We start from the raw sequence: 71472 nt of genomic DNA on the forward strand, positions 1-71472 counted from the left end.
AAAGTGACCTTCTGAGCTTCTACACCCCTCAACCCTGCTACCCTGCTACCAGATACTGATCAGACAGTGCTGCATGATTGTGCCGAGGTTGTGACTCATGTTCCTAGCATCAAACCAGACCTCACGGACATTGCCCTATGTGGAGAAGATCATGTTTACTGACGGAAGCAGCTATGTGATGGATAGGGTAAGGTTAGCGGGAGTGGCATTTGTGGAAGGGGACCAAGTCATTTGGGTCAAGCCCTTACCAGTGACCACTTCAGCGCTAAAAGCTGAACTCATTGCCCTAATCCAAGCTTCGATGCTGGGAAAGGACAAGGTCAACATCTATATGGACAGCAGGTATGCATTTTCCACCATATATGTGCATGGAGCCATTTACCAGGAACATGGGCTATTGACAGCAGAGGGAAAAACCATCAAAAACAAGAAACAGATATTAGACTTACTTCAGGCCATATGGTTGCCAAAGGCAGTCATAGTAATGCACTGCCTGGGACATCAGAAGGGGAACTCAGAGGAAGCAAAAGGGAATCGGAGGGCCGAGGAGGCCACACGGAAAGTAGCAGCAAGCGATAGGGGCCTGATAGCATTAGCCCTCCTTCGGGCTCCAGCCCTTCCAGAAGAAGCCCTTCCCCGTATCCTGAAGATCAGAAGAGTCTCCAGTCACTTCAAGATGTAAGTAAAAAGGGAAACTGGAAACTGACTCGTAATGGGAGAGGTATCCTTCCCCAAGCATTGGGAAGGACTCTTATTAAACAAATAAACCAAGGAACTCATTTAGGAAAAAGCAAGTTAGCGGAATTGATCCACCGGTTCTACTATATACCTGAAATGGACAAAATGTTAGAAGACATTACCAGCAGGCGTGTGCCATGCCAAAGGACAAATGCAGCTGCCAGTATAGCCATCAAGGGAAAAAGAGAAAGGGGAATGGTGCCAGGAGCCTATTGGGAGGTAGATTTCACTGAGGTAAAAACAGGCAAGTACAGATATAAGTTTCTGCTAGTTTTTGTAGACACTTTTTCTGGATGGATGGAAGCTTTACCCAACCAAGTGGGAAACAGCACAGACAGTAGCAAAGAAGCTGCTGGAGGAGACAATTCCCAGGGTTGGGCTCCCAGTGGCCATAGGTTTGGACAATGGTCCCTCTTTCATCTCCCAGGTAACTCAGTTACTAGGTAAGTCATTGGGGATCAATCAGAAATTACATTATGCCTATCACTCCCAAAACTCAGGTCAGGTAGAGAGCATGAATGGGACTCTAAAAGAGACCTTAACCAAATTAACCCTTGAGACTGGCGAAAACTGGACAGCCCTCCTACCATTTGTCCTCCTGCGAGTATACGGTATACCATACTTCAGGTATCACACCTTATGAGATACCGTTCTGGAGGCCCCCTCCCTTATGCCCTAAGTTTGGTTCTGTAGCAGTAGCTGAACTATCTAACCACCATTTGTTACAGTCCTTGCAGGTCCTGCAGAAAGTCCAAAAGGAACTTTATTCGCAGATCAGGTCCACTCACGAGGAGTTGCCTGAGGACACCTCAGCTTTACACCCTTTCGTTCCAGGACAGGTGGTGTGGACAAGACCGAGTCCTTGGAGCCTCACTGGAAAGGCCCCTACACCATAATCCTGACTACCCCTACTTCTGTGAAGGTGGATGGCCTGAAAACTTGGATCCACACCTCCCACATCAAAGCAGCTAACCTGACCAAGGAAGACAAATGGAAGGCAGTACAATCTGGCCAAGATCCACTAAAATGGACATTTGTAAAAAAATTTAGACTGGTAATGGCTTGGATGCAGAGTGGTGAAGGGGCAGAGACTCACCCCACCAGATGGAGAGATACGTGAGAAATTCGGAGAGAAGGGTGGGAGGTTGTACAGAGCAGGGAAAAACTAACTCACCAACAAGTACAATTTGATGTAAACGTGTGTCAGCTGGCTCCACAAGTCCCGAACTGTGGAAGTAAGAATAAGGGTGACAGTGTGTGTGATCAATTCTATATGTGCCCAAGTCCAGCGACCTCAGGCTGTAACACACCGGGAGAATATTATTGTGCCCATTGGGGTTGTGAGACAATCGTGGTGGCAGACACCAGGGATATTGGGTGCCCCCCCTGACCTGATCCTGACATCCAGGTCAAAAAAAGGGGTGCTATTGTTTTGATTGGAAGGCAAGGGTCTCAGTGAATAGCCCTTGCCTCCAAATTATTTTTTCTATAATAAAACCCCAAGACAAAAGTCGAACCTGGGGAATGAGATTTTATAGAAGTGGTACAAGAGACCATGGCACATTTATAACTATACAAAGAATTAAAGTTAAAAAGCCACCTCGGCTAATTGGGCCAAACTCCACCCTTAACCCCCAGCTTGAGCTTAAACAACTAACCCCTGCTACCCTAATAACAACTAATCCCAACAAAGTGCCTGATATGCCAGAAGAAGGAAAAGGATATAATAATTCACTTTGGCCATTAGTTACTTCTGTATTTAGCTTCCTAAATACCTTCAATCCTGACACCATCACATGGGATTGCTGTCTTTGCTTAAACCCTTTTTTATGTTGGAATAGGAGCTAATGTTAGTATTGGGATGGGCCCAAGAAATGTCAATAATGCCAGTAGTCCTGACCAGTGTACCTGGGGACAGGTTCCGCGCCTTACCCTAGGTGACATAGAAGGACAGGGGCTGTGCATAGCTACAGTAAGCCGAGGAAGGCAATCCCTCAGGTATAAGGATATGTGTATTCAAATTATTGTTCCTGCTAGTTATGCCAACTGCAATAGCCCCCAAAAGGATATGGTTCGCATGTACCTCTGGATTAACCCCCTGTTTAAACTTAGCATTGTTCCAAAATTCTTCCTGGAATGAGCTGAAGAGCTCAGGGACAGCACCCAGGCCCCATGACCAAAAAAAAAAAAAAAAAAAAAAAGAATCAGGTTAAATTAAACAAATTGAGTATTAATTAGGTCAAGGAAAAATGAAATTTAACTGGGACAGACAAGTCCCAGGTAGCCTGAGAAACATAAGTACAGACCCTACAAATGGAACAAACTGAGGCCTGGCATTTACTGAAATTTGCAAAGTGAGTAAGAGGCCAACGCTGAAAGGCCGGATCTCCCTGTAGAGAAAAACTCCAGGCTAGTCATTAAAAGGAAAAGTCCCAAGATAAAGGCCTGGGTAAATTAGGGAGTTAAACACCAGGTTACTGGAATTTGGTAAATAACAGTGAAACTCAGAAAGAGCCAGAAAAGTGGCTTGATTTTGGGTGTGATGAATAAGAAATTTGAATGAATAAGAATGTGGTTTTGCTTCAAGAACTTATTACTTTGCTTATAGAGACTGTAATTGCTATTTCACTAACTTCTTTGCTGGGAAGATTTGGGGTAAGGACTTTATTTATGGCCTTGGTTATTGGAATATCTGGAATTATAATCGCCATTTTGTAATCACTAACTGCTAGCTCTGCTTCTGTTAACTTGCTTCTTTACCAATCATGAAACTACCACTAGCCACCTATGGGTGGCCCCCTTGCTGTTTTTTTCCTATGCAAGTGTTAGCGCAGAAGCCTCCTTCCTCATGGCTTAACATGCTCTTCCCTAGGCAACACTAGGCCCATGTAGTAAAAGCAGCAAATGATCAGCCCCTACCCACCTTTCCCTGAATAATAGCTATCCCTGTTGGGATAGCTATGAGCATCTAAGGCAGTGAGATTCTCCCTGCCCCCCCTCACTGTCCCCTTCCCCCCACCCCCACCACCACCAATCACGGAGATTATAAAAGGTCACCTGAGACAAGAGCACTTCTTTTGACTTCCTCTCACTTTGAGAGATGGGCACTTGCCAGTTTCTTATTGGCAATAAACCTTTCTTTTGTTCTTCCTACCTGGATGTCCACATGGTTTCTGGCTGAGCCTAATTTACTCTTAACAATAAGCCTACCCCATTTTAAGCTTGGTTGCTGTTTGTTCTTCACTGTCTTGGTATAGTGAGGGGCAGCTACCATAGCAATAAAGACTCGTAGCCTAATTGACCGAGTGTTGGGGTGTCTTGTTGGGAAATCAGGCTACTACATCTCTCATCCACCATGTGGCCAAGATAGGGCTGGCCAGACCTGATCTGCTAGCACTCTTACTATTGAGCTACATCCTTGGCTCCAGTTCATCTATAGGTGGCTCACAGTGACTAGATTATACTGTCCTTCTTACTGTTCTGTCCTAACCTCATCAGGGTAGATTGTTATAAGGTCTGTTGTGGGATCTAGGCTAAGATCACATTGTAGTTCTCCTCCTGCCCACCCTATGTCTTGTGGTCAGAAGAGCAACCTGGGCTACCTGGATACCACTACCACTGAGCCAACTTCCTAGCCCTATTTTTTGTTTTTTTAAAGCATTACTTTTCAGGTCTTTCTTATACTTTTCAGGCCTTTCTTGTTTATTTTTACCATGCTTTATAAATTATTGGTGTTGAAACTTTGCCATTGATAGCAAAATGTTAGTATTTGCTTCTGTTTCCATTAAACAAGATAATAGGCAATGTAAACTTATTTAGAAAAACCTATTTACTGAAAAAACAATTGAACCCTAAGGACAACGTACTTCTAATTTTAACATTAAGTACAGATAATTAAGGGTTTTGTTCTTAATTAGTTAACACTTTATTCACCTTTTTTTCTTTTTCTTTTTGGTCCATCATGGGGGTTAAACTCTGGGCCTGGACGCTGTTCCTCAGCTCAGGTCTAAATAAGTCACCTTGTTTGTCACTGACATGGGGGGGCTCCTAACCTCTCCATGACCTTGGGGGGACAGGGGAGCTTTGCAGGAATAAAAAAAACCTGGTAAGGAATTAAGAGCCAATTACAATGTTGTTATCTTCCAAACTGACTCGTTCGGATGGGGCAAACTAATCTGAGTACTGCTAGGTTATAAGAACCCCTTAGAATGGGTGCCTTTAGGGTGGAGACACAAGAAATGTGGAGACAGAGCCACTGGGAGAACACCTGCCCCCGGGGCCACAGAACCAGGGTAGCTGTGTGAGCTCAGGGTCCCAGAGCAACAGTGGGGAAAGTCTGTATATGGTGGTTCATACAACATCTGCTGGAAGGGGCTGGGAAGGTGGCTCAGTGGTAGAGTGCTTACCTTGCATGCATGAGGCCCTAGGTTTGATTTCTCAGCACCACATAAGCAGAAAAGGCCAGAAGTGGTGCTATGGCTCAGGTGGTAGAGCACCAGCCTTGAGCTGAAGAGCTGAGGGACAGTGCCCAGACCCAGAGTTCAGGCCCCATGACCGGCAAAAAAAAAAAAAAACAAAAAAAAAACCCACAAAAATCTGCTGGAAGATGAGTGAAAGCATGGTCTTTTTCTCCTTTTGTCTTTTCTAGAGCTTTTTCTCCAAGTATTTACAGCCAAGTAAAGTAGCACAGGGTGTTTGTTGTTGCTGTTTTGATGGTGAGCTACTGGGGCTTGACCTCAGGCCTGTGTGTGTGTGTGTGTGTGTGTGTGTGTGTGTGTGTGTGTGTGTGTGTGTGTGTGTGTGTGTGTGTGTGGTACTGGGGTGAACTCAGGCCTCTTGCTCTTGTTTGGGTTTTGTGTGTATATGTGTGATGTGATATTGTACTGGGACTTGCATTTATTCACTCACGTTTGCTTGCCTTGTTGGTGTGAGGTACTAGGGATCGAACACAAGCTTCTTGGTCTTGTTTGGCTTTTTTTTTTTTGCGAAAAGGTACCAGCTTTTCCCTCTTAGGTGTGTGTGTGTGTGTGTGTGTGTGTGTGTGTGTGTGTGTGTGTGTGTGTGTGAAGTTACTGGGGTGTCAGGGCCTCTCACTTGTATACCAGTAGGGTGGCTTGAACTCAGGGACTTACTCTTTCTTGGCTTTGTGTGTCTGTGTCTGTGTCTGTGTGTCTGTGTGTCTGTGTCTGTGTCTGTGTGTGTGGTAAGGTACTGTGGTGAACTTAGAACCTCTTGCTCCTGTTTGTCATTTTTTGGTGTGGTGAAGTACCAGGGCTTGAACTCAGGCCTCTCAATCTTGTATGGCTTTTTCTTGTAGTGAGGTACTAGGGAAAACAGCCTTTTACTCCTCGTGTGTGTGTGTGTGTGTGTGTGTGTGTGTGTGTGTGTGTGTGTGTGTGTGTGTGTGTGTATGGGCGTGCACCTATGTGCCAATAATAGGACGTGAACTCAGAGCTGTCATTCTTGCTTTGTTTCTTGTCATTGTGGTGTGGTAATGGGGCTTGAACTTAGGGTCTTTCACTCTTGTTTGGCATTTTTGTGTGTGTGGTGAGATATTGGAATGATGTTGGGGACTCTGGCATGCGTGTGTGTGCTTGTGTGTGTGTGTGTTTGTATGCAAGAGTGCGTGCACTTGTACTCCGGTAGATGGGCTTGAACTAGGGTCTCTCACTCTAACTTAGCCTTTTTTGTTATTTCGTGATGGGGTACTTTTGCTCTTCTTTGGCATGTGTGCATATGCATGCTTGTGCATGCACCAGTAGTGAGGCTCCACCCTATTACCTATTCCAGATGTGGAAACCTCACCTACACACTCACGTGTGGAGATTGGAGGATTTACTACCTCACCCGGCCCACATTAGCGAGGGACCACTGAAGGATTCTCATTTTACTTGTTTTGCTGATGGCAAGTCTTCCTCTGGGAAGGTTGGCGGGTGGCAGGATATGCTGTTGTGGAGTCTGGCCCCTGCCCCTCCAGACCACCAATCAACAGGCTGAGTTAGTGATCCTAACACAGGCCTTCCACCAAGCTGCAGGCCATTCCCAAGTAGTATACATGGACTCTGAATATGCCTTCCATACAGTCCTCTCCCATGCACCTATTTGGAAAGAATAAGGCCTTTTAACATCTAAGAGGACTTCAGTTATAAACAGTCCCTATATTACCAAACTTCTGGAAGCTTCTTTTCTCCCCTCAGCTATTGGCATAGTTCACTGTAAGGCCCACTGGTCAGACAACAGGTATAACTAAGGGAAATAACCTGGCAGATGAGACAGCCAAACAGGCTGCAATGTCTTCAAGGGGACAGACACTAACACTGCCCCTGACTGACAGTCCAGCCCCCTCCCTCCAGGCAGGATTCTTAAATGCCTGTACCATCTTTTCCATTCCATGTGGGTGCTTTAAGGGAGTTCCTTAAGGAAAGCCTTCCTTTAACCTCAGCCAATACACAGTTCCTTCCACAGATTTCACAGACCTGTGAGGTATGCCAAAAGACCAACCCCAACACCAATGTGTAACCACCTCCCTTGCCAACCCACCAGGCTTGAGGTAACCCCTCAGGTTTGGACTGGCAAATTGATTTTACCCACATGCCAACAGTCTGTAGTACAAATGCCTGCTGGTCCTTGTAGGCACTTTTACAGGATGGTTAGAGGTATTTCCCACCACCAATAAGAGAGCCTCCTCTGTGTCCCAGTTTCTATTACAGGAAGTAGTTTCCTGCTTTGGCCTGCCAGCTTCAATCCAGACAGATAAGAGTCCTGATTTTGTTTCCTCTGTAACCTAGCTCTGGGCCAAGTCCCTAAACGTATCTTGACACTTCATATTCCTTATCACCCTCAGTCTTCTGGGCAGGTGGAACATGCCAATTGCTCCCTTAAACAGATTTTAACCAAACTGTCCCTTGAGCTACACTTAGACTGGTTAAATTTTACCTGCGGCTCTTACTCACTTGCAGGTTTTCCCTTAAAAGCCTTTGATGCTTGCCCCTTTTGAAGTTATGTATGGCTGCCTACCTTTGCCTCCCTGTTTCAGGCCTCGGATTCTCCAGGCTGTCTTCCCTCCTTGAACACTTGTGTGTCTTTCTTTGGAAATATGTTGACCAACATAGCCCTATTCCCTCCTCATGGTCCCCTGTGCCCTCCATAATGTATACCTCTTGGTATACATTTCCAAAACTTATTTGCCACAGGAACTGGGTTCCACCAAGTTTTCTGCCAAGTGGGAAGGACCTTATCTAGTAACTCTCTCTACTCCCACAGCTATACAGGTTCAAGGGTGTCCTCTCTGGATTCATCTCTGCCATGTCAAACATCATCTGCCTGATCAACCTTCATATACCTCCGAGCCAACTGGACTCCTATCTCTCAGGATAAAAAAGCTTAGATCCAGCATTCCACAAGGCCCTGAGGAACCAGAGGACCTAGCTAGCCTTGGATAAGTCACACCTTAATGTCAGCCACTGCTGTGGTGGTTGGCTTCATTGTTGTGGCAACCTGTCTTCTCCCAGGTGTAGGCCTGGGAGCAACAGTACCACCAGACTGGCCTCTGTTTCACCAGCCTAAAATACTATAACTTCTGCATCTTTTTCTGGTTTTTTTTCTCATGCTTCATGCAAGGGAGTTTCTTCTTATGGCTATAAACCTGCCCTTCCTTCTCCTTGCCATAATTATCAAACCTACCCAGAATTCTTTACTGTACCAGGTTATGATTCTTTGCTTGTTTCCCCTTGGCACTTGGATAATACAACACAAGGGATCCTCCCCAGAATCTTTTCAGGACTGCATGCCTTATGATATTTGGTTGCACTTAGCCCAAATAGCTAACAGCTCTGAATTTTGTTTAAAACAGGAACTAGAATTAGGACATGTGTTTGGATCTTGCTTACTACAGGTGTGAAAACCCACATTAAATATACAAAACCTATTTTCTCCTCCAGTCAGATTAATAAACCTGTTGCTTATGCCGGTCCTTATAATTGGGGAGCACCCTCATAAAGAAAAGCCCTTGATGCATTCATGTTATATACTCCTTGGCTCATAATCCCAGAAAATAGCACCTGTGCTGAAATTCAGAATTGTACTCACAAATATAAGTGATCGAGAAAGGATAATTTTACTTGTACTCATTATGAACCCATTTCATATGAAACAAGACACACACCCCTTTCCGACTGGCTGGTTCTTCACTTGTGAAAAGTATACCTTTAATTATATTCCGTACCCATTGCTGTTTAAGTTATCTGGCCATTGTACTTCCCCATGGGGAAACTTTGAGCCTCATCATACCCAAGAGACTAGAGGTTTAGTGATGGAAAAATCCTGCACTGATGAGGTACACTTGTTATCTGAGGCAGAATATAATGCCCTTGCTTTTTCTCTGGTCGGGGATACCTGGACTGGCAGTTGGAGCCTACAAAAGTGTCAGACACTTGGCCTGTATGGTGGCAAAAAATATTAAGTACACCTCCTCCCCCATCATGCTGCTAAACCAAGAACAACAGGAGCATCAGGAAGTCATTCTGGACAAATGCACTGCTATCAATTATTTACTCTTACTACACCATCAGGGGTGCCAGGAGGTAAAAGACATGTGCCATTTAAATCTGACCAATAACAGTTACGCCATCCGATCAGAAATAAAACATCTCAGAAAACTTGCAGAGAAAATCCTTCAGGACAAAGGAGGCTGGGACCCACTAGGATGGATTGCTCCCTGGCTCATGCTTCTCTTGGGCCTGCTAGCAGCAATTTTTTTGCCTTTTTCTAATTGTGCCTTGCCTATTCAGGTACTTGCTGAACATTCTCATGGGGAGTATGAGCACTTTTACCAACCAGTCTGTCAAAGAAATGCTTCTTGGAGGGTACCAACAACTCTGGGAAACTGCATACTGACTGTGTTGCCTCTTTTCAGCAAGAAGTAGCTTCAGAAGGAACAACTATCACCCATGTCCCTGATCTAGTACCCGTACCTATTAAACAACCAAGGGGGGAATATTAGCATGTCCTCCTCCTCTCTGACTAGACTTCCTCCATCTCAGGTCCTCAACCCCTTCCCCAATACCAGTTGATCTGGTCTTATCCAAAAGCATTTTTACATCTCTCAATTTCTTTTCAAATACTATTTTTAACTCTTTGTCCATACTTATTATATCATCTTACTGTTTTGCTTAAATCTGTATTTTGAAGTAATTCTTATAAAACCTTTGAATTCAAATAGCATAGATTTTAAATAAAATCCTCTGTATCCAGAAAGAAAACAATCTTAAATGGATTTTTAATGTAACAGACATTAAGTACATTTGTTAGAATCTATACATTGTAAACAACTAATTCTCAAACACTAATTTCAGCTTGAGTCTAAAATTAGCTTTTTTTTTAACCTTTTGGCCTCCCAATCCAGTTAGATCTTGAATGCCTGCATTTTGGTTAGACCTGACTGAGATAACTAAAATTTTAAAGTGATTACAGCTTTTATTTATTAAAAATAACAGACCACTTTGAAAAAATTTTGTAGAGTATGCATAAAAATTGAGCTCAAAAATGAAAATTGGCCATAACAGTTGTTTGCTGGAATTCCAGGAGCAAATGAAATCTTTGCTCAGTGCATAATAAAAATAATACTTGTGGGGGCTGGGAATGTGGCTTAGTGGTAGAGTGCTAGCCTTGAGCAAAAGCAGCTCAGGGACAGTGTCCAGGCCCCTGTGTTCAAGCCCCAGGACTAATACCCAGGCCTATTAACCCACAAAGCCTGTCAGCTTGAAAGACAGTCTACTCAGGATGGCTCCTAAGGTGAGATACTTTGTCCTGGTTATCTTACTTCTGCCCTTCCTGGTATCATAGTTTTCCTAATATTTGGCCCTTGTATTTTCAACTTGATTGAAGTTTGTTTCTTCCAGATTGAAGTCCATGAAGCTGCAAATAGCCATTGATATTAAGCTTTATATATGCTGCCGAGTGTCACTGTGTGCCTAAAAGACCCTTCTTGGAAGATCCCAGACTGCTGTATCCTACTCTGTCCCATCTCAGGAGGGAATAACTTGGACTAGTCATCATACTTCTTTTTATACCAAAGGGTGGGATAAAAGATAAAAAAAACAAAAACAAAAAAACAGGGAACTCTTTCCAGATCAGGGTAAAGAAAGTGGTGGGCATAACATGTGACTGGTTACATGCTTCTGATCATGGCCCTTCTTATTCCCATAGTGCCTTGGGCTTCTGCTGAAACCCTTCTTCCTGCTTGAACCTGCAGTTCTCTGGGTGCCTGCTCAACCACCAAAAAGAACCAGATCGCACATCCAGGAGCCATCAAGCAATCAGAGCAAAGCTCAAGGGCAGAGGTATGGACCGGGCCCCATAGTATGAAAGCCACTCTCTGAGAAGACTTCATTGAAGCCCTTTTTAAACCCCACTCCAGATGAGGGCTTTCTTTCAGTGCCAACTAAACTTTTCCATTTACCTTAACATTCCCTGCCTGCTTTTTTGGCCTTTTAATTCTTTAATGAGTACAGAAAATAAAAGTACCCTTATATGAAGGGAGGAAGGACCCTAGAGATGAGATTGTTCAACATGGGACTATTCCACTTAAAGAAAGGCATCCCAATCTTGCTGGGAAGGTGGCTCAGTGGTAGAGTGCTTGCCTTGCACGCATGAGGTCCTGGGTTCAATTACTCAGCACCACATAAGCAGAAAAAAAAAAGCTGGAAGTGGTGCTGTGGCTCAAGTGGTAGAGCGCTAGCCTTGAGCTGAAGAGCTGAGGGACAGCGCCTTAGGCCCAGAGTTCAGGCCCATGACCGCCCCCCCCCCAAAAAAAAGACATCCCAATCTCATTGGTGCTATAAACGTGATGCACGGCCGGTAGCTTTTCCAGGGCTGGAGACTAAAGACTAACTTAAGCCTGCAGACCTTCGCCCATATCAGGACCATCACCACTACTACAGAACCCAGGGCCATTCTGCCAATATCAGGTAGATGGATTCATGCTCACTTGACATGCAGAATACTTATTCAGAATTGCCAGCACTTCTCAGACCCTTACCTCCCTCTTCCTGTCCTGTTTACAGCAACCTTTCCCCTCCTCCCACGCACAGATCCTCTCCTCTGCATTCATTTCAATATTCAGTCCACATATTTTTAGTCATTTCTGTGTTCCATACTCTTGCCAGGAAGGGACACTCTCTCAAAACTAAACAACTCCACACAGTTTAACACTCCTATTGATACATTTTTGACTCTATATCCCAGATTCCATTTATTCTCCTATGAATCTTAACCACAAACTCCTATTCACTCTCCTTTCTAAGGGATCCCTATATGCTCCATTGCTCCCAAGTTAGGTCTTGGGAGTGGCAGCTTTCTTAGCATCCGAGACAGAAAAATTCACCCAGAACCAGTATATAATCATCTCTTTTCAGCCCACAATCTAGTAAAAACAAGTCATTTAACACTCTTGGCCTTCTTCCTACATGAATTCAATAACGTTGCACACACTTTTTTCCTACACATTCTTTTTTATAGTGTGTTTTAAAGTAGTTGTACAAGGAAGTTTCCACTCAAGAAAACAGTTAATATAATGCATCTTGGTTAATGTCATCTCTTCCATCACTTTCTCTCATTTTCATATACTCTGTGTCTAATCCTCTCATCCCTTTCAATGCTGCAGCTCTCAACCTTGCTGCAACTCTTCTCTCCTTGTTCCACATACACACATAGAGTCCCAAATCTATCCACACTCCTATTTGAGGACCATAGAATACTCTACCCATATCTTTGCACATCTCTTCTTGGACCTCCTTCTCTATATCCTCTTGTGCTTCATAGGTAGGTGTGCCTTCAAAGTCCCAAAGACAGCCGTAAGTAGTGCTACATTGACCACTCCTTGCATTCTCCATTAGAAGACTCAGTGCCCTGCCTCCAAATACAACATCCCAAACAGGAAGAATTGATTACTCTCACTAGGGCATTGATTTTGGCAAAAGACAAAAAAAAGTTACACACACACACACACACACACACACATACACACACTCGTGTGTGTACATATATCTATATATATATATCTATACATATCTATCTGTTTAGCTAGATAGATGTTTAGACAGACAGATACATATATCTAGACTCCAAATATGCATTTCAGATAGTACATTCTCATGCTTTTACCTGCTAGGAATGAGGATTTTTTAAAAAATTTATTTATGTGGTACTGAGGAATCAAATTCAAGGCCTCATGCATGTTAGGCAAGCACTCTACCACTAAGCCACATTCCCAGCAAGGAATGAATTTTTGTGTGTGTCAGTCATGGGGCTTGAACTCTAGGCCTGGGAATTGTCCCTGAGCTATTCATCTCAAGGCTAGCGCTCTACCACTTGAGCCACAGTGCCACTTCTGGCTTTTTCTGTTTATGAGGTGCTGAGGATTCAAACCCTGGGCTTCATGCATGTGAGGCAAGCACTCTACCACTGAGCCACCTTCCCAGCCCCAGGGATGAGGATTTTTAGCTACTAAAGGAACTCCAATTGCAAATGGTGCTCTAATCCATCAACTGTTGGATGTGCTTAACCTTCCCAAACAGGATGCTGTTGTCCATTGTCAAGGACATCAAAAGGTCACCGACTTTATTAGTAATGAGTGGGTAGATACTGCAGCAAAATCCTTCGTATATATCGTTCCCTGGTTTGGGCTGCCCTCATCTTTGCAATGAGATAATGGCTCTGACTTTGTCTCTGCTGTTCATCTGCCACATTGCCAGACACTTGGTATTAAGAGGGCATTCAGCGTTTTATACTGACCCCAGTCTTCCAGCAACAAAACTCTCTTTCCTTGAGGCAGCAAAAGTTCAGAGACACATCTCAGAAAACAATTAGCCAGTTCCTGAACTGAAAGTCTTCCATCTTTTTTTTATTTCTTCTTCTTCTTCTTCTTTTTTTTTTTTTTTTTGGTTGGTTGTGGAGCTTGAACTCTGGGCCTGGGCGCTGTCCCTCAGCATTTCAGCTCAAGGTGAGTGCTCTACCACTTGAGCCACAGTGCCACTTCCGGTTTTCTGGGGATCAGAGTCTCACGGACTTTTCTGCCTGGGGTAGCTTTGAACCATAATCCTCAGATCTCAGCCTCCTGAGTAGCTAGAATGACAGGTGTGAGCCACTGGCACCCAGATCTTTAGCATTTTTAATGATGTTGTTTGGTCCATGCCTTAGTAACCTTGTCACAAAAATTTTCCCGCCAATTTTGATTGTTTCTTACAGAGTAGCACTGAAAAACATGGACAAATTTTCCTGAAAAGACATGACTATCACCAGGTCCCTCAGCTCCTGAGGCTGACCTTGGGGACTGGACCAGTCCCTTGACCTCCTTTTCTCCATCCTGGATGACACCCTTTCTTTGCAGGAAGTAGAAAGAAGAGCCATCACTGTTCAACATACCCCTTCCTCCTTGTCATCACTGGAAGTCATCTCTCCTCCCTCCCTTAAGCCCTTCCAGTAACATACTTGATTTCCCCTATAAATATTCTTCAGGCTGTGACTATGGGTTCTTGCTCTTCTCTGGAGACCCCTCTATAGTCTTTTCCCCTGAATAAACTTGTAGTTTTGTCAAGCCATGTCTTTGCCTATTTTCTGATCTTCCAAAGACATTATTATAGTGAACAGATACTGTCTTAATGATCTTATTTTGGTGCCCTTTTAGAGACAAGATTCCTAAACAATTAGCTGACTTGGAGAGACAGTGGATCCCCCCACCTCTTCCCCACAAGGCCAATGGTGTTTGGAACCCTATCTCTTCCCCTGGTAGAGCTGAATAACTAAACCGGGGTCTCTCTTCTTACCCTGGTCCAGCTATTGTTGGAGACAATATTGTTGGAGAGAGGAGAATGAAGTAACAGCCCAGGAAAGGAAAGGGGGTCTCCTGGCTACTGGCCACCTAAAATTTTTTTCCCCAGCCTCCTCTACCACCATACCCTGATAGAGAAAAAATAGAGCCTCCTCATGGCGGAGAAGGCTGGCATCTCATGAGCACTTTCCACAGGGGGAAATGGCAGAGGCTGGTAGCTTGAAAAGTGGAGCTGAAGACACCTGATAGGAATTCTGAGTCCAGATACAAGGCAGAAGCAAGTCAGCAACCCTTTGGCCTTTGGAGCAAAATTAGCCATGTACAATCAATATTTTTCATTTACTTTAAAATACATTTCCTGTTTTTTGCTTTCAGCTTCCATGTGGCTTTGCCATCACTGTAAAATTCTGTTTTTCTTGAGGATTTCAGCATGGAATTTTTTGCTTTAAAGTTTAAAAATATCGTATGAAAATGTTTCTTGCTGGACACTTACAACCCTAGCTAACCAGGTTTCTTAGATACTAGGATTAAGGATCAATGAATGCCAGACTGATCAGTAAAGGCCATACAAGCCTTATGTCCAGTTAGCTACCAAAGTAAAGATGGAAGTGGAACTGTGGCTCAAGTGGTAGAGCAAAAAGCTTAGGATAGGGCCCAGGCCCTGAGTTCAAGCCTCTGGATTAACTCCAAAATGTTTAAATGTTATTTTTATTCTTGCAGGGATTTTGTTTTGTTTTGTTTCACTCTTTAATCTGTGCCCTGGGCAAGTGCCTGTGGAATTTCCAGTGGAGGAAATTCTCTGCTTGTGGTCTTTTGCCTTACCAATCGCAGCTAAGATCAAACCTAAGTATAATACTGCAATAGAAGTCAATTCAGTGTAACTAAAACCCCTATTTGCTATTGGATTTAAAACAGGTAGCCCACCTGAAAAATATAGATAAGTATAAATTAGGATTAAATGACTTCACAAAGTTTCCTACCTAAAAAGGCATATTTTTTTTTGTAGAAATGACTACCTTTAAGCAATCTGAATTTAAACTTTCTTTTTGATGACCTGAGCTTAAACGTTTGAACAAGACTGTTTATAAACAGGAACTGACTAATCTTAATCCAATTTAAAAATACGTATATAAATACTATGGATATATGAAGTTGTGGTTAGATGTTTTACTGGACAGATGTAATGGTTACCCTCTGTACATCACCTTTAAAATAATAAAAAGAAAAAAAAATAGGGGTCATTATTTAAATCACAAAGAACTCATCAGTGATATTGTGAATGGAGAAAACTTGGGGAGACTGAGGGAGAGGTAATTTTGCTTTTCCAAACAGTTGAGGGACACTTCCAATAGCCGTAAATTGCTGGGGAGTGAACATTTATTGGGTATCTCTCCAGCCAGGAGCTTTACACCGATTATGTATCATCCTGGCAACGCTACACAACAGCCATCTTTTGACTCCAGTTTCCCTCCCTCAGCGTTTCACAACCCTCTGGAATAATAAATAATAAATAAAATAATAAATAAAAACCTATTAATAAATAAAAACCTATTCAACTTTTCACAGTTCGTTTTGTAAGCTTTATAGGCTGAAAACTGGCCAGCGCAATTGAGCCGCAGCCTCCAGTACAGACTGTCTCGAGTAGTGGAGGGAGGGTAAGGAAATGCCCCCGAAGATCCTGGCTCAGCTAAGGAGAGACCTCCCAGAGTCAGGGCTCCTGCAAGAGAAAACGCGGAGGAGGCCAGGGTGCCGAGGCATTTTTAGGGTGAGATTTGGCAGGAGGCATGGAGGCGTGAAAATAGGTAGGACGGGCAGGTTTTGGAGCTGGAACGTCAGGTGAGATCAGGGGACGTGTGCGATCCGCAGAACAGGACCACAGGAGGCAGCCCGACAGGGCGGGGAACCAGAGCAGGACACCCAGCAGCGCCCAGCGCGGGGCGGGGATGGTGGGCGGGGCCGCCGGGTGGGCGTGTCCTACAGGCGGTTACATAACAAACCTGTGCGGGCGTCCCGCGCGGCGGGGGCGGGCCCGGGGCGGGGCCGGGGCGGGGCCGGGGCGGGGCCAGGCTAGGCTGCACCGGGCTAGGCAAGATGGCGGCTATGGAGGCTGAGACGGCAATGACGCTGACCCTGGAGTCGCTGCCTACAGATCCGCTGCTTCTTATCCTATCCTTCTTGGACTACCGGGACCTAATCAAGTAATGGGGCAGTGCGCTTGGCAGGGGTGGGAACAAGAGGAGGAGATGGCCAGGCGGGACGGGAGGAAGCCGGGCCCTGAGTGGATCTTGGCACCCTGCGGCAGCTTAGAAGGTGACACCGGGTCCGTCCTCGTCCTGTTAGCGCCACCCCTCCCCGGGGTGGGGGGGAGACGGGGACCCGGAGGACCTGGCTCGGGGGTCTCCCGTCCCATCCAGGCCTCAGCGAGGCCCGGTTGTCCCCGAAGGGAGTTAGTGCTGCCCCCCACCCCCACCCGGCGGCGCCCGCGGCGCCCGCCCGCCCGTCCCCGCCCGTCCCCGCCCGGGACGCTGGGAGTCAACCCCCTCTCCCGGCGGGCGCTGGTGTCTGCTGGGCCCCAGGCCTGGGATCCGGCGCCGGCGGCGTGGGCGGGTCGACGCGCGCCCACTGGAGGCGGAGGGGGTCACCCCTGAGCCCAGCTGGGTGTCACCCCGCTTCGGGACCGCCCGCGGGGGCCTCACCGCGTCACTTCCACGTTGGAGAGGCGTTTGGCTCTCCACCCTGCCTGCTCACGGCGGGGTGGGGGGCGGATTTGGGTGCTTGGGTACTGACTTCCGGTGGGGAGAGGCGGTGGTACAGGTAATGGATTGCCATAAAGCGCTGGGTCTCTGGTTTAAACAAAACAAAAACCACACAGACAAAAAAACAAGAAGACAGTTAAACATGGACCAGGTCTTTTCAGAGATTGGGGCTGCCCGGGATGGGGTGCTGTCTGCCTTCCTGGCCCCGCCTTGTGTGTCAGGATTGTTTACCTCCTTGACAACATGGCTCTACATGGCTTTACAGAGCAGGCGGGCGGAATACCTAGACCACCCTCCCATCCCCCCTCTCCACCTCTGATACGTTACCGCCAGAGTGATTTCCCCAAAATAGACCTGTCATTCTTAAAAACCTATGATACTCCTTATTTACAGACTGGACATTAAGCTTTGTGGGATGTTTGCAGCTCTTATCTAAGGCTTATTATCTAAGGCCTTTTAAGCCTTATTTCTCCTCCACTATCATTTGTGCACAGTGTAGCCTAGCCAAATCTGACTTTACCCGACATACCACACACACACTTGCACTTTTTTGTGTGTGTGTGGCATAATTAAGCTCGACCTTGCTTGTAAACCTTGCTTCCCCTCTTCCCTACCTGGCTTGGTGAATTCCTTTAAGATGCCACTCTGTACTTTCTTCCTCCTTTTGTGGAATTTACTTGGCATACTGGACAGATTTATGTTTCTGGAAGATGAGGACTGTCCTGTTTGGTTTTGTATTCATCAAGTATTCAATAGATTGGTTTTTGATGAAACTGGAGTTTGAAGTGTGGTGGGTTTTTTTTGGGGGGGGGAGTTTGACCCAGTGCTGGTGATTCACCCCTGTAATTCTAGCTACTCAGGAGGCTGAGATCTGAGGATTGTAGTTCAAAGCCTTCCAAGGCAGGAAAGTCCATGAGTCCCTTATCTCCAGTAAACTACTCAGAAAAATCCAAAAGTGGTGCTGTGGTGCAAGTGGTAGAGTGCTAGCCTTGAGCACAAAGAGGCTCAGGGACAATGCCCAGGCCTTGAGTTCAAGCCTCAGGACTGGCAAAAAAAAAAAAAAATTAAATTCACTTGGAAGGTACTCTACCACTTGAGCCATAGCTCTAGTTCTTAGGGCTTTTTTCCCCCTAATTGTTTTTCTGCTTTTTGAGTGCCTGTTGTGTACCTGATGTTAGGGATTAGTGAAGAAGGCAGATAAAGTTCCTCTCATGGAGTTTATAGACTCATACAAGAAGATGGAAAGACAGTGCTTATTGACGGGGTGCTAAATGTTATGAACAAAATAGATGCTCTGTTAAGGAGTGGGGACTGAGGAACCACCAATCACAATGGAGCTGCCATATAGGAAGCACAGCATAGTACCCTCCTCACACAGTGAACAATGCATTTAGAGCGTGCTGGGACTACTCAACAGCATGGCCCATTGGAGAATGGAGAAGGCTGGTATGGCTGGAAATAAGGAGTGACTAAATACAAGGGATACACAGGCAGACTTGCTTGAGGTCAGGCAGGTAAAGTCATGTTGGGCCTTGTAAGCTAAGGTGAGGATGACAGATTGTATTTTAAATGCTTTAGGTAGTAATCACAGTTTTAAGCTGAATTGACAGGGCTTCTTTATAAGTATCTGTGAAAATCAATAGAATTGAATACAAATTAATTTCATTTGCAGTCATGTCTAGTATACTGAAGCTTCTTTCTACACAATACCATGCAGTCTTCACTTGTGCCCAGCCATTACCAAGTCCTCATAGTTTGGGTACTTATTTACTCAATTGTGTTGAGCATATTACTCAACTGTGTTGGACTGGAATAATCCAGTGGGATTTTGTTGTAATATTAGTGGCAAAGTTTGAATCTGAGATAGCATGATGACTTTTTTCTCCCAGAGTGATTTATTGCATACCATTTCTATTTGCACTGTGTCTCAGTATCATCTGTGACACTCATTAAGCATAGAAATACCTGAGGTACAGATCTTACTCAAGTGAATTGAAGTCTTATCTTTAGAATAGTAGTTTTTAGCCTCCATATGCATCAAAATTACATTTGGTGTTTGTTCCAGATTCTTTTCTGTTTAACTGCAGGGGCAGTGGAGAAAGAAGAATCAAGAAGAGAGGAAATAAAACCTGAATTTCTAAAACTAGAGAGATTCTTAGGTTTACAAAATTTACTTTGAGTTTCTCTTGAGTTTATACAAATATGAGGATGCTGCTTCTATAAAATCTGAAAACCAAAACCTAACTTGTTAACATATCCTGCCCATGGCCTTGACAAACCCTCTGTGATTGAAGATTCTGTTGCCCCAGTGAGATCATTGACTGTTTACTTTCTGTGACTTGTGAGTGATTCCTTTTCTGAATGATTAGAAATGTTCTTTCCTAGCCAGGCACTGGTGGCTCATGCCTGTAATCTCAGGAGGCTGGGTTCTTTGGAACCTGGTTTGCAACCAGCTTGGGCAGATGAATTTGAGAGGCTCTACCCCCAGCCAGCTAGCAAAAAGGCAGAAATAGGAAAATAACTCGGGTAGCAGAGTGCCAGCCTTGAGTGGAAAAAGTTAAACAAGAAGCCGGGAGCCGATGGCTCATGCCTGTAATCCTAGCTACTCAGGAGGCTGAGATCTGAGGATCTGGGTTCAAAGCGAGCCCGGGCAGGAAAGTCCCTGAGACTCTTATCTCCAATAAACCACTAGAAAACTGGAAGTGATGTTGTGGCTCTATCGGTAGAGCACTTGCCTTGCTTGAGCTGAGGAGCTGAGGGATAGCACCCAAGCCCAGAGTTCAAGCCCCACGTCCGACCAAAAAAAAAAAGAAAAAGAAAAAGTTAAACAAGAGCATTAGGCCCTGAGTTTAACCCTAGTATGCACACACATGCACACACATACACACACACACACACACACACACACACACACACACACACGCGTGCGCGCGCAAACCTATTTTCCTAATTTGAGTTCATTTTCCACAAATTTTTATGCAGTGTAACAGTATTGAACACAAGTATGTTTGAAAATTCAATGTAGTACAAAATATAGAGAGAGAATATTATTTATATCTAACATTTCATAATTTGGGACAGTCAGTAATTTGTATAGCCACAAAATTCGAAGTATAATGATACAGATTTGCATTTTTTTTTTAACTAGTCTTGGGAATTGAACTCAGGGCCTGGATGCTATCCCTAAGCTTTTTTGTTGGGGGGGGGGGAGGGGCGTCTGGTCATGGGGCCTGAACTCTGGGCCTGGGCGCTATCCCTCAGCTCTTCAGCTCAAGGCTAGCACTCTACCACTTGAGCCAACAGCGCCACTTCCAGCTTTTTTTTTTTTCTGCTTATGTGGTGCTGAGGAATCGAGCCCAGGGCCTCATGCATGCAAGGCAAGCGCTCTACCACTGAGCCACCTTCCCAATCCTCCCTAAGCTTTTGTGCTACAGGCTAGTGCTCTTCCACTTGAGCCCAAAAGTGTAGAGTACAGCTCTACTCACAGCTTTTTGTTGGTGAATTGGAGATAAGAGTCTCACAGACTTTTTCTGCCTAGGCTGACTTTGAACCCTGGTCCTGATCCTCAAATCTCAGTCTCTTGAGTAGCTAGGATTACAGGCATGAGCCATCAGTGTCCAGGTAGATATGATTTTTAAGTGGACTCTAATAGTTGATTTTAATGAAAATGTATTTTGGGCTGCAGTAGTTTAATCCTTTAAAAGAAAATTAGAACAAAACAGTTAGAACAAAATGCTAACATATTAAGAAACATACCTTGAAAATATTGGAAAGAAAAAGACTTTGAAAACCACTTTGTTTTACCTGAGTAGTATATCTTCCTTTACGTGGAGTTGTTCACTGTCATGATGAATATAGGAAAACTCCCTGATTTGCAGTTCACTGTATATCTTCTCTGTTGTAGATTTTCTTGTGAAATTTATAACTGTAGAGGCTTCAGGACTTATTTGTGAACTGAAATAGTTTAAAATGTACTACTCACAAGGTAGATACATTAGCTAACACACTGAATACATTCTAGAAAATATTTTATTGTGGTAGTGAATTGGAGATAAGTAAAGAGAAACCAAATTCAACCATATTTTTACTTGTAATTTTACAATTTTCTCTTATACTAATTGTGATTCTGGTTACTGCCAGCTGTTGCTATGTTAGTCGAAGACTTAGCCAGCTATCAACTCATGATCCATTATGGAGAAGACATTGCAAAAAATACTGGCTGATATCAGAGTAAGTATTCACACTATGTATTTTGTATATGTGGAAGAGGGTGGATGAAATTTCTTTAGACTAAATTTTAACTTTGTGGTTTTCATTAATACATACAGTAATTTGTACATACTATGAGTTAAGTGTCATACTTCAATACAGGTATACAGATTTTCATTTCTGTGAATTAACTAAGGTGAACATTTCTGTCTTAAACTTTATGTTGGGAACCTTCCAGTTCCTCTTAGTTCTCATAAAACTATGTAGTATAAAATATAAAATAAATTTTTATAAACTATAGTTCTGTGTGCTGTAGAAAATTAGAATTCTTTCCTTCTATTTAACACTACGTTAGTAGCTGTTAGCCACTCTCCATCTGACCTTCCTCCCTCTCTTTCCTATCTTACACTTGCAAACTGCTAGTCCACCCTGATGTTCCTTTCTAACCCTGGTTTCTCTCTCCTTTTTTAGCTCTTTGTGTCTGCCAGTAAATGTTAGTGCTCTCTGTTCTTAGCCCATTCCTGTTTACCTTCATGAGTGCTACTTGCCATGTTTAGAGCAACTACCCAAATCCTTCCCTTTCATATCCCCAATGGGCTCCAGGCTTCTTGGCACAACTGTCTACTGTAGGATATTTCTTTTGGCCATATGCTTGAGCTGGGTTCAGCGAATGTTAACAGATTTGCCAGAATAAAGTGAAAATGACAAACAGTTGGGGTGTGAATGTTAGGAATACTGTCTTTTCTTAGCTTGTGGGATGTCAGCTTGAGACTGAAGTTGGTAAAGTGAGAAGTGAAAATTTAAGTACTATTGTTTAAAGCTGCCAGCTTTAGTTCTATCAAACACTAGGAAAAGGAAGAATGGAGGAGTTCTGAGTATTGTTGTGTCCTTGCCTTCAATTTTGTAGGGTCAGCAGCTACATACTAAATGTATCAGATGAATGTATGTATCAGATATATAAGCATTTGGAATTAGAGAAAAACTTCCATAAATAGCGCATGTTTCATTAGTTTGGGCTTAGAACTAGAGTCTGTTTTGCTGTACCTTTTTAATATAGATTTTAGTTTCTATGCTACTGGAGATTGAACAAAAGGCCTCACTAAACAAGTCTCTGCCAATGATCTACATTGTCAACCAAGTTCTTTGGTACTATTTAGTTTGGATAATATATATATATATATTATATATAATAATATATAGCAATATATATAATAATGTCAACATACTAATAATAATATATACTATTAACATAATGTAACAATGTATAATATATACATAATATATAAATAATATATATTATTTAGAGTAATTAAAAAAATGTTCTTGGGCCTGGCGCTGGTGGCTCTCACCTGTAATCCTAGCTACTCAGGAAGCTGAGATCTGAGGGTTGTGGTCCAAAGCCAGCTCAGGCAGGAAAGTCTGTGAGCCTCTCATCTCCAGTAAACCACCAGAAAACTGGAAGTGGCACTGTGGCTCAAGTGGTAGAGCGCTAGCCTTGAGCTGAAGAGCTGGAGGGACACCGCCCAGGCTCAGAGTTCAGGCCCCACGACCGACCAAAAAAAAGTTCTCTTCCCTCCTCATTCCCTGGCCAGCTCCTCTCTTTGAACCAGTGTGGTAGGTAGTATATGCCTGTATTCCCAGCATTTGGGAGGCAGAGGAAGAAGGTCAGACTGAAACTCTATCCCAAGATAACAAAAACAAATTTCTTTTTTGTTTTCCCAATATCTAAACCTGTTCTTCTGCTTCCTAGTCTTCATGGCAGCACCATCCATCTAGGTATTACAGCCAGAATTAGGAGTCACTCACTCATTCTCTCTCTTTCTCTATATTATTACCAAGCCTTCCTGACTTACGTTTTTGTATATTTCTCATCTTCCTATTTTTTTGGGGGGGGGGGTTCCAGTCATGGGGCCTGAACTCTGGGCCTGGGTACTGTCCCTCAGCTCCTCAGCTCAAGGCTAGCACTCTACCACTTGAGCCACAGCACCACTTCCGGCTTTTTTTCTTTTTGCTTATGTGGTCCTGAGGAATCGAACCCAGGGCCTCATGCATGCAAGGCAAGCACTCTACCACTGAACCACCTTCCCAGCCCCCTCATCTTCCTATTTTTACCTATCTACCACAGCCTTAGGTCCATTGATTACTGCTCATCAGGAGTACTACAAAACCTTCCAAACCTCTTTAATGCCTCATTTACTCACTTTAATCTATCCTTCCATACTCCACCATACCTCAGCTCTTTTAACTTTCCCACAAAACCCTTCATAGGGGCTGGGAACATGGCCTAGTGGTAGAGTGCTTGCCTAGCATGCATGAAAGCCCTGGGTTCGATTCCTCAGTACCACATAAGCAGAAAAAGCCAGAAGTGACGCTGTGGCTCAAGGGGTAGAGCGCTAGGGACAGCTCCTAGGTCCTGAGTTCAAGCCCCAGGACTGGCAATAAATAAATAAATAAATAAATAAATAAATACCCTTCATAGCTCTATTTCCTCTAGGGGAAAGTTTAACCTCATTCATATCTTTTCTTAAAGTCACCTTTGGCTGTTTTTTCCCCTATCACTTTGGTCTTAAATTTGTGCTTTATTTTTTTCTCCTATTATATCCTTTTGAGGGCAAAAAAAAAGTACCCTGCAAGGTGGGGTGTGTGGCTCAAGAAGTAGAGTACCTTGCCCAGCAATAGCAAAACCTAATACTTCACAAAATAAGTGTCTTTGTTTTTAGGTTTTTAATGGCTAAGTGTACACTCAGTAAATGTGAAGATCTACCAAATAAAAATGTCATATAATTATCTTGATACTTTATGATTATCTGGCTAATTCAATGTAGATATGCTAAATTAATATTATATCATTAGGCTATTCTCTAAAATAGTACTATATATAGCTTTAAAATTTTTATAGTTGAGTGGACACTTCTGGCTCACACCTATAATCCTAGCGGCTCAGGAGACTGAGATTTGAGAATCATGGTTCGAAGCTAGCCCTGGTAGGAAAGTCCATGAGACTCTTATTTCCAGTTAGCCATCAGAAAACTGGAAGCAGAACGGTGGCTTCAAAGTGGTTGGGTGCTAGTCTTGAGCACAAAAGCTCAGGGACAGCACCCAAGCCCTGAGTTCAAGCCCCATGACTGACCAAAAAAAAAGTTGTAATTGGTATATTTTTAGCAATAAGTTAAAGTTTGAATCCCCATATTGTTCACATTATATTTTATTAAGGAGTAGAAACTTAGAAAAAATAAGTAGAAAGTAAGAAATAACACATAATTCTATTAGGTCATAACTGCTGTTAAAGTTGCCGATGTCTGTATCACTTCTGTATCTAACCTCCCTTTGTGGCTGAAATAAACAAAGAGAAGGTAAAGGAACCACAAATACCCAATAAAGTATATTGTTAAATGTTAAAAATAATATGCTATTTCAAATGTCTTTTAAAATCTTTGTAGGGAAGAGAAAACACGGAAGCGTCAGTGCTGGAAATCTCTCTTCATAGACACTTACTGTGATGTAGGAAGATACATTGATCATTATGCTGCTATTAAAAAGGCCTGGGATGACCTCAAAAAGTACTTGGAGCCCCGCTGTCCTCGGATGGTTATGTCTCTGAAAGGTACTGGGAATAAAGTGTCATCCTTCTCCCTTTTAGTTACTGCTAGCATATATAGTACAATATATAGATTAGTTTAAGTAACTTTGAATCACTATCATTTGTGCACATATGCTAATTAAATCTTGTTTAGTATCCATTCATTTCCACTCTGATAATTTTTATTTTCTTCTACTAATTTTGGGTTTCACTTTTGAGATTCATCATAAGGTTATTTATTTGGAATATCTCTGAGTTTTTAAGTAAGGACTTGTAGCTATAAATTTGCCTTTCCTAACTGTCTGCCACACTCTGGTATATTTTTTTATTTTCTTTTTGATTCTAGAAAATTGAAATTTTCCTTCTTGATTTCTTCAAGGATCCACTGCCATTCAGATGTATATCATTCAATCTTTATGTGTTTGTGTAGTTTCTATAGTTTTTTTGCTATTGATGTCTAATTTTGTTCTATTGTAATCTGATAAGATACAAGAAACAACTTGTACATGCTTTATGGTGTAAAATGTGATTATTTTCAACTTTGTCTTTATTTAATTCACCATTCTTCTTTGGCCAAAGAAGCAGAACACCAATTTGTTTAAAGGACTTTTGATCTCTAGAGGAAGTGGAAATTTTATCTTTTTGCCATTCCTGGGGCTTGAACTCAGGGACTGGGCACTGTCCCTGAGCTTCTTTTGCTCAAGGATAGCACTTTATCATTTGAGCCACAGTGGCACTTCCATCTTTTTCTGTTTGTGTGGTGCTGAGGAATCAAGCCCAGGGTTCATGCAAGCACTCTACCACTAAGCCATATTCCTAGCCCTTTATTTTTTATTACAGAAACAACTGATTCCACAAGATTGCTTGAGAATACTTATCATGATCTCATTTTGAAAGGTTTTGTTTTATGTGATGCTGGAGCTCAAACCCATAGCCTTAAAGATTTTCTAGTTATTATTATTTTTAATACTTGAGTTGAAAACAGTGCCTCCAGAAGATTTCTATTTTTCAAATTTATATACATTGTACGATTGTATTTTTTGTGTGTTTTGGTTGTGAGAGTCAGCTGTATTATATGTAATCATTTTCCTGTTTTTGTTACGAAATATAGTTCCATTATAAGAGTAGACTACGGTGTGTACATGTGCAATGTTGTTTTTTTTTTCCTAGTTCTGGTTATTAATAGTAGTGCTGTAAATTTGATGTAAAGATTTTTGACACATAGGCGTATTCTTATCAGGCAAATATCTAGGGTTGGGTTTTCTGGGTTAAACTTCAAAAGATACTGGTAAATTATTCTACCAGTACTTTAAAATTTGATTTTAGTCTTAGTAGAGCTAAAGTATTGGTTTAATTTTCACTTCTCTGGGTGGTAGAATAGTGATAGTTGTATTTCCAACTTTGCCATCCTTCCATATCATTTCTTTCTTTTCCTTGCCTTATAAAAGCTATACTGGATTGGGCAGCAGTAACGATAGTATAAATCTTTGCTCAGCATTGGCATATAGCTTCCTACCTTTAAATATGAAGCTTGCTCTAGAATTTTTGTTAGCTATTCTTTCATTTGTTTTCATTTTTTTGAGACAGGTCTGATGTAGCACAGGCTAGCCTTGAACTTCTCAGCCTCTCAAGTCCTGAGATTAAAGGCATGCGACACCATACCCAAATAGATTTTTTTTTTTAACTGGGTCTTGGACTCTGCCTGGAATTCTTGCTTAGCTTTTTTGCTTGAGCTGGTGCCCTGCCTTTTGAGCCATACTTCCAGTTCTGGCTTTTTGTTAGTTAATTAGACCTAAGAGTCATGAAGATTTGTCTGCCTGGCCTTGCTTTGAACTGAGATATCCTCAAAGCTCAGCCACCTACATAGCTAGGATGATAAGTGTAAGCCACTAGCACCTGGCTAGTGATGGAATTTTATCAAATAAACTCGTCTGCCTTAGGATTACCATATGATTTTTCTTTGTTATTCTGTTATGTGGGAAATTGATTTTCTGAAGGCTAACAAACTTAGGATTCCTAGACTTAATTTATTTTGATTATAATACATCATCTTTAATGTATTAACTTGCTAGTACTTTTGGGGGTCTTTTAATTAATACTTTCTGAGAGAGTTTGGTCTGTAATTTTCCTTTCTTGCAATGTTCCTATCAGGTTTTGGTATCAAGATGATGCTGCCTTGTAAAACAAGTGAGGAAGTGTTGCCTCTTTTTCTGTTTCCTGGAAGAGTTTATGTAAGCTCAGTCTTATTTCTTGCTTAAATGATTTGTAGAACATGCTACCAAGCCATTGAACCCTGCAGTTTTCATTATGGGAAGGATTTTAATTAGGGATCCAATTTTTTAGCTATAGGACTATCCAAGACTTCTGTTTATTCTTATGTCAATCCTTCTTCCCTTTCTGCCTCCTTCCCTCCCTCCCTCTTTTCTTCTCTCTTCCTCCCTGTCTCCCTTTCTCCCTTCCTTCCTTCCTTCTCTCTTTCTCTCTCTCTCTCTCTCTCTCTCTCTCTTCCTATGTGTGTGCGTGCACACATGTGTGCTGGGAGGGCCTGGGTGCTATTTTTGAGCTTTTTTTTTTTGCTCAAAGCTACCACTACTCCTTGAACCACAATTCTGCTTTTAGCTTTTTGGTGGTTAATTGGAAATAAGAGTCTCATGGAATTTACCTGCTTGGGCTGGCTTATAACTGTGATTCTTAGATCTCAGCCTTCTGAGCTATAGTTACAGGTATGAGTTACAAGCACCTATCTATGTCAGTTTTAGTATATAATGTTTACCTACTGAATTGCCTATTTCATCTACATTTTCAAATATGTTGGCATGAAATATTTTAAATCCTTTATCTTTTTAATGTTTATTACATTTGTAGTGATAGCACTTTTACTACTTCTGGTAATAGTTATTTGTATTTTCTTTCTATTTTTCTTTATCTTCTCAGGTAGGGGCTAATCAGATCTTTAAAAAAATCTGGTTTTTTGATTCATCCATCCTATTTATGTTTTTTATTTAATCTTTTCATGCCTTCACTTTTAGTTTTTCCTCTGACTTGAGATTATTACTTAGATCATAGATTTTTTTCTATCCTAATATATGCAAGTTTTGAAATGTTGTATTTTTTTTAAAAAAATTATTACCCTGCAACATAGTGTTTTGAGGTTTTTGTCTTGCTTTTAGGTAAGGTCTTGCTAAGTAGACCAGGATAACCTAACACTCAGTGTGTAGCCCTGGCTAACCTCAAACTCATAATCCTGTATTTATAAACTATTGAGTATTGGAATTACAGGTATGCTTAGTGTGTGTAGTTTTGTTTTTGTTTTTCTATTGGTTGTAGGATTTGAACTCAAAGCCTGGGTTCTGTCCCCAAGCTCTTTTTGCTCAAGGCTAGCACTTTACCACTTGGAGCCACATTGCTACTTCTGGCTTTCTGGCGGTTAACTGGAGCTAAGAGTTGCGGAGACTTCTGGCAAAGGCTGACTTTGAACCATGATCCTCAGATCTCAGCCTCCTTTGTAGCTAGGATTACAGGCACTGATTTCTTTTTTAACCCATTATATAGAGATATATTGCTTAATTTCCTAACATTTGAAGTTTTTATTTTTTGGTAATCTTTTAGGTTCTTTTTTTTTTGGGGGGGGGGAAGAGGGGAGGTTCCAGTCGTGGGGCCTGAACTCTGGGCCTGGGCACTGTCGTCCCTCAGCTCTTCAGCTCAAGGCTAGCACTCTACCACTTGAGCCACAGCGCCACTTCCGGCTTTTTTTTTTTTTGCTTATGTGGTGCTGAGGAATCGAACCCAGGGCCTCATGCATGCAAGGCAAGCACTCTACCGCTGAGCCACCTTCCCAGCCCTTTTAAAATAGTTTCTATTTTAGTTTCTCTGTGATCAGAGAACATGCCTTGTATTCATCTATCATTTATAAGTTATTTTGGTTAGGAGCTGGTCACTTGTTTCTGTAATCCTAGCTAATTAGGTGGCTAAAGGGGCTGGGAAAGTGGCTCAGTGGTAGAGTACTCGCCATGCATGCATGAGGCCCTCTGTTCAATTCCTCAGTACCACAGAAACAGAGAAAGCCAGAAGTGGTGCTGTGGCTCAAGTGGTAGAGAGGTAGCCTTGAGCTGAAGAGCTTAGGGACAGCACCCAGGCCCAGAGTTCAGGCCCTACGACTGACAAAAAAAAAAAAAGGAGGCCTAGAACTAAGGATCACAGTTCCAAAAGGAGGCCTAGAACTGAGGATCACAGTTCCAAACTAGCCTGGATAGAAAAGTCCATGAGATTTTTATCTCTAATTAACTACTAAAAAGCCTGAAATGGAGCTGTCAAGTGCTAGCCTTGAGCAGAAAAAGCAGAGGGACTGCACCAAAGCCCTAAGTTAAAGCCCTGTACCAGCACACAAAAAAAGAAAAGTTCTTATGTTTTTTAGCATGACTCCTTTAGTAATTGTTGCATGTTTACTCAATAACATCAATAACAAATATATATTCAATAGCTATTTAGCTCAGTACTATATAATTAAGTAAAAGTTATTTATCTGAATCTGATTTTTGACACCCTTATTGATACTGTTTTTGTTTATTGTTTTTCTTCCTTAATGAGAGAGGTAGGTTAGAATCTCTCAACCTGTTAGGCAGCGTTCTCAGGTAGTACACAGGGCTTTTGTTTCTTGTGAATAAACCAAGTTCAATTTTCTCTTAAGTATAGGCAGATTCTACTCCTGTGATGAGGCTCTATTATAATATGGACAAGGTGAAGTTAAGTTCTAAATAATTTGACTATCAGTTCATCCCTAATCAAAAAGAAAATTATCTTTAGTAGGCTTGACTTAGGTCAACCTTTAAAAGGGGCTTGGTTTTCCAGAAACCAGAGATTCACAGTTTAAGTGTGCTCCCTGCTGACTTTGGATAAACAAGCTGGTATGTTGTGGGGGGAATGGTGGGTGGCCTCTAGGCATTGATTACCTCAATTGCACAATTAGAACGAATCAGGTTCTACCAATAGATTACACTGGAAGAATCCCAAGCAAAAGTTGCGTAAGAGGAGTTAGCAGCCTCAGCTTAGACAAGATTTCAGTCTTGTGATACATGTACAGAGGATCTGGTTGAGTCATACCTGGACTTCTGACACACAGAAACAATACATCTGCATCCTGGCTCAATTTCCTTGGGAGGTTAGCCCAGCCTACTCACCTCCCCTCAGCTGAGCCTACAGTAAAGGAGCCAGGCGTCTGTCTGTGTGGGAGAGGTGCATAAGAAAAACCTACCCCGTTCAAGCTGGCCTCACACTTACTTAAAAAATAAGTTAGCCAGGCACTGGTGGCTCACACCCGTAATCTTAGCTACTCAGAAGGCTGAGATCTTAGAATCGTGCCTCAAAGCCAGCTTGGACAGCAAAGTCCATGAGATTCGTAACCCCAATTATCCACCAAAAAGCCAGAAGTGGAGCTGTGGTTCACCTGCCTTGAGCACAAAAGCCCAGAGATAATGCCCAGGCCCTGATTTTAAGTCCCCCAGGACTGGCACAAAAAAAAAAAAGGAGAAAAAAAAATACTGAGGGTTACTTTAAGCTGTTAATATTGTAGCAATAAAACTCACGTACCCACTATTTTTGTAGATATATCTTTTTGGCATTTTAGTTCTGTTACATTATTTGTATATGTGGTGTATGTATATATGTATGTATGTATGTATGTATGTGCTGTGTTATTTAGATGTATGACATGAGAAAGATTATATCTATTTAGTAAGTTCAGCCTTTTTGTCATTATAAATGTCCAGTATTAACTCTTAGGAAGTTTTTGCCTTCTTTTGTTTTTTTTGTTTTGTTTTGTTTTTGTCTTGTTCTTTGTCTGGGGACTAAACCTAAGGCCTCATGTATGAATAAGCATGAGCTCTAGCTTTGAGCTACACCCCTAGGCCCTTTTATGTGGTCTGTCAGACTATTTAGCCCATTCGTACTTAGTGTATTTGCTATGAAGTATATCGTGTCCACTGTTCTTTTTTTTTACATTCATTTTATGTTTTCATTTTATACTCCACACACACCCCTATTTTTTTTTCCTAGTGATTATAGTTGAAATTAAGACATGCAACTTGACTTACTAAACTCTAATGTAAATTAGTATGGTCATCATTCCCTACCAGGGATGGGTAACATTTGAATATTTATAACATCACTTTTGGATCATACAAAATTACCCATAAACTATTGCAGATAACATTGTATTTGTATTGTTATGTACCAAACAATTTCACAGACCTTAGATGGCCCAATAGGTGGACAGTTTTCACTCTTGTAAGTGAAAGAATGTTAAAATACCTTAATTCTAATGGTCTTCCTCCTGCCTCTTACATTATTTTGGAGAAGGGTACTGGTGGTTGAACCCACGGCCTCACATGTTAGGCAAGTGAGTGATATCTCACATTTCTCAAATCCCTTTATATTTTATGGTTTTGATGTTCAACATATTCCTGTAAATGTTATTATTTTCTATATATTTAACATTATTTAGATTTCTATTTGAGATTTTTTTTCTGGTATCTTTTTATTCCTTCCTACAGCTTCATGTTCCTATCTGAAGAATTTCTTTTAGTATTTCCTTTCATGAAGAATTGCTGCTGTTGAATGTTGCCTGGTTTGTTAGTTTTTTTTTTTTCCCTTCCTCTCTCTTCTTCTCTCCCTCTCTTCTTCCTTTCTTTCCCGCTCTTTCCCCTGCCTTTTTCCTTTTCTTCACTGGCAATTGAAGCCAGGCTCTTATACTTGCTAGGCATGCACTTTACCACTTGAGATACACTGCTAGCCCTGTCAGATTTATTTTATCTACACTGTTGAAGGATGTATTCCCTAATCAGCAGTGATTTGTCCCCCCACCACTTTGAAGACATCATTCTTGTAAGTTCTATTGTTTTTGTTGAGAATTAAGATCTCAGCCATACTTGTAAGTTAATTATGTTTTTCTCCTTTCTGACTCCTTTTAAGATTTGTGTCTTTGATTTCATCCCTTTTCCAGTGCTCTGTCTAGATATGATTTCTAATCATCCTCCATGGAGTGTACAATGTTTCCCTGTTGAGAGAAAACCAAGAACTTTGCTTTTCTCTGGGCTTCAAATGACTTTCAATTTTTTTTTCTTTACCTTAGCATTCTGTTTTGGACAGAACTCACTTGGCTGTGATTCTTGCACTGCTTAGCTAGTAGATGGTTGGATTTAGGCTCAGTGTGTCTCATTCTCTGTCTGGTTTGTGTTTGCAGAGGGTGCTCGTGAGGAAGACCTTGATGCAGTTGAAGCTCAGATTGGTTGTAAGCTTCCTGATGATTATCGGTGTTCATACCGTATCCACAATGGGCAGAAGTTAGTCGTTCCTGGGTAAGATGCTTGATTTTTTTAAAATTTTAAATGATGCAAGTTATTTTCTTCTAGAAAGTACATAATCTATAATTATCCTTCATAAATTACAAGAATATAGACTTTCCCCTTCTTCTTTATAGTGATCCAGAAGACAATCTCAATGGCTTGATTTATGTTTTGCCAAAATAAATGTCTCAGTGTCATTTCAACCTACACGTCTCTTAGGTTTGACTGGGTTCAGTGGCTCACCCAGTCCTAGATACTCAGGAGAAGGAGATCAGTGGCTTGAGGCCACTTCTGGCGAAAAAGTCCTGAGACCGTATCTCAGTGAAAAATGCTACATGTGCAAGGTGTTCTGCTAATTATTTCTTAGAACATTGTCACTGTGAAATTGTGTGTGGAAAAGGTGAGGTATAGTTGTTTATTGGTATGTTTTGTATGTATTTTCTCCTCAGATTGTTGGGAAGTATGGCACTGTCAAATCACTATCGTTCTGAAGATTTGTTAGATGTTGATACAGCTGCTGGGGGATTTCAGCAGAGACAGGGACTAAAGTACTGTCTCCCTTTAACGTTTTGCATACATACCGGTTTGAGTCAGTATATAGCTGTGGAAGCTGCAGAAGGTCGAAACAAAAATGAAGTTTTCTACCAATGTCCAGTAAGTAGGAATGTGTTTACTTGTGGCTTCAGGATACTTTCTGATGGATCATATAATAGTGTGCATTTTCTTTCCAGTTATATAGAATAAATTTAGAGCATTATGCATTTTAATTACTAGATAGTTTATGTTCTTGTTTTTAAAGTATGGAAGAAAATGTCACCTTTGGACAAACAGTGGGCACTGCTATATAGATAATGGGAAAGCTGGCATTTCTGGTAAGACCTTTGAAGTTTAAAGAAAACTAATGAGGAACTTATCAAAATAATTATATTTATGGTTTAGCTTTTGAATACCCTAGAATTATTTGAGTTTCTTCATTCTGAATCCAAAGCCCTTTCTTGTAGCATAACAAGCCACATATCTTATTCCTTCAACTTTATGATTGTGTTCTTGTGGGATAATTTATTAATTCACTATAGCAGTGATAGCTTGTTGTAATTTTATCTTATGGACAAGTGCCTAATCATCTTCTAACGATCTTAAAGGAAGGCCCTAAACATAGAGACAGATTCATAGGAGCAGGATCTGAAGAGTGTGAGGGCTGAGTGTTGGTTGGAATCTTTACATTTTGTTTTACTTTGTTTCAGAAGACGATGCAAGTAACAAACAATGAGAACTGTATTTATGAATTACTTTTTTTTCTCTTCTAGGACCAAATGGCTCGGAATCCAGCTGCTATTGACATGTTTATCATAGGTAGGGAAAATAGCCATTTTTTCCCTTTTTCCTCCTGGTTAAAATTTTTTTTGGGGGGTCCAGTCGTGGGACCTGAATTCTGGGCCTGAGCGCTGTCCCTCAGCTCTTCAGCTCAAGGCTAGTGCTCTACCACTTGAGCCACAGAGCCACTTCCGGCTTTTTTCTTTTTGCTTATGTGGTGCTGAGGAATTGAACCCAGGGCCTCAGGCATGCAAGGCAAGCGCTCTACCACTGAGCCAACCTCCCAGCCCCTGGTTAAAATTTTTTAAAAGATTGGTAACACTTCAGTTAGTTGAGCAGCTGACATGCCTGGATTTGGTAAAGTTTTCTGGCTTGTAAAGTAGCCTCTACGTTCTCATTGGAAAAGCACTTCTGTTTTCTTTAAGTATTGTTTCTATTTGAAAAAAGCATATGTTGTACAACCTTATGTTCTTAGTCCTCTTCTTGAATTGCAGTATGTATATAGTTCTTTTAACATGTGTGTATTATTTATTGTTTTTGTTTTTGTTTTTGTTTTGGGTCCGGTTATGGGGCCTAAACTCTGGGCCTGGGCACTGTCCCTCAGCTCTTCAGCTCAAGGCTAGCGCTCTACCACTTGAGCCACAGCGCCATTTCCGGCTTTTTTCTTTTTGCTTATGTGGTGCTGAGGAATCGAACCCAGGGCCTTTGGCATGCAAGGCATGTGCTCTACCACTGAGCCACCTTCCCAGCCGTGTGTATTATTTATTGAGCATGTGAATACTAAGACATATTTTTCTTTTTTGTGTCTAATGATTCAATAATAAGATACATGCCTCAGAAGCAGCAGTCTTTATCACCAGTATAAAATACATGCTTCATACCTTCTTTACACACCTAGTTTTCCCTGGCCATGGAAGAATATTTCTTAAGTTTTTATGAATTTTAGGTTAGTATGCAGGCATGACTCACTCTTTTGCTAGCCATCCTATTTCCTTTTACTTAAATTTTACCCACTTAAAAGCTTCTGACTATCCAACTTTTTAAAAGCATTTCTGACACATGAAATATCCCCACATAGCTGGGCGCTGGTGGCTCATGCCTGTAATCCTAGCTAATCAGGAGTCTGAGATCTGAGGATCGCAGTTCAAAGTCAGCCCGGGCAGGAACATTGGTGAGACTCTTCAATAAATCACTAGAAAACTGGAAGTGGTGCTGTGGCTCAAGCGGTAGAGTGCTCGCCTTGAGCTGAAGAGCACAAGGACAGCGCCCAAGCCCAGAGTTCAATCCCCATAACCAAAAAAAAAATCCCCACATCATAATCTATAGTAGAGAGGGCACTTGGTATAACTCAGTGGTAGAGCATGTGTTTAGCAAGTGCAGGACCCCAGGTTCAATCCCCAGCACTATTTAAATTTTTTTTTAAAAGACGGGTCGAGCTAGGTGCCGGTGGCTCACGCCTATATCCTAGCTTCTCAGCATCGCGATTCAAAGCCAAGGCAGAAAAGTCCATGAGACTCTTATCTCTAGTAAACCACCAGAAAACCAAAAGTGGTACTATGGCTCAAGTGGTAGGGTGCTCGCTTGAGCTGAACTGCTGAGGGACAGCGCCCAGGCCCAGAGTTCAAGCCCCACAACTGGGGGGAAAAAAAGTCTTCAGAAGGGAGGAGAAATAGTGTTCTTCCAAGCTAAGGTGTCTTTGTGTAAATCTTCCTACTAGAATCTTGAACGGAAGATAAATGAATTAGAAACTATAAACAAAAGATACTCATTGTTGTACTAGGAATAATTATAAGTATAAAGATGCTTTGAAGGTAGTTATTGGGGTCTCTGATGTGAGCTGAGAAAATGCCAAGGAAGAGTTAAGGTGGATAATGAAAATAGAAACTGAACTGGTAGAGAACCAGAAGAATTTTAGAACATTTTAAGCATAGAAAAATTACAGTTCATTGTCCTGTGTGCATATTTTACACAAACGATTTGTCCTTTGCTCATTTTCCCCTTTTTGTATTATAGGTGCTACTTTCACTGACTGGTTTACCTCCTATGTCAATAACGTTGTATCTGGCAGCTTCCCCATCATCAGAGACCAAATTTTCAGGTATTTATTTCATTTAGGATTTTTTTGGGTATAATTGAGTATAATTCATGAAAAGCTATCCATCGCAGTGATTGAGATGAAGTGTCCCCAGAAGACTAGTACAGAACCTCTTATTTTAAAACTCTCTTACTCTCAACTTTAAAGTAAAAATACCACAGCACTTAATTAACTAGCTTTTTTTTCTTATCTTGAGAAATCAAGAGGAAAAACTGACTTTGATTTAAAATCTGTGGGTTGGTAGTAGCTATATTATTCTTCCTTATGAAAAAAAAGAAACAAAGGTTGTTTGTCAGTTATTTGACTTAAGCAGTAAGTCATCAGCTAATAACTCCTGGCCAATATTGTTTATGATCTCCTAAATAGAACATTCAGGTGTTATAGTTAATCCTAGAGGTGATATTAGTTCTCAGTAGCCTTTGTGGCTGAAATAACAGATTAATTATACATTAAAGGTTTTTAAATTCAGGAATAAATAATAATTATATATTACAGGCGAATTATACTTCCATATATTTTATATATTTCGGGGCATAGCCAGAGGCACCATTTAAAAGATAGACAGATGTTTGTCAAGCTTTCCTAGCTGAAAGTGAGATAAACTTTTTATTTTCCCTCCATTATTTGAACCATTAATGATAGACCCTTGAGGGCTGTCATCATTGCACCAGAGTCATCAGTGTTTTCTCGTATGGTTGTAAGTGTCTACATTTACCTGCAAACAGAATTTAAAGTTGTAATATAAGTAAACAATTGTGCATTGCATCTTTAAACCTTTTATCTTTTTGGAGTTGGTTGATTTTAAAATATTTAATTCTTTTAATAACTAGATATATTCATGATCCAGAGTGTGTAGCAACAACAGGGGATATTACAGTGTCAGTTTCCACGTCATTTCTGCCAGAACTCAGCTCTATACACCCACCTCACTATTTCTTCACATACCGAATCAGGTGAGGATTTTGTTTTTGTTTTTATTATTATATGTTTTGTGTTTTTTAGTTGTGAAAATACCATAGAGAGGGGTTACAATTACTTCAGCAAGATAATGAGTGCATTTCTTATCAAGCATTGTTGCCTCCTCCTTTGTTTTCCCTTCCCATCTCCCCCTGCCCCCCCTTTGATTTTGTTTTAAGTGATATAGTAGGGTTTTTTTTTTTTTTTTTTTTTTTTTGGGTCCGGTCGTGGAGCCTGAACTCTGGGCCTGGGCGCTGACCCTCAGCTCTTCAGCTCAAGGCTAGCACTCTACCACTTGCGCCACAGCTCCACTTCCAGTTTGTTGTATGTGTTAGTCCTGGGTCTTGAACTCAGGGCTTGAACACTGCCCCTGAGCTTTTTTGCTCAAGGCTGGCTCTCTCTCCACTTGAGCCTCAGTTGTACTTCCAGCTTTTTAGGGGTTAATTTGAGATAAAAGTCTTACAGACTTTTCTTCCTGGGCTGGCTTCGAATCTTCCTTCAGATCTCAGCCTCCTTAGTAGCTGGGATTACAAATCTGAGCCACCAGTGACCAGCTACTTATTTTTTGCATATGTACAAGGTATTTTGGAAAGTGGGGGTCACTAAATCATAATAATCAAAGCTCTATTTTAGTTATAATGTGTTCTTGAAGCTATCTAATTGCCAAACATGAAAGTATGCATTTTAAATTTCATCTGGCTATATTTAATTTAAAAGTCTAATAAATACTTATTGAGTACTTCATGTATGTCACATATTGCCATTATTATTGGAGTTAAAAATGAGTATTTTAGACTTAGTATTCTGTGCTGTGACATAAAGACAGCCCATTGCTTCAAGAGATTAAGGCTATTTTGTTTGAAATATGAATAAATACATATATACATATGATTCATGTATATCTAATGGAAATATTTTAGTAATATATAGTTACCAGAAAGCATTTTGGGATTTTGGGATTTTTTGGTATATTTGGTTGCCTGTTACATGTCCCAAGTGTAGATAAAGATGTTGTACTGATGTTTAATTTAGATCCTGCCTAGGATGGAGGCATGTTTAAAATAAAAACATCCACAATGTGCTTCTGTTTTGCTCAGAGTGAAAGTAAGAGAGTGGATTCCTACAAACAGGATGAATAATGGGTATGAGCTTTTTTTAGAAGTTAATGGAGAAAAGGACAAGGCTCTGTAGTTTTGTGACGAGTGAAGGAATTTCAGTTCTTTAGAAGTCATTTGTGGTACTATTCTAGAAAGCATTTCCAAATAGATCTTTCTTGTGGAGCAAAGGAAGGTTAACACCATGTTTTGGATATTTCAGTTGCCTTTCCCAATGTTGATGCTCACTGGAAGTTAAGGTCATAAATTGACTGAAAGCATTTCTATGGGGAATTAAGCTAATGAAGGCAGTATCTTGGAGAACTTAGAAAAAATAACCACTTAACATAAACCTTGGTTTGATTTCTTTTGGAAATATCCTTTTATATTACTAACCTTAATACAGTATCTCTAAAAGCCAAGAAAACAAAACCAGATATAGGCCAGATTTATGTCTTCACCACTCCACTCCTTTTTCCAGGATTGAAATGTCAAAGGATGCTCTTCCTGAGAAGGCTTGTCAGTTGGCTAGTCGCTATTGGAGAATAACAAATGCTGAAGGAGATGTAGAAGAAGTTCAAGGGCCTGGAGTAGTTGGTATGTAACCCAGGATTTAAGTGTATACCTTACTTCCTTCATACACTTCACATCCATAAATGTACTGCATAGAAGTTACTGTTTTATCATTTTAGCTCTATGACACTAACTTTTCTGAAACTAATGCAAACTCTATTATTTAGAAATTGATTTTCCTTTCTGTGGATCACTTGAGATCCCTTGCCTATCCTTGTAGTATTTTGTTTGTTTATATGTTTGTTTCTGTTTCTGTGTATTAGTGATACTATGGGTTAAACTCTAGGCCTTAGATTTTATTCATTAGGCATACTGTCTACCATTTGAACTATATCCCCAACACTTTTTGTTTTAGTTATTTTTCATGTAGAGTCTTACTTTTCTTGTCTTAGTCTGCCTGAACTGTGATCTTCCTCCCACTTTATACCTCCCGCATAACTAGGATAATAGGCAAACACTCCCCTGCCCAGCATTTTTTTAGTTAAGATAGAGTCTCTTGAACCTTTTGTCGGCAATTGCCTCAAACTACATTCTCCCAATCTCAGCCTCCCAAGTAGCTGGAATTATAGGTGTTTGCCACTGCATCTGGTTTATTATTTATGACTAGTTATACTCAGTGTATTCTGTTAGATGACATAGGACAGAAAGAAAATAAATTTCATATTGGTAATCTTAAAGTTTGGAGGACGTTGTTAAAATTTATAGTACAGATTTTTTAAAATATATTTTTATTGTGAAAATACCGTACAGAGGGGTTACAATTACGTGGGCAAGATAATGAGCACATTTCCTATCAAGCATTGTAGCCTCCTGCTTTGTTTCCCCTTCCCATCCGTTCGTATCCTCCCCCCTCCCCCCCATCCTTCCCTACCAAAGTTGTAAAGTTCGTTTTTCCACATAACAACTTGTACATCCATTGTTGCAATGGGTCCTCCTGTATCCCTGTTTTTACAATTTTATAGTACGATTTTTTTACCTGTAGAATTTATTTACTTCAGTTCTGGTTACCATTTACATTGAGCTTTTTTTTTTTAATAGTAAGTTATGCTTATCCTACATTTCTGAGCCATCAGATTCTTCCAGTTTAAACATGTGTTTCAGGAAAATATACATAAGCTATGAACTTCTGTCATAGTAAAGTTATATGCGTGTTCTATGTAGAATTTGTTTTGTATCCAGGGCTGTTCGTATGCTAGGCAATTACTCTACCACTGAGCTAAATCCCTAGTCCAGAATACATTCATGGGCTACATGTTAAACTTTTCTTGAACTTATTTACAGACCCAGTGTTTAAGAATTTTATTAAAATGTAATTCTTTCTTGTCTTTTGATCCATTGGTATAAGGACTTTCCCTTGAAACTGACATTTTGTCTGGTCTGAACACTTCAGATATCTCTTTACAATTTTTTGTTTTAGTCTCTTGCTATTGAATGTTACACTTTAGTATCTTGTTGCTTTTTTCTCTACAGGTGAATTTCCCATCATCAGCCCAGGTCGGGTATATGAATATACTAGTTGTACTACATTCTCTACAACGTCAGGCTATATGGAAGGATATTATATCTTCCATTTCCTGTACTTTAAAGACAAGATCTTTAATGTTGCCATTCCCCGATTCCACATGGCATGTCCAACATTCAGGGTGTCTATAGCTCGATTGGTAAGTTAAAGTTTCCTCTAGTGCTGATTTACCTGACTGTAGAATTAAACTCTACAGAAGATCTTTGTTTATTCAGACAAAGGGCTTATAAATGCTGCTCTAGAAAATCCTGGTGATTCTGAGGCAGTATCTTGGGGACTGTATGAATATGTTGGGGAGACATAGTTTACATTTAACAAGTAAGCTAAGCTCCTCATACTTCAACCAGAGAAACTCTTGTGTTACCTGTTTTTAGCTTCATGGATTACATGTATTAGAATATGAGAAGTGCCATACTAGACCACTTAGAATTGGCTTTATTCAGAACCACTGAGTGTTTGATGACAGTTTACTCCCTGACTTCTGAAGCTATCCAGCATGCTTCACAGCCTATATTTTGGCCTATGATCTATTGCCTCCCAGACTAGATTAGTGAGTAGGGACTGAATTGTCTAGATACTATGTAGGAGAGTGGCCAAAATTAAATTTTTCTGCTAACAGATTAAGATTGCATGTCTTCTCAGGAGCAAAGTAGCACCTTTATTCATTTCCATTCCCATTGTTAGGGTCATGAGCCACAGGAAATAAATTGCCAGGCAGTGACAGAGGCCCAAACTGCCTTATCTTATAATACCTTCTTTGGAATAGTCTTAGGAATCATAAGTGGGGCAGGAAAAGTGGAAATTTCTAGCTGTGTAGTAAGGGAAGCTGTGCCAACTGTACTGTTACCAGAGCGACCTTGAAGTCCATAAGGAATGTACTTTCTGTTAGACACTAACAGCATGAAATGATACTTAAGGCCATTGTTGAAACTGGGGGGCTGACTGGGGTGGGGGTGGTGCTTCTTGGGGGTTTTGCCTCTTTGTAAACCTGACTGACCATGTCTTGAAATCATAGTAAGCGGAGGCCTCTTGCCTTAGTGCCGTGACAGGATCTGAAAATAGGAAACCTAAAGGTGACTGACTGAATTCTTTTTTCTATGAAAGAAGGTACTCCTCTTTATCCACCTCTACAAGATACTTACTTCCAGAAACTGTAGAGCAGGAATTTGGAAGGGTGGGGAAGCAACATTGGGCTTTTTAACTCAGTCTCAAACTCATTAGACATGTACTCTGCCACTTGAGCCACATCCCAATTTTCTCTTTTCTTTTTGCCTTCCTTTTCCTTTTTTCTCTCCTTCCCTCTTCCATTTCTTTCCTTCTCTTCCTTCCTTTCCTTCCCTCCTTCCCTCCCTTCTTTCCTCCCTCCCTCCTTTCTTTTCTTTTTTCCCCCTCCCTCCCTCCCTCCTTCCCTCCCTTCCTCCCTCCCTCCCTCCCTCCTTCCTTCTTTCCTTCCTTCCTTCCTTCCTTCCTTCCTTCCTTCCTTCCTTCCTTTACCTTATTTGATTTCATTAAGCCTGGAGGAAGAAGAGTCTTTAACTCCCACTTTTTCTGCATGGGGAGCAGTAAATGTTTCTCCCTCAAATTTTCCTTACTTTAACTCTGTTTTGCTAAAATAAATCCTTGCTAGCTTGAAAAAAAAAACTACAAGGAAAGAATTTCTTTACGGTGTTTTTAGTTTTAGCAAACTAAAATTTCCTCTAGAGATGACTCCGAAGGAAACAGAATGGGTGGATGTACACTTTTAAGTCTCTTTCTGGGTTCCTTCCTCAAGTCAAGCCAGGTATATGTTTACAACCTCACTTTTAGGATTGCCTTGTGGAGCACCTATAACATTAGTCTCAATCTTAAGGACTACAAAATGATTAGGTTAGGAAGCTCCAGTATACAATAGGAATAAAATAGTCTATCTAGAATACAGCAGAGTTGTCTGCCTTGAGCATTAAGAAAATGCTCTCCAGCTCCTGGGATGGCCCATGGGTGGGTTAGAGCTCATTCTGGGAAGATGCACTTGATGTTAGCCTGACCCACAGAGACACATTCACACCTCCAGTTTGGAAAGAAAAGGGTGATGATGAAACTTTAGGCCATTACACTTACAGTGTGATGAAAAGGACCTATAATCTAAATTTGGAAGCAAAGCTTTAGTCTTCTTCCCCATGGAGGAATGATATAAACTGTTGTCAGTTACTGGGAATTTGCTTCTCCTTGTAACAGACTTCCACTTTTGACTAGCTCAGTTGTCCCTATGAGCTCCATTTCATCTTGTCTTTAAATGGTTGATAATCAGCAGTGACGCTATCTGGGACTGGAGTTTTCTTTATGGGAAAAAAATTTAAAATATGAATTTACTTCTTTAACATTCATATTTTCTATTTCTTCTTTCAGTTTTGGTAATTTGTGCCTTTCAAGGAATTTATCCATATCATCTAAATGTTGAATTTATTGACGTAAAGTTATTCCTAATAGTCCCTTGATATCCTTTTAATGGCTACAAGAGCTGTAGTTGTAAATCCTTGGTTCTTAATACTGGTAACTTGTATCTTCTCTTTTTCCCCATCACATGATTACTATCACTCTTGTTAGTCATTTAAAGGGAAAACTTTTGGTTTTACTGACTTTTTTTTCTACATATTTTCTATCACATTGATTTCTGCCATTGTCTATTATTTCTCTTCTACTTTCTTTGGGTATTATTTGTTTTTGCCCTGGCTTTTTAAGGTAGAAGTTTTAATGCTCAATTTTAGGTCTTTGTCTCTAAGCACTGTTTTAGTTGAACTTCACAAGTTTTGATGTGCTGTGTTTTGGTTAATATGCAGTTCAAAATTGTTTTTGAACTCAGATTTGCCTTGTAACTTAATTTTGATTTGTGGCTTTTATAGAAAAGTGTTAACTTCCACACATTTGGAAATTTTGAATTATCTTTTGGTTATTGATTTCCAATTTTATTGTGGTTAGAGAACTTAAACTCTGTACCTTTACTACTTTTAAATGTTTTATGATCCAATATTATGTAAAGACTTCATATATCTTGCTAAATAATCTCTTTGTGCATTTGAAAAGAATGTATATTCTGTGATGTGGGGAAATACTATTCTAAAAGAGACAGGTCAAACTGGTGGATTGGTTGACAGGTTTTTTTTTAATGTCATCTGTATATTCATTGTTGTTGTTTTGTTCTGTCAACTACTGCAAAGAAGATTGTTGAAATCTCCAACTAAAATTATGATTGTGTCTATCTCTCTTTGTCAGATTTGCCTCATGTATTTTGAAGCTTTATAATTGTGTGCCAATGTGTTTAGGATTGTTATGTCTTTTTAATGAAGTGATTCTTTGACAGTTACTAAAATCTCCTTATCTCCAATAGCATTCCTTGTCCCCAAGTTTAAAGAACATTGAGGTTTGTTTTGGCAGACAGTTTGGATACTGTTGGATTAACTCAATTGTATTGATGCTTGTTTTTAATATTTGTTAGATGTGTGTAAAGTTCTCTTTACTGAAGTATGATGGTTCCCATGCATTTCAATCTCAGACCCGTTAGGATGTCTAAAACCCCCTGATGACTTCAACCAAACTCTTGCTTAGATGGATTACATTAGTATTTAGTATACTAGAAATTAAAACTGAGAAGTTTTATAATATTTACCTACCAGTTTCTTTTAAAACTACAATAAATCCATTACATGCTTAATACCTCCTTCAACCATGTGTTTACTTATTTAGTTTTAGTTTCTGCCTAGCCACATATAAATGTATAATAAAATCATTAGAGAATAGTTTCTCTAAAGGGTGAGAAAGCAATAGAAACAAAGAATAGTCAGGACTTATTAAGACTTAATAAGACTTACCAGTCTTACTACCATCATTTAAAAGGCCATGGGGGTTATATTTGTTGACTTTTTGTTTCTATTTGTTTTCTTGAAATGGAAGTTGAATCATTTAGTTTCTCTTTTGTCCTCTTCCAGCCTGATGAATTAGTAGGCTTAGGAATTCTTCATACTTTGTAAGTTTTAAATACTGTACACTTTTGGCTAGTCTTGTGCTTTTCCTTGGTGTAGGGTTTTTTTTTGTTTGTTTTGTTTTTGTTTTGCTTATGTGAGGGCACTGCAGGGCTTCCTGTCAATCATTTAACATCCATCTTTGTTTTGGTTCCCTTTTCACCTACTCTTTTGCCACTCAGTAGCCTTTCACAGGAATGTCTTCTTCATTAGCATAGTTGATAATCATACTATGTGGATATCATGTATTGTAATTTCTGGAGCCTTCCCCATTATGCCTTTTGGATCTCTCTCTGAGATCCAAAGACTTCATCAACTCAGTTAAAAAAATCCAAATATACAAATAATGAAATATAAATCATATCTGTTTACCTTTTGGTTACTGTTCTTGTGTCATAATAAATCCTGTGACATATTTCCTTTCTCCCACATTCATTTGTTCATTCAGCATTTGAGTACTATAGCAACTAGTGGGATCAAACTTCTGCCTTGGAATTTACATTCTAATTGGAAGAGACAAACTGTAATAAGTAAACACTATCTGCATGTGTCAAGTAGTAACATGCCATGGAGAAAAACCACAGTATAGGGAATAGAAGGAGTATATTACTAACATCTAATATACAGATGACAGAGGAAAGCCCTGGTGACATGTAAACTGAGGCATAAAATGATTGGAGGAAGCCAAATGTGCAGGAAGATTATTCAGCCAAAGGAGCAACAAGTTTGAGGTCTAGACATTCTTTGTGCTTAAACTAAGGAAGCTGGTTCAGTTCCCTGGGGAACAAGGGAGTTGGAGGTGAGATCAGAGGACAGTGGGTGCTGAATCATGTAATACTGGTAAAAGTCTTGATGTAGGCTCAGCTTGGTAGCACATGCCTATAACAACAGAACTAGGGAGTTGAAGGCAGGAGAAACTCAAGTTTAAGACCAGTCTAGTCTTCATAGCCCTGTCTCAAAGAAAAAAAAAGTCTTGGTGGGAAGACTTTTGCTAGCCTCATGCACCAAGTTTTCCTCTGAAACCAGTTAGATTTTGGCTGCTCAGAATTCTGGCTGATATTGCAGCTACAAGTCTTCAAATGTGCGAGAGAGAAAATTGGCAGTCAAGTAATGAAGGTTTGGTTAGAGAGAGGCACTCGTGAAGCAGAATTGCAGTTTCTAGATGTTCAGATACTGTGTGTTCCTCACTGCTGCCTTCTGGTGCCTCGAACAAGGGAACGTAAGGCTACCCTTTTCCCCATGTGGACTAGTTTTAGTGATGCACTTCTAGTAAATTGGCTAAGTGATGCTTCTGAGGCTGCGCTAGGAATAACCTCAGTCTAGTTCTCTGGACCACATGCATTTGGTGCTCTGATCCGTTGTGTAAGAAATCCAACTACCAGAAGCTGCCATGCTAAATCACTCCTCACACAGACAGGAAGAAGCACCCAGGAGCCCCAGATGTTTGTCTGCAGATGTGTGGATCATCCCAGTCCAGGTACCAGACGTGTGAGTGAAGAAGCCCCCGAGGAGACTGAGGCCAGGTCCAGCGATCATCCGACCGTACCCCAAGCTAGAGGCACCCCATTGGTGCTTCCCAAATACCAACCATAGGAACCAAGAAAGAATCAATGACTGTTGTTGTTTTAAGCCACTGAAAAAAATAAAATAATTTATTTCAAAAGAAGAGGCTATTGATGTTTGAATTAAAACCATGAGTAGTATAGCAGGAGCTCAGTAAAAATCATCCAGACCTCTGATAGTACATAAAAGCTACCAGCAGAGGTCATACCAGATTAGTATTTTCACATCCTCTTTTCCATATGTGTATGGATTAATAAAAAATGGTTCTTTAACACATTACTGTGATAAATTCAGTAAGCCTTTATCTTGGCTTATTTCGAGTGATTTATTTGCTACCTTGTGTGCAAAACAGTTTGTCTTAATGAAGTATATTCGCCAATACAACCATACTGAGCATTATTGAACATATGGGACACTACATTCTAGGAACTATGTCTGCAGGTGTGTTTTAGAATTGCAATGTTCATGGCTGTGAAAACTCACCTGGCATGTCTGGTTGTATGCATTCTAGGTTATAGATAAATTACTAATAAAAAAAAAAAAAGAAAGCTCCTGGACATTCTTTTTTTCTATTTTTTTTTTAATTACCCTTAGTAGTTGTACAAAAAGGGGTTTCAAATCAACAAATGGGTTTTTAAGTACACTTCATCTTGGTCAATGTTACCCCATTCTTCTTATCAAAAGATTGTTTTTCTCTTTAGGAAATGGGTCCTGATGAATATGAAGAGATGGAAGAAGAAGAAGAGGAGGAGGAGGAGGAGGAAGAGGAAGAGGATGATTCCCCAGAAATGGAAGAAACAGATGAAGAGGAAGAGGAAGAGAGGCAAAGGAGGGTCTTTGATGTTCCCATTCGCAGGCGCCGTTGCTCCCGCCTGTTTTAGACTGCCTTCTGTTGACCAAAGCCCTAGGATGTCCCTAGTCACTTAAATAGATTTCTCAATAATGTAAATAGTGAAAATTTGCTCAGCATATAGCAGGCAAATAGCATGGTTTCAGCCCTTGGCACTAAGTTAAGAGTTGGGTTGTTTTCGTTTGCTTTATGGTTTTGAGATAGATGGGAGAAATGGGAGTATATTTTTTCTCTTCCAGGAGTCAGAAAAAGTATAGCTAAGGAACAGATATTTGTTTAAAAAATATTTTCTACTTACAAAAGAATAGAAATGGCAAAGAATTGTTTTGAATAAGGATTTCAAATATGGCACACAAGGATAGATGTAGCTACACAAGGATATAGCTACACAAGGATAGATGATTCTGTGGAAAAACTTCTTACAGTTGTGAGTTACTTAGAAATAAAATTTGTAATTAGGTAATCTATTAAGCAATTCCTAATATTTTATATAATTGACTAATTCAAAATCTATGGCTTGTCTTTTCTTAGACAATCTTATGTGTGAACTGAAACTACCACATTTTAAACTAAAAGTTTTCTTCATTACAACTTGAATTTAAAGTCTTCAACATGATGACCTTGAATTTAAGTTAACAATCCTCACACTATGACTTTTCAGATTATTTACATTTTTAAGTGTGTAAAAGTATATAGTGTGTTTTTTCATTAGCAAAAGATTCTTCACATTGTCTCATGGATTCTAAATTTGTAAATATTCTTTGTTTTGTTTCTCTTTTATCCACTTTGTCTATTTTAGGATTAAGGATATTTTCCTAAAACACAATTTTTTGTGAATATATAATTGGGTTTGGAATGAAATCCTTCAAACGTCAAGAACTCACATTTTTAAAACAAATTAGGGTTTCAATCCTGTATTTTGTATTATTGCCTATTTCCCATAAATTAATAAGCCTTTGCTCTTCAGATAGAAAGTGTGGTTGATACTTTTTGGCCCACCACTAGAGTAGGTAGATCAGTCAGAGTCATCCTAACCTTGTGTCCCACCATCCATTTTCCCCAAGTAGGAAAAGCGGTAGGAGAAGGGAGCAGTATTCAGATCTGAGCAGCTGCTGTTGTAGAGCATGAAGGCACACCCTTTCTTATATATTGACACATCAGAATGTTCTGAAATGGGTTTCCTATTTTTTTTTTCTGTTTTCTGTCAGTTACTCATTGCATAACAGTGTTTCCACATACACAATAGATGCTGGCCACAGCCTCATACATCTCATATTTATAGTATCTCCTGAATGAATCCGTTTTCTCTTGTGCTGGATTTAAACTCATATTTTCCTATTAATTACTAAACATACAAAATTCACTGATATGCCACTGAGAGGCGCAATATATTGAATGTCCTGGGAACTAAAAGGACTCGGAAGGTGGAAGGAAAATCTCTGATGGTTTTGCCAAACAGCTATTCCACTATAGCTATGACCTTAAGAACTAGAACAAAGTGTTGGAAGCTCTTAAAGGCTCTGCTTCATCAGAGGCAATGAGATGCAAAGATTTATGAGAGGTACCTATTGGAGAAGCTACTTATGACCCCAGTTGATGACTCAGAAATGTATCTTCCTCAGCAACATGATAATCATGACCAAAGCAGAGTTTGCTTATAACGTTAAGAGGCTGCACCTGACAAGGATACTGAATCTGCTATCCATTCTGGGTGGTTTAAACCATTCAAGAACTGAGGATTATTCAACACCAGCCCAGGCAGGAAAGTGTGAGACTCATGCTTTCAATTAACCAGCAAAAAGCTGGAAATGGAGGTATAGCTCAAATGACAGAGTGCCAGTGTTAAGCAATAAAGCACGGAGATAGTATCCAGGCCCCAAATTAAAACTCAAGTACCAGCACAAAGAAAAGGGGATAGCTGGGCAGTGGTAGTTCACGCCTGTAATCCTAGCTACTCAGGAAGCTGAGATCTGAGGATTTCTGTTCAAAGCCAGACCAGGCAGCAAAGTCCGTGCGACTCATCTCCAATTAACCACCAGAAAACCAAAAAGTGAGCTGTGGCTCAAGTAGTAGCATGCTAGCCTTGAGCAAAAGGAGCCCAGTGGAAGCACCCAAGTCCAGAGTTTAAGCCAGAGGACTGGCCAAAAACAAAAAACAGTGGTGGGGGTGGGGATGTGGTGGATGAATATATTTTCTTAAAAGGATTCATTTAACTTTTACTGCTTTAATACAATTTTTTAGAATTATCTAGTATAAAAATGTATAGTGGTGTGTGTATGTGTGTGTGGTTTCCCTAGTGCTGGGAAATTGTGTGTGTGTGTGTGTGTGTGTGTGTGTGTGTGTGTGTGGTTTCCCTAGTGCTGGGAAATTGTGTGTGTGTGTGTGTGTGTGTGTGTGTGGTTTCCCTAGTGCTGGGAAATTGTGTGTGTGTGTGTGTGTGTGTGTGTGTGTGTGTGTGTGTGTGTGTGGTTTCCCTAGTGCTGGGAAATAAACCCAAAATTTTGCACCTGCCAGGCAAGTGGTTTATCATGTAAGCCATGCATCTGGTCTTCAATGTCTTAACATCTTAATCATTTAGGTATGAAGAAGCAAAAGGGGAAGCAAAAGTCACTCTGACAAGAACAATTCCCAAACAAGTATCCACGATGGTACGCATTTTACTTATGTATAAAATACTTAGATCATGCTGGGGTGGCTTAAGTGATGGTGTCTGCCTAACAAGAATGAAAGCCTGAATTCAAACAGTAGTAATAATTCCTTTCTAAAATTTTTATCTGATTTCTTTTAGCTGCTTACTCTGGTTTATATTTAGATGTTTTCTGGTTTCTGTCAGCTTGTTCTAACCTGTCTCAGTATGTTTATATGATTTTTGTTGCTTTGTTTTTGGCAGAATTGAAGTTCAAACTCAGAGCCTCTGCCTAGCAGCTGCTATGCCACCTGAATCATGTCCCCAGACGTCTTCTTTTTGTACTTTAGTTGTTTTTCAGGTTTGTGTTTTGGTCTAAAGAGTCTCATATTTGCTTTTTTGTTGTGTTTTGGTTTTGCCCTAGGCTGGCCTCATGCCCCTATCCTCCTGCATGGCTGGAATATCAGGTATACATGCTGCTGTGCCCCACTTATTGGTTGACTGGGCTGGCCTTGATCCACTATCCTTGTTATATCTGCTTTCCAAGTACTGGAATGACAAGTGTAAGCCTCCACAACTGGTACTTTTGGTGGCTTTTTTGTTGTTTGGTTGGTTTTTAACATGCAATAGAAATTACTATTAAGTATATTTTCCAGAAATACACTTACCAAAACCATAGATCATTAATAACACAGTGAATAACTTCCATTTGAAAGTATTTTGAAATACGACACATATGTATTTATGCCACTTTAAAAAAAAAAAAAAAGGATGTCCTTCTGTCCATGGAATGGCCTTTGTTGGTTGCTTCTTAGCTGGGCACACATGAAGTTACTTAAGCAGGAGGAAAAGTCTAAAGTAGCTCCTTCATTTGCTTTTATTGCAAATTTAAGGGTTAGAAGAATTTATAGGCCTCACAGATGAAAGGAGCTTCACATTTTTTAAACACTCAGTGTATAACACACAGGATTAATTGTGCTGTTTTAACAATGACACCATTGAAAAACTGAAGAACTCCAACCCAGCCATGGGCTGTTAGTGAACTTGTGAAAATCAGCACTGAGAGGTTCACATGGTACTTACTAGGCCTACAGGTGGTGGCCACATGTTCTTAGGGCAAGACTGAGGGGAATGAATGGAGAGGTTTATATTATCTTGCATTTGGTTAAAGATGCATTAAAAAAGGGACCCCTGGGCTGGGAAGGTGGCTCAGTGGTACAGTGCTTGCTTCGCATGCATGCGGCCCTGGGTTCAATTTCTCAGCACCACATAAACCGAAAAGGCTGGAAGTGGCGCTGTGGCTCAAGTGGTAGAGCGCTAGCCTTGAGCTGAAGAGCTGAGGGACAGTGCCCAGGCCCAGAGTTCAATCCCCACGACCGACAAAAAAAAAAAAAGGGAGGGGAGACCCCTGTTGTCTTCTTCAGCAACGATTCTCATCTTCTCCACTTTTTTTTTTTTTTTTTTTTTGGGTCCAGTCGTGGGGCCCGAACTCTGGGCCTGGGCGCTGTCCCTCAGCTCTTCAGCTCAAGGCTAGCGCTCTACCACTTGAGCCACAGCACCACTTCCGGCTTTTTTCCTTTTGCTTATGTGGTGCTGAGGAATCGAACCCAGGGCCTCAGGCATGCAAGGCAAGCGCTTCTACCACTGAGCCAACTTCCCAGCCCATCTTCTCCACTTTTGTTGTCGCTTCTGTTCTGGTACTGGGACTTGAACTGGGGCACTATCCCCTTAGCTTTAACGTTCAAGTGTGGCCCTACTTGAACTACACAGTCCCATTTCCGGCCTTTTGATGGTTAACTGGAGAAAAAAAAAATCTCACAGACTTTTCTGCCTGGCCCGGCTTTGAACCGTGATCCCCAGATCTCCTGGGTAGCCATCGGGCCCTGCTAGTACAGCGTTCTAGGTGGTAGTTCCTGTCCCAGCCACCATAAAGCTTTAAATGCGGAAGCAGTTTGTCTCGGGTTCAGCTATGGCCGAAGGGTATCTGGACCTGAGGGTGGGAAGAAAGTGTCCGGCCGCCGCGGGGCCGCAGGACTGGACAGACGGACGACGTGAGAACGTTTAACACAGGCTTTAGGAAACATTTTAACGTAATTTTTTTTCTTTAAAGTGGAGGGAATCCGAAGTCTTGCTACCTCCTTTCGGAAAGGACGGAATCTAGAGGAGGCTTCTGGGGGTGATGAGGGGTGGTAATCCGACCCTGGCTCCCGAGCAGTCGGAGGGAACCTGAACCGGGTCCGGGCCGAGTCCCTGGGAGACCTCGGGCGCGGCCGGGCCGGGCCGGGCCGGAGCCCCTCCCCTGGTGGGCGGAGCCTCGGCGGCCTCGGGAGCGGAACCAGCCCGCGGGACTCAGCGCACCAGTGACGCAGGTGCTGGCGGCCGGACGGTGGTAGGCGCAGGTAAGAGCCGAGAGCGGGAGGCGGCTTCGGACGCGCGCGCGGGGGCGCCAGGGTACCCCAGGCTTCCCTAGCCGGGGCGCCCCAACCTATTGTCATCGCGGGCCTGACAGGCCTAGCAGGGCGGCCGGGTGGGACCTAGCCGGGCCGCAGGCTGGCAGCTGCGCGGGGGCCCGGAGCCAGCGCGCTCCGTTCGCTTGTGTGCTGCGGCCTTTCCGTTCTCCATGCTGGGGCACCCGCTCCTCGCGCCCCGCGCTCCTGCCCGCACCGGGATCTCCAGGGGAACGCCTCGGGTGTAGGCGAAGACGTCGCGCCAGAACCCCAAGGGTTAAGAGCCCTGTGATCATCGCATAGATCTGGGCCTAAATTAGGAACAGCTTTATTTCTTTGGGTCAGCTTGGGCCTTAGTCTCCTTAGAGTCTGAAGGTCAGCTTTTAAATACGCTTTAAATATGTCGTTTTTACATATGTCTCATGATGTTCAGGCGCGCCACTGTTAAATAGCAGTAACACCGTTTAATCTCATTTTCTCAAGAGCAAAATAAGGGGCCCTGCTTCATACTGCAGCAGCTGTCAGGGCGAAATGACATGGTTCTAGTAAAGAGAACCGGGTAATGAGGAGAACCGTTAATTATTCAGGCATTCCGGATGTGAACTGGGGACCATGTTTGTTCCAGTTCAGAAGATCTGAGAAGACACACAAACCTCAGCCGCGGGGGTAGTGAGTCGGGGTGGGGGAGGTGGGGAAGGAGGGAGGGAGGTTACTGACAAATGTGGAGACAATGGGATGGTCATTTCTCATTTAGGCCTGGCAGGCTAAGAATGAGATCCCATATGAAAAACCAAACATATCCAGGGATGGAAGTTTTGGCAAACGTTGCTTCAAGGGAAAACATCCCATTTTACCCAGTGGTCTGGAAGTGAAAAGAGAAACTTTTAAATACAGAAAAAAGAGTAAAAGCTTTGGTCAGAGGGATTTTAGGGTGGGAGTGTCCAGAGGACAGGGTTTCTTCAGACAGCCAGGCACTCGGATCCCTAGAACAAGTTTCAGAGAGGCTTTGGCAGGGAAAACTGGCAGATCTGTGTGCTCTTGAGAGTTGTGGGTTGGTTGTCACTGACCCCAGGGCCGTGGGTGGCTGGGAGGGGCTCTTCATTGTGATGGTGGGGTTTTCTACTTGCTGATGCAGCTGTTGCTCTAAATTGTGTTGAGTACTTGCTACAGCAGGTGCAAAGGGGTTTAGGACACCAGGCCCTCACACACTGCTTACACTGGGTTATGTTAAGCCATTTATATGTCACCAAACATCCCGGGTGGCTTTTCCACCATCCTGTTGCCTTTGGACAGGTAATTTCATCCTCTTGTGCCTCTATTGATCTCCCATAAAATGAAGATATTAAGGTTTTTTGGTTTTTTTTTTTTTTTTTTTTTGGGTCCGGTCGTGGGGCCTGAACTCTGGGCCTGGGCGCTGTCCCTCAGCTCTTCAGCTCAAGGCTAGCGCTCTACCACTTGAGCCACAGCACCAGTTCCGGCTTTTTTCTTTTTGCTTATGTGGTGCTGAGGAATCGAACCCAGGGCCTCAGGCATGCAAGGCAAGCGCTCTACCACTGAGCCACCTTCCCAGCCCTAAGGTTTTGTTTTTAAGGATATGTCTAACCTTGAAGTTCGTCGGCTTCAAACAGTAACTTTTTACTCACAGTTATGTTTGAATCCCATGGAAACACTACTGGAAATATTCTCTTTGAAGCTCTGAGTCCTTGCTCATTCAGGCACTGGCAACACACAGTCCTTGTGACTGAAGGACCATGCCTGTACCGAGTTTACATATTTATAGTAACACCCTTAGATTTACTAGGCTCACTTAATTTATTTAAGCACTTCAAATACCATCCATAGGAATAACCAACTTAATGTTTGATTCCACTAAGCTCACGTGGCTGTCACTTGGTCCGGAGGTCCAGAGGTCCAGAGGAGTCGATGGAGGGAGATGCAGCCACCTTGCCAGGGCAGGCTGCAGCGGAGGGTCGTTCTGATGTGGAGTGGCCTTGCTCCGGGAGGCTGCCTCACCGGGTCTCTGCCGTTTTAGGCTGGCCCTTCATTCCTGGCTATGTCTGATTACCAGGGTTGCCTTGGTGAGGGCTTCGTTTCGAATCCAGTCTGGTGATCGATGAGGTCTGAGTTGGCTTGCCTCTGGCTGAGTGGTGATCAATGAGGGCTTTGGTGATTACTCTGCAGGCTCCCTGGGTGTGTCCTTTTTTTTTTTTTTTTTGGTTGGTCATGGGGCCTGAACTTGGCCTGGGCGCTGTCCCTCAACTCTTCAGCTCAAGGCTAGTGCTCTACACTTGAGCTACAGTGCCACTTTCGGTTTTCTAATGGTTTATTGGAGATAAGATTTTCATGGGGGGCTGGGAAGGTAGCTCAGTGGTAGAGTGCTTGCCTTGCATGCATGAGGTCCTGGGTTCGGATTCCTCAGCACCAGCAAAAAGAAAAAAAGCCGGAAGTGGTGCTGTAGCTCAAGTGGTAGAGTGCTAGCCTTGAGCTGAAGAGCTGAGGGACAGCGCCCAGGCCCAGAGTTCAGGCCTCACGACTGGACCCAAAAAAAAAAAAAAAAAAAGATTTTCATGGACTTTCCTGCCGGGGCTGGCTTGAACTGCAATCCTCAGATATCAGCCTCCTGAGTAGCTAGGATTACAAGTGTGAGCCACCGGCACCCGGCTTCCTGGGTGTGTCTTTATCTACCCATTCCATACTTCTAACTCCTAATTTTGCAGCTTAACATTTAATATTATGTCACAGCACACATACATTCACTATATTTCTATTCAATAGCCTACCATATCAATATTTAATGACACACTATATCAATATTTCATAATATTCACTACAACGCTCTAGTTTCCTTGTGAGATATCAGTTAAGGACCATTCTTAGGTTCTAGAAGCCACTTGTATTTATTTCTTGGCTCAATCTCCTGTCTTCAAAAATAGTGATATGGGTTTGTCTCACCTTTCAGGTCCCTGCCTCTCCCGTCTTCCTTTTAAGGACCCAGTGTAATAGGGAAGGCCAAATGGATAATCCAGAATAATCTCTGTAATTTTAGACTGTTTCACTTGTCATGAAAGGCTGCTTGTATCAACAGGATCCTGGAATAAAGTATGAGCCTCTTTGTGGGAGACAGAGGCATTGTGCTGCCCAAGGCAGTTAGTTGCTTTGTAAACTGATTCTCCAACCTGTTTCTTCTGCTAATGGAAAACAGAGACATTGACTTTATAGTATTGTTTTAAGGCTTAACTTCTTTCCTATGTCAGGAGCACCTAGCATAGAATCTGACCCTCACTACATAGATGTTAGCACAAACAAGGACTTGCCTAATGGCTTGCCTTTGGTGACATGTTGCAGTGGTGTAATCATTGGAACTCTGAAAAATAGAAGATACTCCTAATTATTTCATTAGCACTAACAGCTCCTTTTACAGACCTGCTGGGAAAGATGCTTTCACCCCTCCACCCATCTAAAGTAGTCTTGTTGGCTTGTAATCCCAACCCTTAGGAGGCAAAGGTAAGAGGATCATGAGTTCAAAGCCAGCCTGGGTTACATAATGAGTTCCCCAGGCTAACCTGTTATGCAAAGCCAGACCTTGTCTCAAAAAATAAAAGTACAGTGCCAGTGTAACCCAGTGAATCTCAGGCCTTTCAGATGACTCAGATGCCCAGTGAAATTGAGAGGCATTGTTCACCTTCTCCTTTACATAGCCTGGTGCCTGCTGTGTACCTGCTTCCAGTGGGCTCATAAATTACTACTGTTGGGATGGTAGGGAGGTGTAGGGGTCAAGGCTGAATATACCCACCAGGAAGTTCCTCAAGAACACCACTATTAAATAATATTTCATGTGCTAAGTGCTTTCTGATCAAGTTTTCCTGAGTTATTTATGCATTCTATATATGTGTGTGGAACATTAATTATATTTACATAGAATATGTGTAAAATGTTACAACATATTATATATAGCACAATAATATATACACTATAACATTATATATATATATTATTATATTCATCTATTTTAATTGATGTTTGGGAGGATTGAGTTATGGATGGACAGAACCATATTTTTGTTTTCCTATTTAGAACAATGGATTATAGGCTCACACTTCAATTTCTCCCCAAATATCCAAAATACTTGCTACCTAAGATGTTTTCAGCAACTTGATTTAAAAAAAAAAAATCAATATTAGCTTTTTAGCTTCCCCTTGCATCTTACTTAGGTGGATGGTACTGTCTTTTAGAAACAGCTATCCAACTTTGGTGCTTGACTTGAATAGGAATTATTAAATTAGAAAGATGCTTTAACGACTCAGAACCAGGTGCTAGTATCTCAAAGCCTGTAATACAAGCAACTCAGGAAGCTGAGATCTGAGGATTGAGGTACCCAGCCAGCCATGTCAGGGATGTCCATGACATTATTATTGCCAATTCACCAAAATGAGGAAAGTGGAACTGTGGATCAAGTAGTAGTATTTAGCCTTCAGTGAAAACACTCAGGAACAGCACCCAGGCTCTGAGATCAAGCCCCAGTACCAGCACAAAAACAGACATGCAAAATAAAAGATTGTAACAACCTGACTGAATCTCATAGTAAGAAACAGTGCTGGTTTGGGAAATTGCTTCAGATTCTTTCCCAATTCTGTTGGTGGTGGTGGTGGTATGGACATTCAGAAAGATAGTTGGTTTTTTTTAGCCCTCTCTCCCACAGTTGGCCTCTTCCTTTTTTTTTCCTTTCAGAACCTACCTTTGGAGTAAAGAGTCAGTAATTTGGGGTGAGGGATTGGAGAGGTGAATGTAAGGGGAAGCTAGTCTGACCCCAAGGACTCTTCTTTACCTCCGAAGACAAATTTCAATGGAAGTATTTAGATGGCCCATTTAGAAAAGCTGGGCAGGGCAGGGCAGGGCAGGATGGGGCATGGCTTGATAGGGCTTGGCAGGCTAGGCAGGGTGGAGTAGGATGGGGTTGTCACACTTGACGCTGTGGGAAAGAGGTTGTTAGTAGCTAGAGTGGAAGGGTGGAGAAGACAGTTACTTTACTTCTCTGAAGCAAAACCATCTGGGGAAAAAGCACCTGGCTGAGAGACAATTCTAATATTCCTAACCACAAGGGACCAGTTCACAGAAGGGAAAAGTGGGAAGTCAACATTTTTTTTTTTTTTATCACATCTTGAGGAAAGGGAAAATTGTCAAAAATGTTCCCACAAGGTCTGTTTTGTGAGCTGTATTATATTGTCTGTAGATAAAGTGTTTACTGAGTTTATAAAATTCAGAAAATTGACTCGTAAAATCTTGCTTTTGCTGTTGTTAATTTATCTCAGTAAGATCACACTGGCTCTCCAAAAAATAAAAAGCTTGTCAGGTTGGTTCATGATTGAGAGTGATCTTGTGGTTTTCTTTTGTCATCTGCAGGAATCTTTTTTGCAGCATCTCTGCTGTCTCTGCTGTCTGGGCATTTCCACCTGTTAGGGAGCATTGTCATCTTGACAAGGAAATAGCTTCCCAGATGTGCTGTCACCAAATGGCCTGTAATGGAGCAGTTAGGAGATGGCTAGTAGCATTGACTAGGAAGTCTGGGGTGCTCCACAGATCCTCTTCTGTCTCTGGAAATTGCATAGGAATTAAAAAAACAAAACAAACTCTCCTCCCTCTGTATATAACCTTCCTACTATTTGAAAACATTAAATGTCTCAGGTACACTTTTTCAGATAGCTCTGGTTCCTTCACCATGTATCCTCGCTTCCACAGCTATTCTTTTACTGTCCTTATATAAGAAAAAAAACAATCAGAAATGTGGTATCTTAATTAAAAACATTTCCATGTCTGAGCCCAGGACATATATCTCTATGTGTGTGAGTGTACATGTGCATATGTGCGTTACTGGGGCTCGAACTCAGTACCTCACACTTTCACTCTCACTTGGCATTTTTGCTCAAGGCTGGCGTTCTACCACTTCCCAACACAGCTTTTTTTTTTTTTGTCAGTTGTGGGGCTTGAACTCTGAGCCTGAGCGCTGTCCCTCAACTCTTCAGTTCAAGGCTAGCGCTCTACCGCCACAGTGCCACTTCTGGCTTTCTGGTGATTAATTGGAGATAAGAGTCTCACGGCCTTTTCCTGCCTGGGCTGGCTTTGAACTGTGATCCTCAGATCTCAGCCTCCTGAGTAGTAGGATTACATAAGCATGAGCCACTGGTGCCTGGCTCCAACACAGCTTTTTGCTGGTTTGCTTCAAATCATGGATGCTCAGATCTCAGCCTCCTAGGTAGCTAGGATTATCAGTGTGAGCTGATAATTATATGAGATTATAATAACTATTGTTATTTTGTGAAGCTCATTTGATAAATATTACTTTATATGATCAGAGCCACATAGCGGTTGTGCCTTTGTGTTCCTCCCCTGAGTAGCCTCCTCTAGTCTCACTATGTATGAATGCTTGAGTCTTGTACAGTTTATCATGTCCTGGTGTATTTTAGATTTAGCTTCTACACATAAGAGAAAACATGAACTGTTGGTCTCTCTGAGAATTATAGCTGTTTTTACAGTGGCTTTTATCTTGGTAGCTGGCAAACAGCCTTCTTACCTATTTCTCTTCATGGCTGCTTAGCTCTTTAGCATGGAACTGTACAATCAACAACTTATCTTCCTGTCATTGAACTGTCTGTCACTAACTTTTGCTCTTAAGTAATACTTGTATAGCCTTGACTAATGTTTTTACTCCTGTGATGAATAAGTGATTTTTCCTAATAAGGAATTTAGAGTCAAGCTAATGAGTCACCCAGAATGGAATCTGCCCTAAGACTAAGGCTAACTTCATATGTTCAGTCACCCCCACGGTATGTTCGGGTAAGCTAATTTGTGTTATTCTATGGGTCTTATGCACAATGATTTAGGACTGTTTCCTATTATTCAGTCTGCTCATCCTCAAAGGAGAAAGACTTGATTCTGTTTATCCTGAGGATTACTAGTTAGTAGTACATTTTTTGTGAGAACTTAACATCTGTGAGAACCACAGCAATATTATGTACATTGTCACCAACAAGGCCTAGTATGTTTAGATAAGGGAGTTGCTGGCACTCTCTAGGTGTGTCTGATTTCAGTGGAGAATTGTCACCATTTGTGGAACATCTTCCATTTTCAGAAAAAAAGTTGTTATTATTAAGTAGTTGTACAAAGGGTGGCTCCAATTTCACATACCATCTTGTCATTTTTTCAAAACATGGAAGGTGTTTTTAAACAAGGGTAGTTTTTAAAAAAAAGTTTTTTTCAAATTCTGAAACAGACTTAACCAAAAGATAAATGATACAGGACTGTTGCAAAGAAAACATTTATAATGTGCAGATTTTCCTGATATTTTGATTAGAAAAGTAATCGTGGGTTTGTGATAGACTTTCTAAGGAAAGGATAGCAAAACATAATGGATGGGGAAGAAAAAGTCATAAATCTTGCTGTGTTGAGGGGTCTGAGAATGAGTCCACCATTGCAGCTTTTTATTGAGGTGTTGCAGAAGCCGACCAGCTAGGGACGCAGTGTAGACTCAGGAGCTAACACTGTGACCCCGAGCATGGACAGAAGCTAGGCTTAGGAAGGCAAAAACCTCGAGCAGGTGCAAGCTGCAAAGTTCCAGTAATACGATAACGTCAACTTTTCGAAACGGGACTTTTACAATTGCATTCCTCAGTTCCAGGTAAGAGGTTATTGCATTCCTCAGTTCCTAGTAAGAGGTTAACTTCCTGACTCAGTTTCCTTGCTTGATCTAGGGGCTTTTTTTTTTTTTTTCCAAATTCTTTATTGTGATTAAGTGATTACATAATTTCCCAAATTTCACAGTATTGTGGGATAGTGATGCTTAGTTAAAGTCACAAACACATTGTAACTTTCATGGAGCAAATTGTCTATCATGGTCTATAACATTTATGAGTTCTATGAGCTTTGCAATACAGTTATTTCTTCCACATTGGGTGATATGTACATTTCTTTTGTTTTGCATAGCATCAGCTGTTACCTCTTTCCCAGTTAATAGCTGTTCATTCTTTTTTTTTTTTTTTTTTTTGATCGGTCGTGGGGCTTGGGCTTGGGCACTGTCCCTGAGCTCTTCAGCTCAAGGCGAGCGCTCTACTGCTTGAGCCACAGTGCCTCTTCCAGCTGTTCATTCTCGTTAGATTATTTGGACTTTGCCAGAAAACCACGCAGACATCCAAGTACAGAGAACAAAGAAAGGTTTATTGCTGGGAAGGGGGCCGGCAAGACCCCTTCTCACAAGGGAGAAGGGAGAAGAAGCGCCAACTATTGTCTGAGGTGACCTATACAACCTAGGAGGTCTAGAAGGGGCTAGGAGGTGGAGACCCTGGTGTGGACATGAGGGCCAGGGGCTTCATGATGGCAGACTAGGATTTATGGCTGCTGTCTAAATAGTAGACAAAGGGGTCCAGGGGTCTTGCAGCTGCTGAAGGTCACTCCAAGGGGCTCTTGTTGCTTTATATGTTGGTGGCTGCCCCAGAGAAGTGCCATCCCAAGGTAAAGGGGTTGGAGATTGATTATTTACTGCCTTTACTAAATGGCCTAGAGTTGCCTAGGAAGGGAGCATGCTAAGCTGTTGGAGGGGAAGAAGTGTAGTAAGCTATGGGAAGGGAGCTCATTTCGCTAACAGTTCTTGAGGGCATTTACGAAATACCTTATCTAAGGTCTGAGTCAGCTTGTCAATTAAGGCCCTGCTGTTACAAAAATCCAGGCCCAGTTGCAACAGTCTCACTACACTCCTTCTTGGAATGTGATTCCCCCCCCCCCATTCCTGTAGTCCATGTAACATCTTCATAATACCTCTTCTCAGAACAGACCCTACCTATGAATTCCCATAGTCTATGTAATGTAACCCATGTGAATGCCCCCTAAAATTCTGTTTAACTTCAGCCTACATCTTTCCCTGGCTGCTGTCTACATTCCTGCTTGGAGCAGCCTAGCAGGTCTGTCCCTCAATAAAGCCTTGAGCTTGTATCAGTCACTCTCACTTGCCTCTCATTTCTTAAAACTGATCAACCAAGCTGGGTGCCAGTGGCTCATACTGTAATCCTAGCTACTCAGGAGGCTGAGATTTGAGGATTGTGGTTCAAAACTAGCCCAGGCAGGAAAGTCCAAGAGACTCTTATCCCCAATTAACCACTAGAAAACTGGAAGTGGAGCTGTGGCTCTAGTGGTAGCCTTGAGCTGAAGAGCTCAGGGACAGTGCCCAGGCCCCAGGGTTCAAGCCCCATGACGGCAAAACACCAACACCAACAACAAAAAAACCGATCAACCATATGAACATACTCTGAGAAACTCATGTTATTTGTGGTGAACAAAGTCTTTTGATCCAAAACTTGGCATTGTCACACTGGTTACTTCCTTCCTCTGCTATCTTAGACTTTCTGTAGGATTTTTATTTTATTTTTTGGCCAGTTGTGGATCTTGTGGGTACTGTCCTTGAGCTCTTTTCACTCAAGGCTAGCATTCTGCCACTTTGAGCCACAGCTCCACTTCAGTTTTCTGTTGGTTCTTTGGAGATGAGTCTCACTGACTTTCCTGCCCAGGCTGGCTTTGAACCACCATCCTCAGATCTCAGCCTCCTAAGTAGCTAGGATTACAAGTGTGAGCCACCAACACTTTGTTTTCTTTTCTGGGACTAGGACTTGAATTCAGGGCCTCACACTCTTGCTGGGCTTTATCTACTCACAGTTGCTAGTACCGTTTAAACTATTCCTCCACTTCCAGCTTTTTGCTGATTGGTTAGAGATGTGTCTCCTATTTGTCTGCTCAGGCTGTCTCAGAATCACCATCCTCAGATCTCACTCTTACCATGGAGAATCAGCTTCCACGACTGCCAGGCAATCTTAGCTGAAGCTAAGACTTGATGCTTCTTCTCCCACCCAGAAAGCTGAATACTTCCTTAGATTTACTTTCTCTCCTGCTACCCACTGGCTTCTCCTCATCCCCACCCCAGTTTCTTCTTTGCTATTAGCATTAGAATTTCTCAGTGATACCAACACAAAGGAATACCTAGCAAAGAAATAGCAGAGCCACAAAGATTCAAGACCTTGTTCAGAGGCCTTCACACTAGACTCGGATGCCGGTGCCCTTCCTTGCATGGCAGTCTGTACTGTAGCTCATAGATTTGTTCTGCCAGTTCTTTCTCATTCACTTCAACACTTCATCACAGATTCCTTCTGGGTAAGAGATACTGTGTTATCACAGTGTTGTTTACGTCCGGGACTATCCTATGGGAAGTCTTTTGAATGCCCAGCAGGAGTCAGGAAGCTGCTTTCCTTCTACTTTGATGGCAATGCCAGACAGAATAGCTTTGTGTTGGAGGGGGCAGTATTGGAGCTTGAATTCGGGGTCATATATTTGTTATTCAGGAGCCACCCCTGAGCCATACCCACAGCCTTTTTGGCTTTAGTTATTTTTCTTGTAGAGTCTCATGTTTCATGTTTTTCTCCCCTGAGCCAGATGGATGGCAAACCTCCTAAACCTCCTATTTATTCTTCTGTGTAGTTGGGAAAACGCATTAGCCAGCACATCCAGCTTTTTTTCTTGTTGTTGTTACAATAAGTTCTTACTAACTTTTTTCCAGGCTGATCTCAAACTGTGATTGTCTCTATCTCTTTCTTCCAAGTGGCTGGAATTACAAACATGAACTACTATGTCCAGCACAGAAGTTTTTGTTAACTTTCAGAAAGTTTCTGAGTACCCTATCTGGTTATTTGGGGAGACTGCAGGTCATCACCCTCCTCTTCTTGCTGCACTCCCTCATCGTGGTCTTGAGCCCTAACCTGAGTCTACAGATCATCCTCTCTACCCAGAATCCTAGCATGAAGATCAAGCAGGAAGCTAGGAGAAAAGTGGGTGTGCTCTGCTTATAAGGGATGGCCACACTTCTCCCAAGCCTCAATATTTCTCTTGACTTCTCGGATTTGGGAGATGGCCCTGTAGTCTCAGGGAACTCTGGACGCCCAGCCTAGAGGAGGGCACTTAGCTCACTTGATCTCCAGCCCCAGTACTGTCTGTCAGGCCTGAGTGCTGGCCTATGGGCTCCCAAAAGCTCTCGCTTCCATATTTCAGGATAGGCACAGGAGTGGAGGGCGGGGATAGGAGACTTTATAGGTTTGAAACAAAACCTCCCATGCTATTGGCTGAAAGGAGGGCTTCGGCCTATAGCTTTCTTCTTGCCTGCTACCTATTACTGCACATTAGTCATTTGTATAATGAGACTAAACATTGAAATTACCCACAAACCTCCCTTTCCTTCCCTAAAGTGAGTAAGGCATGTCCCTGTTATGGGTCTCTGTGCTGGTGCTTTCCTGAGGTCCCCTGTGGCCCCCTTAGTGGCCTGGCCTGGGGCAGGAGCCCCAGAAGAGAGGACAGAAGAGCAGGAGGTGCTCTTGAATTAATTTTAATTGATTAATTAAAATTTCCTCTTAATTTTCTCTGCTACTGGTTTATTTTATTTTTTGGATAGGGCATGGGTAGAGCAGGAAGCAGGAAAGAGTTAGAAATACAATCAGCAGCTTAAAATACTGAAGATTTTGGTGTGGCGGAATATATTTTATCGACTGCCTATGTTGTGCTGGGAATGGTGCCAAAACTCATCTTCATTGGGCTACACAGCCCATATGGGGAAGACAGTAGGAACTGGGTTTATTCAATGGTACGTGGCTACAGTGGGTTGAAGCTGGCTAAATCTAGTGAGCTTCAGTTGTCTACCTCACAAAGATGTGTATTTCTTGTAAGTAGGCCTTCAGGCAGGAGGAAGAGACTAGCACAGACATACTGAGTGTACTCTCTTCTGGAAATTTCCTGTTTGTTTTGCGTGTGTTAGCCCCCCTGTCCAAGTTTCCCAAAGGCCCTCTTGATCTCCTGCTCTCAATTTTGTACATAACTAGCAAGCACATTATTGTTCCAGGACAACTTTTCTTGTCCCTTTTTTCCAGGCTTTGTGACCAGACACAATGAGAAGTACAGGAGGATTTGGCCTGCTCAGCATCCTGCTCATCCTGGCGGTCCTTTCACACTCAGGTATGTGGTCCAGAGTGTCTGGACAGGGGTGTGGATTACCTAAGTTGCCTTGGCCATTCGCTTCCTTTCTTTTAGGGACCTGGGAGACTAAGCTGATGCCACTGGCTTCAGTTTCTGCCCCAGTCCCTTTTTTAGTCCTTGCTTTGGTTCTTTTGCTTCCAGTGTGTTCTAGGCCCAGGGTTGTGTAACATTTCTGTGTCCTCAGTGGGACACCTTGAGGTCATCTTGAATTACAGGGCTGCTCTATGCACAGGGCAGGAGCTTGGGTATAACCCAATCATACCCATTATAGCTTGGGGAATCCAGTGGATGCTACCCTTAGACAGGCGCGCTGCACTCAGTCTTCTGAGCCCTGTCCTTCTGCCCAGTAGCTCTCCTGTACTGCAGTGATGCTCATAGAGGAGGCAGTAGCAGCTAAAGACACTAAGGCTTATAACACTGAAAGTAAACGTTTTACGTGCGCTTGCTTATGAATCACTGTGCCAATCTAATGGAATCAGTACAGATCACAAGACTAAGGTCACAAAAAAATTAAATAACTTCTAAAAGAATGTCCAGAAATGGAATGCCAAAATGTGAGCCCAGCTTGGCGCCAGTGTTCCTGGGTTTCATCTCTGCTTCCCGTGGGCCACCCTTCCCGTGGGCCACCCCTCCCATGCTGGGCATCGTTCCTCGGGTTTCTACAGGAAGTTGTCTAAGTCTTGGTCACCAGATGACTTGCTTTGCTTCCAGATTTATTCTGCTTTTGTGATGTGATTACAGCATCCTGGTTGCTACTGACTTATTTAATTTTATTTGTTTGAATGGGGGATGGTAGAGAAGCAAACAGGAAAGAATTAGAAATACAATGAGCAGGATTGGGAAGGTGACTCAGTGGTAGAGTGCTTGCCTTGCATGCCTGAGGCCCTGGGTTCCATTCCTCAGCACCACATAAACAGCAAAAACAGGAAATAGCACTGTGGCTCAAGTGGTGGAATGCTAGCCTTGAGCTGAAGAGCTCAGGAACAGTGCTCAGGCCCAGAGTTCAAGCCCCACAAGAGCACACTTGAACTCTCCTCCTTCCCCCCCATTCTCTCTCTCTCTCTCTCTCTCTCTCTCTCTCTCTCTCTCTCAACTTTTTTTTTTAAATCACCACTAGTGTTCTACCGTTTGAATCACATCTCCATCTTTTTGCTGTTTAATTAGAGATAAGAGTCTCCTGGATTTGTATGCCTAAGTTGACTTCCAGTTACCATTCTTAGCTCTCAGATCTCAGCCCCCAAGTAGCTAGGATTATAGGCATGAGCCATTGGCACCTGGCCTCTTTCTCTTTTTGAAAAGAAAAAATAATACTAAATCATGACTCCTTGCCTACCTTCTGTGCATTCTAGTCAGAGTAGGCTGTAGTGTTGTCCGCCTGTGTTTTCTCCATTCTCCATTGCATATTCCTGAAATTGCAAAGCTCATCACTTCTTGTTTCTGGAAGTCTGCTGCTCTGTGAAAGGTCTGGGGCGGGGCACTTGGGTCCCAGAGAATTGAGATGTGAAGCATGGACCTGTGTGTGCACATAAGAGACCTCCTTTGCTGCTGCCTAGAACTCTGAGGGGCCTCTGGGGGGATTTCCATGACAGGCCAGTGTGCCCTAGGCAGAAACATCTCATAGCCAGAAAATGGCATTTAACACTTACAGTTTCTTCCTTGAACCTGGGAAAGGACACCCAGGAACTGGTGGTTCAGGTACTCCACCCCACTTAGGAGCCACAATATCATCATCCACGAACGCATTCCTTGTCTTTGACTTCAGTTTATACCCACAATCTGTACTGTTTCCTTCTCTTCCCCATTCAAGGCAGTTAAAAAGCTATCTTGGTTAAACCAAACCTGAGTTTTAAAACTAACAGTCTGGGTGTGAGTTTCACCTCCATCATATAGTAGCAATATGTCCATGGACATGCTAGTTAACATTCTCATTTTCTCTTGCAAACTGGGGATTGTGTTCCTTGACCCCACCACACAATTCTACAAAGAGGCCAGTATGTAGTGATTCACATTTGTAATCCTGGCTACTCAGGAGGCAGAGATTGACAAGATCATGACACGAGGCCAGCTGGGCAAAAAGTTAACAAGAGCCCACTTCAATAAATGGAGGCAAACCCCCCCGCAGAATCCCATTTGAAAAGTAAGGCTTAAAGGGCTGGAGCATGGCTCAGTTGGTATAGAAGTAAGTTCAAATCCAAGTTAAAAAAAATTCTATGAATAGCTTAGTTAGTACCTGGGTACTCAGTTAGTACACTGGAACACTAAATAAATGTGTTAGCTATGGATTATTTCTGCTCCACAGAAGTTCTAAACGTGGGCCTTGATTCCAATCACTCTTAATGAGTGCTTTTTTTTTTTTTTTTTTTTCAAAAACTGACCCTCAAGTAGCCTAGGACAACCTCCACTTCCCCCATTCTTTGTTTTTCTTCATAAGTATGTACACAGACCTGGCACATAGAAGGGACTGGAGAGAAAAGGGGTACTTGTTCCTTTTATTGTGCTCCCCTCCTGCTCAGGGATGGCTAATGCTGACCCATGGATGAACAAGCAGATCTGCCTGACAGAATCCCTGCCCACAGGCTGGGGCTGGCCCTGGCTCTATCCCTTTATATAAAGCTGGATCTACTTGGAAGGTCACTTCATCTCTCCAGGCATCTCCCTTGCCAACTGAAAACAATGTGGGCAGGGAGTTATATTGATGTTTCAAGGGGCTAATCTACAGCCTTCCCAAATCAATAGGTCTTCTGCTTGTTTGAATTTTGTACCTAGAAAGACAGGATGAAGGTACAACAAGGAGCCTGGCACCTATGTTCAGACCTGAGGCCTTTCTTTCTACCAGACTTCAGGCTCCAAAACCTATACTTGGAACCACTTGGTGGTTCACACTTGTAATCCTAGATGCTCAGGAGGCTGAGATCTGAGAATTGAGCCAGCCTGGGAAGATAAATCCAAAAGATTCTTATCTCCACAATTAACTAGCAAAGCACCAGAAGCAGAAGTGTGGCTCGTAGCAAAGCACCAACATTGAGTGAAAAGAACAAGCAAGCAAGAGTTCAAGGCACCTAGTTCAAGTCCCCATACTGGCACCAAGCCAAAATAATAATAATAATAATAATAATAATAATAATAATAATAATAATAATAACATTAACACTCAGATCCTTTAGAAATGTGAATGAAAACCTCACACAATCACTGTAGATAAAGTCATTGCAGTCACTATGGGTAAAGTCTTTATTCCTTGTCTCTGCTATCACCGACATGAGCCACTGCTTGGCCCTAAACCCCCTCCATTCTTTTCTGCAGTCTTTTCTTCAGCATTTCTTTTACTGTTTTTGTGGGGGATTTTTCTTCTCCTGGGTGAGTTCATTTTTCTTTGCAAAATCCAAGGATCATAAACCATCCCAAAGCCAGATAATCTTGCTGTCACCAAAATGTGTTCTGATTTCAAAGACAAAGATGGCATTCTGTGAGATCTTGAACATTGTGGCTAGTTTTGTTTCCTCTACCCCCACCCCCACCCCAAGTTTCTCTTTGCCCAGGCTGGATGCCATAGGTGTTCACTTGTTTCCTCAGAAGTAATTGGTTGGCTATGAACTTCCTAGTGGGGATGGTTACTATGTCATGGTAATGGTGACTGACCATCAGGCAGCCAGGAAAGAAGAGAGCTGACCGTGCTTCTAGAGGTAGTGAGCTCTGTTCTCCCCACCTGGGATTAAGTCACTTTATGGTTCTTTTGTTCATTTTGTTGATGCTTAACACATTCTGATAAGCTTTCTTCCTGATTCTAGGTTTTAGCCTCCGCTGCTACAACTGTCCAAGCCCAGTTTCAGACTGCAACATAAACATGACCTGTCCATCTAACCTTGACACATGTCTCTTTGCACAATCTGGTAAGAGCATCCCTGACCCCTGTCCTCCTACATGCTACCAGGGATGAGGACCTCAGAAATGTGGGCCTTTCTAATTCTTGTTCAACTTGTATGCAATAAGTAATAGCTACCATTTGTAAGTTCCAGCTGCATATTGGACACATTCCATATTTTTTTAGGGTATGTGTATGTGTGTGATACTCAAGTTTGGTTTCAGAGCCTTGTGGTAGCAAGGCAGATGCTTCACCACTTGAGCCAGCCCTTCAGCCCATTTCTGTACATTAAAAAAAAAAATCTAGTCCTGGGGCTGGGAAGGTGGCTCAGTGGTAGAGCGCTTGCCTTGCATGCCTGAGGCCCTGGGTTTGATTCCTCAGTACCACATAAGCAAAAAGAAAAAAGCCGGAAGTGGTGCTGTGGCTCAAGTGGTAGAGTGTTAGCCTTGAGCTGAAGAGCTGAGGGACAGCGCCCAGGCCCAGAGTTCAGGCCCCAGGACCGGACCAAAAAAAAAAAAAAAAATGTAGTCCTTCTCACCTACCTCCCATTGGTCTTTTATTCCTATATGACCCCAAACAAACAAACAAAAAAACAAAAAGAAGTTAGAGGCTCTGATTAAACAATAGATCCTAGTCAGGTCATTCATTCAGGATTTGAATATAGAAAGCTATCTGATTGCATAACTTGTTTTTAACAGTGACACTGTTCTGTCTCCCAAATTTCTTAGAGCCTTCTGTGTGCCAGGGCCTGAACTGGAGGGCTAGGGATGTAAAGATAAAGGACATGTATAAAAAAATTCTGACAGTGACCTGTGTGGCTGTCTCAAATGACTCTTATCTTGGTCTCATTCCATGAGGCATCTAGTACTTCTAAAGTCCTGAAGGGCCTCAAGCTCAGAAGACAAGGCTAAAGGGGAAGGGGAATCCTGGGAGAGGCAACCACAGGTGCCCAGTTGAGGTGGGCTCAGAGAGCAGAATGTTCAGAAGTGGGCATTGGGGTGTGCTGGTATACACTACATTAAAATACAATACAATCTCCATTTCCATAATTGCTATTAAAATAGAGGTTAGCACATAGTAGAGGAAGGAAAAACCAGCAACAGTTTTACTAGGAGTTTGAATAGATGTGTAATACCAGTAAGACAAGCCAGTTTCTTAAGGGTGGTCTTGTGTATAAAGATAAAACTCCCAGGCCTACATTTTTGGTCATTACTTTTTTCTTTTTTCTTTTTTTGCCAGTCGAGGGGCCTGAGGCTTGAACTCAAGGCCTGGGTACTGTTATTGAGCTTCTTTTGCTCAAGACTAGCACTCTATCACTTGAGCCTCAGAGCCATTTCTGGCCTTTTCTGTTTATGTGGTACTGAGGAATCAAACCCAGGGGCTTCATGCATGCTAGGTAAGCACAATACCACTAAGCCACCTTCCCAGCCTTTGGCTTACATTTCTAAGAGATAAAAATGAAAAGCTTCTTCAAGGTTGTTATCCTCCCTACCACAGATTCTTCCCAGTACCAGTATCAAGGAATTGTGAAAATGTCAGATAAACTCATCAAGACTTGGGGGAAACCCACAGGTTCAGAAAAAACCTGAAAGAAAGAGGATTCATTTCCCTGGAACAGAGAAATCCTTTCATATGCATAAAGCCCCATTAGAATGTGTTTAAAAACCAGGAATAGCTGGTAATTTTGCTATGAACTCCTGGAATGCAGCTAAAATTCCAAGCTCTACATGTAAAGTTCTTGATTCTGCAGGGGACAGTCCCTTCCCTCCACCAAGAACCATTTGTTAACTCACTGCAAATGAAGAAAGTACATTAATGCTGCTCAGCAGGACATACTAATTTTCTCCACAAATATTTGATCACTGATTGTGTGTATGAGTTGGTAGACACAGGTAGTTTTGTTTTGTTTTTGTGTGTGTGAGAGAGTTGGGGGCTTAAAGTCAGGACCTGGGTACTGTCCTTGAGTTCTTTTACTCAAGGCTAGCACTCTACCACTTTAAGCCACAGCTGTACTTCCAGTTTTCTGGTAGTTCATTGGAGATGAGTCTCATGGGGACTTTTCTGCCCAGGCACACTTCAAACCACAATCCTCAGCTCTCAGCCTCCTGAGTAGCTAGGATTATAGATGTGAGCCACTGGTACCTGGCTTTTGTTGTTGTTGTTCTTGCTCATCTGTCTCTCTGAGACGACTCAGTGCAGAGTATAATTTCCAATCGTGGAGATGGAGCTGTTGAATGAGTGAGGATCAGAGTAGCAGTGAGGCGTTCTGACATCAGTTCTACCATCAGTCAGGTCTTCTCACCCATGCATTACCCCTGAAATGTGTATGCTGGGTACTAGACCTAAGTCTAGATCGTCTTTCCAGCTCTCACATTTTGTGGTTACATATCTGAATTGTTAAGCTTTTTAAAAAAGTTAATGTAAACAACCATGAAGCAGCCCTATCAAGATGGCTAAAATCCAGAACACTGACATTAGCTGCTGGTGAAGATGTGACACAACAGGAACTGTCACTTCTTACTCCTAGTCATGTAAGATGGCACAGCCACTTTGATGACAGTTATGAGCCCTCCTTATCTGTGGGCTTCAGCCTAACAACTGTTGATACAGGAGAATGTATATAGGTTGCATACAAATGCCATAGCATTTAAGGGACCTAAGGGATATAGGCTTCCTTAGATTTGGGTGTCCACAGGTCCTGAAGACAGTCCTCTGGATATCAAGGGGTGACTTCGGATATTCTGGCCTTACAGCTGATATTAACAGAACATCTAAATCCTCCTCTAGATCTGAATCAGGTTAGCCTGGAAGAGGCAGAGTGCAGATCACTTGATTCAGATGCACAAGGGGAAATCACTTGAGACACATTTTCCCTCCACTTTATGTAGAATGGGAATGCTTAACCTCTGTGATCTCTTAGGGTCAGTTAGAAGAGAGAATGAGTATGATAGTGTTACATGAAGTCTAGAAGAAAGGGAGGTGTTCATTGCTAACTCAGTGATCACTTACTGGCCTTCCCGTAGTATAAACTATGCTAAATATACTTAAGAATCTTGAAAGGAGCCTTTGATGACAGTGACAAAGTAGCCATTCTGTGATGGTATTGTGAATGAGGGCCACATTTAAGGAACGCATGAAGGCAGTCACAGACTGTTGATGTAGGTAGACTTGAACCACGTCTTTCAAAACCATGTGGAGCTGGGCACCAGTGGCTCACACTTCTAATCCTAGCTACTCAGTGTTAGGTTTTTAAAAAGAGGTAGCCGAGTAAGAACCGCACCACGCACGTGGTATTTAGGTAAGGGGTTTATTCAGTAGACCTGCTGGGACCAGGCAAGGTTGGCACTCCACGTGGCTGGGAAAGGCCTGGGAATGAGATAGAGGTGGGAAGAGAGGAAAGAGAGAGAGAAAAGAGCCAGAAAAGAGCAGAGAGAAGGGTAAGAACAGTAGCACTCACGTGGTATTCAGGTAAGGGGTAGACCTGCTGGGACCAGGCAAGGTTGGCACTCCACGTGGCTGGGAAAGAGAGAGAGCAAGAAAAGAACAGAGAGTGAGCTAGAATAGAACAGAGAGAGCAAGAAAAGAGCAGCAAGAGCAAGAGCAAGAGCAAGAGCAAAAGCAAGAGCAAGAGAGTGTCTGGACCTGGGTTAGGCCTTATGTAGGGTATGGGCGGGGAAAGGTGTGGCCACATCAAATTCAGATGTGACCTCAGCGGATGCAGATGTGACCTCTTCCAGGTGTCCCAGTTGCCTAGGTAACGCAGGTACTGGGTGGAGACTTTGCTGCGAGGAGGGTGGAGTCTGCTGGCCATCCAGGAGCGGACCTTACACTCAGGAGGCTGAGATCTGAGGATCCTGGTTCAAAGTCTAGCCCAGGCATGAAAGTCCATTGAGATTTTTTTTATCTGCAACTAACCACCGAAAAATGGGAAATAAAACTGTAGCTCAAGTACTAGAATGTCAGCCTTTAGTAAAAAAGCTAAGAGACAGTGCCTATTAATTAGCCAAATTGGAGATCATATTGAACAAGATATACTAAGCTCAAAAAGCCAAACTATTGCATGTTTTTT

General features: G+C 41.9%; 2 protein-coding genes and 1 non-coding gene across 5 annotated transcripts in view; all 3 read left to right on the forward strand.

Moving 5' to 3' along the window:
* The first annotated feature begins 16608 nt into the window (after positions 1–16608).
* On the forward strand, positions 16609–46971 carry Fbxo3 (F-box protein 3). 3 transcript variants are annotated; one of them, XM_070032623.1, is made up of 11 exons: positions 16609–16764; positions 21463–21552; positions 24972–25135; positions 32349–32463; positions 32901–33105; positions 33759–33804; positions 35779–35863; positions 36691–36813; positions 38393–38508; positions 39955–40145; positions 46266–46971. In XM_070032623.1, exons 1-11 carry the CDS (start codon positions 16658–16660, stop codon positions 46443–46445), a joined length of 1422 nt encoding a protein of 473 aa, XP_069888724.1. In that variant the 5' UTR covers positions 16609–16657; the 3' UTR covers positions 46446–46971. The 3 variants fall into 3 exon arrangements, with proteins under 3 accessions (XP_069888724.1, XP_069888723.1, XP_069888725.1); XM_070032622.1 differs by lacking the exon at positions 46266–46971 and adding an exon at positions 45415–46112; XM_070032624.1 differs by lacking the exon at positions 46266–46971 and adding an exon at positions 45419–45667.
* LOC138834268 (small Cajal body-specific RNA 21) lies at positions 30250–30386 on the forward strand. Its single transcript, XR_011374038.1, has one exon. It is a non-coding gene; the product is annotated as a small Cajal body-specific RNA 21 (non-coding RNA).
* Positions 46972–51332: 4361 nt separating the features above from the next.
* Cd59 (CD59 molecule (CD59 blood group)) overlaps positions 51333–71472 on the forward strand; it is a 22667-nt gene continuing 2527 nt past the window's right edge. The window contains exons 1-3 of the mRNA XM_070032625.1: positions 51333–51439; positions 63436–63520; positions 67330–67431. Coding sequence (XP_069888726.1) covers positions 63454–63520; positions 67330–67431 — 169 coding nt within the window. The 5' untranslated portion in view covers positions 51333–51439; positions 63436–63453. The remainder of the gene's footprint in view (positions 51440–63435; positions 63521–67329; positions 67432–71472) is intronic.

Source organism: Dipodomys merriami, unplaced genomic scaffold, assembly GCF_024711535.1.
Source record: "Dipodomys merriami isolate MVZ:Mamm:240054 unplaced genomic scaffold, mDipMer1.0.p SCAF_21, whole genome shotgun sequence".
Classification (NCBI taxonomy): Eukaryota; Metazoa; Chordata; class Mammalia; order Rodentia; family Heteromyidae; genus Dipodomys; species Dipodomys merriami.

What these genes read in the sequence shown, in the direction of transcription:
- Fbxo3 (XM_070032623.1), top strand. Translation starts at nt 16,658, where the DNA reads ATGGCGGCTATGGAGGCTGAGACGGCAATGACGCTGACCCTGGAGTCG. An exon ending in GATGGTTATGTCTCTGAAAG is followed by an intron (nt 25,136 to 32,348) that starts GTACTGGGAATA and finishes TTGTGTTTGCAG; the next exon opens with AGGGTGCTCGTGAGGAAGAC. An exon ending in TATTGACATGTTTATCATAG is followed by an intron (nt 33,805 to 35,778) that starts GTAGGGAAAATA and finishes TTTGTATTATAG; the next exon opens with GTGCTACTTTCACTGACTGG.